Source organism: Zea mays, chromosome 9, assembly GCF_902167145.1.
Source record: "Zea mays cultivar B73 chromosome 9, Zm-B73-REFERENCE-NAM-5.0, whole genome shotgun sequence".
In the NCBI taxonomy this organism is placed as follows: Eukaryota; Viridiplantae; Streptophyta; class Magnoliopsida; order Poales; family Poaceae; genus Zea; species Zea mays.
This window is the reverse complement of record NC_050104.1, coordinates 25,245,869-25,317,957: the sequence shown is the minus strand read 5'-3', so window position 1 is coordinate 25,317,957 and position 72,089 is coordinate 25,245,869. Positions and strand designations below refer to the sequence as shown.

The window sequence follows — 72,089 nt, the reverse complement described above, 5'->3', positions numbered from 1 at the left end:
ACACTTGGTCTTTTTATTGGCTAAGTGTGAACCTGTTACACCTGTATAACTTATATACTAGAGCAAACTAGTTAGTCCAATTATTTGTGTTGTGCAATTCAACCACCAAAATTATTTAGGAACTAGGTGTAAGCCTAATTCCCTTTCACAATTCCTCAAAATGAAAGGAAACAAACGGGATCTAATGAAATTCTAATTTCTCAAGATAAACTAGTTTATTTTTTCTTTAAAAATGGGAATTCTTGAAAAAAAATAGAGTTGCAAAAACTAGCCTCTACAGGGAAGATTTTCCTCCCGTTTCCATCCAGCGGAGAATTTATCCTGGTTAGAATATGCAATATTTAGAGGCAAATTTAACTTGATTATATCAAATCAATATAAACTAGGTACGTACCCGTGCGTTGCCACGTATAAAACATAGATACGAAATGACAAACATCACTGTGATATGCAAACTTCGTATTTCTTGAAACAAGCAATTTCTTTTTCTCTTTTGGGTTGATTCTTGTGTATAGTTGTTATTAGTTTTTCTTGTTCTAGCCTTGCTCGTATGTGCTTAGCCGGAGTGTTTCCTTTTCTTTTGTAACACGGTAATTTTAATAAAATTTAACCGTGTAGGCATACCTTGTTGTTTTCCCAGTTCAAAAAAGTTTCAAAAAAACATTCATGAACTATCAAAGTGTGTTTCTGTCTTGGTGCTTGAAAGTCGCCTAGAGGGGGGTGAATAGGGCGAAACTGAAATTCTCAAATATAAACACAACTACAAGCCGGGTTAGCGTTAGAAATATAAAGGAGTCCGCGAGAGAGGGAGCAAAACAAATCGCAAGCAAATGAAGAGTGTGACACGCGGATTTGTTTTACCGAGGTTCGGTTCTTGCAAACCTACTCCCCGTTGAGGAGGCCACAAAGGCCGGGTCTCTTTCAACCCTTCCCTCTCTCAATCGGTCCCTCGGACCGAGTGAGCTTCTCTTCTCAAATCACTTGGGAATCAAACTTCCCGCAAGGGCCACCACACAATTGGTGCCTCTTGCCTCAATTACAAGTGAGTGTTTGATCACAAAAAGAATCAAGAAAGAAGGAAGCAATCCAAGCGCAAGAGCTCGAAAGAACACAAGCAAATCTCTCTCTCTAGTCACTAGGGCGTTGTGTGGAATATGGAGAGGATTTGATCTCTTTGGTGTGTCTAGAATTGAATGCTAGAGCTCTTGTAGTAGTTGGGAAGTAGAGAACTTGGATACTATGAATGGTGGGGTGGTTGGGGTATTTATAGCCCCAACCACCAAACTTGACCGTTGGCTGGGCTGTCTGTTCGATGGCGCACCGGACAGTCCGGTGCCCCCGCCACGTCACCAGTGCCGTTGGAAATCGACCGTTGAAGTTCTGACTTCTGGGCCCGCCTTGATGTCCGGTGGCGCACCGGACATGTACTGTAGAGTGTCCGGTGCGCCAGCATGGGCGTGCCTGACCTCTGCGCGCGCTGGCGCGCAATAAATGCGCTACAGGTAGCCGTTGGCGCCTGAAGTAGCCGTTGCTCCGCAGATGCACCGGACAGTCCGGTGCACACCGGACAGTCCGGTGAATTATAGCGGAGCAGCTGGAATGAAAACCCGAGGCTGGCGAGTTCCTGGGGCAACCCTTCCTTGGAGCACCGGACATGTCCGGTGCACACCGGACAGTCCGGTGAATTATAGCGGAGTGGCCTCTTGAAATTCCCGAAGGTGACGAGTTTGAAACCTGAGTCCTCTGGTGCACCGGACATGTCCGGTGGCGCACCGGACAGTCCGGTGCGCCAGACCAGAGGAGCCTTCGGTTGCTCCTTTGCATTTTTGTTGAACCCAACACTTGGTCTTTTTATTGGCTAAGTGTGAACCTTTGACACCTGTATAACTTATACACTAGAGCAAACTAGTTAGTCCAAAGATTTGTGTTGGGCAATTCAACCACCAAAATTATTTAGGAACTAGGTGTAAGCCTAATTCCCTTTCAATCTCCCCCTTTTTGGTGATTGATGTCAACACAAACCAAAGCAAATATAGAAGTGCATAATTGAACTAGTTTGCATAATGTAAGTGTAAAGGTTGCTTGGAGTTGAGCCAATATAACTACTTACAAGATATGCATGGATTGTTTCTTTCTTATTTATCATTTTGGACCACGCTTGCACCACATGTTATGTTTTTGCAAACTTTTTTTTTGTAAATCCTTTTCAAAGTTCTTTTGCAAATGGTCAAAGGTAAATGAATAGGATTTTGCAAAGCATTTTCAAGATTTGAAATTTTCTCCCCCTGTTTCAAATGCTTTTCCTTTGACTAAACATAACTCCCCCTAAAGGAGATCCTCCTCTTAGTGTTCAAGAGGGTTTTGATATATCATTTTTGAAATACTACTTTCTCCCTCTTTTGAACACAATAGGATACCAATTGATAAATACTCTTTGGAAAACACTAAGTTTTTGAAATTGGTGGTGGTGCGGTCCTTTTGCTTTGGGCTCATACTCTCTCCCCCTTTGGCATGAATCGCCAAAAACGGAATTATTAGAGCCCTCGAAGTAATGTCTTCCTCTTTGGTCATAAACAAATGAGTTAAGATTATACCAAAGATGAAGTCCTTTTGTTCTCTCCCCCAAAGATGGAGAGTGGCTTGGAGCGACGGCGAAGGATGGGTTGCGGAATGGAAGCCTTTGTCTTCGCCTAAAACTCCAATTCCCTTTCAATATACCTATGACTTGATTTGAAATAGACTTGGAAACACATTAGTCATAGCATACAAAAGAGATATGATCAAAAGTATATAAATGAGCTATGTGTGCAATCTAACAAAAGAAGTTGCGGGAATCAAGAATATTGAGCTCATGCCTAAGTTTGGTAAAAGTTTGTTCATCAAGAGGCTTGGTAAAGATATCGGCTAATTGATCTTTAGTGTTAATGTAAGAAATCTCGATATCCCCCTTTTGTTGGTGATCCCTAAGAAAATGATACCGAATGGCTATGTGCTTAGTGCGGCTATGCTCGACGGGATTGTCGGCCATTTTGATTGCACTCTCATTATCACATAGCAAAGGAACTTTGGTTAATTTGTAACCGTAGTCCCGCAGGGTTTGCCTCATCCAAAGTAATTGCGCGCAACAATGACCTGCGGCAATGTACTCGGCTTCGGCGGTTGAAAGAGCGACCAAATTTTGCTTCTTTGAAGCCCAAGACACCAAGGATCTCCCCAAGAACTGGCAAGTCCCTGATGTGCTCTTCCTGTTAATCTTACACCCCGCCCAGTCGGCATCCGAATAACCAATCAAATCAAATATGGATCCCCGAGGGTACCAAAGCCCAAACTTAGGAGTATAAGCCAAATATCTCAAGATTCGTTTCACGGCCGTAAGGTGGGATTCCTTAGGGTCGGATTGGAATCTTGCACACATGCATACAGAAAGCATAATGTCCGGTCGAGATGCACATAAATAAAGCAATGAACCAATCATCGATCGGTATACCTTTTGATCCACGGACTTACCTCCTGTGTCGAGGTCGAGATGCCCATTGGTTCCCATGGGTGTCTTGATGGGCTTGGCATCCTTCATCCCAAACTTGCTTAGAATATCTTGAGTATACTTCGTTTGGCTAAGGAAGGTGCCCTCTTGGAGTTGCTTCACTTGAAATCCTAAGAAGTACTTCAACTCCCCCATCATAGACATCTCGAATTTCTGTGTCATGATCCTACTAAATTCCTCACAAGTAGATTCGTTAGTAGACCCAAATATGATATCATCAACATAAATTTGGCATACAAACAAATCATTGTCAAGAGTTTTAGTGAATAGAGTAGGATCCGCCTTGCCGACTTTGAAGCCATTAGCGATAAGGAAATCTCTAAGGCATTCATACCATGCTCTTGGGGCTTGCTTGAGCCCATAAAGCGCCTTAGAGAGCTTATAGACATGGTTAGGATACTCACTGTCTTCAAAGCCGGGAGGTTGCTCAACATAGACCTCTTCCTTGATTGGTCCGTTGAGGAAGGCACTTTTCACGTCTATTTGATAAAGCTTGAAGCCATGGTAAGTAGCATAGGCCAATAATATATGAATTGACTCAAGCCTAGCTACGGGTGCATAGGTTTCACCGAAATCCAAACCTTCGACTTGGGAGTATCCCTTAGCCACAAGTCGAGCTTTGTTCCTTGTCACCACACCATGCTCGTCTTGCTTATTGCGGAAGACCCACTTGGTTCCTACAACATTTTGGTTAGGACGTGGAACTAAGTGTCATACCTCATTTCTAGTGAAGTTGTTGAGCTCCTCTTGCATCGCCACCACCCAATCCGAATCTTGGAGTGCTTCCTCTACCCTGTGTGGCTCAATAGAGGAAACAAAAGAGTAATGCTCACAAAAATGTGCAACACGAGATCGAGTGGTTACCCCCTTATGAATGTCGCCGAGAATGGTGTCGACGGGGTGATCTCGTTGGATTGCTTGGTGGACTCTTTGGTGTGGCGGCCTTGGTTGTTCGTCCTCCTTGTCTTCATCAATTGCATCTCCCCCTTGATCGTTGCCGTCATCTTGAGGTGGCTCATCCTTTTGATCCTCTCCTTCATCAACTTGAGCCTCGTCCTTATCATGGGTTGGTGGAGATGCTTGCGTGGAGGAGGATGGTTGATCTTGTGTATTTGGAGGCTCTTCGAATTCCTTAGGGCACACATCCCCAATGGACATGTTTCTTAGCGCGATGCACGGAGCCTGTTCTTCACCTATCTCATCAAGATCAACTTGCTCTACTTGAGAGCCGTTAGTCTCATCAAACACAACGTCACATGAGACTTCAACTAGTCCAGTGGACTTGTTAAAGACTCTATATGCCCTTGTGTTTGAGTCATAACCAAGTAAAAAGCCTTCTACAGTCTTAGGAGCAAATTTAGATTTTCTACCTCTTTTAACAAGAATAAAACATTTGCTACCAAAGACTCTAAAATAAGAAATATTGGGCTTTTTACTGGTTAGGAGTTCATATGATGTCTTCTTGAGGATTCGGTGAAGATATAACCGGTTGATGGCGTAGCAAGCGGTGTTGACCGCCTCGGCCCAAAACCGATCCGAAGTCTTGTACTCATCAAGCATGGTCCTTGCCATGTCCAATAGAGTTCGATTCTTCCTCTCCACTACACCATTTTGTTGAGGGGTGTAGGGAGAAGAGAACTCATGCTTGATGCCCTCTTCCTCAAGAAAGCCTTCAATTTGAGAGTTCTTGAACTCCGTCCCGTTGTCGCTTCTTATTTTCTTGATCCTTAAGCCGAACTCATTTTGAGCCCGTCTCAAGAATCCCTTTAAGGTCTCTTGGGTTTGAGATTTTTCCTGTAAAAAGAATACCCAAGTGAAGCGAGAATAATCATCCACAATAACTAGACAGTACTTACTCCCGCCGATACTTATGTAAGCAATCGGGCCGAATAGATCTATGTGTAGGAGTTCCAGTGGCCTGTCGGTCGTCATGATGTTCTTGTGTGGATGATGAGTGCCAACTTGCTTCCCGGCTTGGCATGCGCTACAAATCCTGTCTTTCTCAAAATGAACATTGGTTAGTCCTAAAATGTGTTCTCCCTTTAGAAGCTTATGAAGATTCTTCATTCCAACATGGGCTAGTCGGCGGTGCCAGAGCCAACCCAAGTTAGTCTTAGCAACCAAGCAAGTGTCGAGTTCAGCTCTAACAAAATCTACCAAGTATAGCTGACCCTCTAACACTCCCTTGAATGCTATTGAATCGTCACTTCTTCTAAAGACAGTAACACCTACATCAGTAAATAGACAGTTGTAGCCCATTTGACATAATTGGGATACAGCAAGCAAATTGTAATCTAATGAATCAACAAGAAAAACATTGGAAATAGTATGGTCAGGTGATATAGCAATTTTACCCAATCCTTTGACCAAACCTTGATTTCCATCCCCGAATGTGATAGTTCGTTGGGGATCTTGGTTTTTCTCATATGAGGAGAACATCTTTTTCTCCCCTGTCATGTGGTTTGTGCACCCGCTATCGAGTATCCAACTTGAGCCCCCGGATGCATAAACCTACAAAACAATTTTAGTTCTTGACTTTAGGTACCCAAACGGTTTTGGGTCCTTTGGCATTAGACACAAGAACTTTGGGTACCCAAACACAAGTCTTGGAACCCTTGTGTTTGCCCCCAACAAACTTGGCAACTACCTTGCCGGATTTGTTAGTAAGCACATAAGAAGCATCAAAAGTTTTAAATGAAATGGCATGATCATTTGATGCATTAGGAGTTTTCTTTCTAGGCAACTTGGCACGGGTTGGTTGCCTAGAGCTAGATGTCTCACCCTTATACATAAAAGCATGATTAGGGCCAGAGTGAGACTTCCTAGAATGAATTTTCCTAATTTTGCTCTCAGGATAGCCGGCAGGGTACAAAATGTAGCCCTCGTTATCCTGAGGCATGGGAGCCTTGCCCTTAACAAAGTTAGACAAGTTCTTAGTAGGGGCATTAATTTTGACATTGTCTCCCCTTTGGAAGCCAATGCCATCCTTAATGCCAGGGCGTCTCCCATTATAAAGCATGCTACGAGCAAATTTAAATTTCTCATTTTCTAAGTTGTGCTCGGCAATTTTAGCATCTAGTTTTGCTATATGATCATTTTGTTGTTTAATTAAAGACATGTGATCATGAATAGCATTAACATCAATATCTCTACATCTATCACAAATAGACACATGCTCAATAGTAGATGTAGACGGTTTGCAAGAATTAAGTTCAACAATCTTAGCATGAAGAATATCATTTTTATCTCTAAGATCGGAAATTGTAACTTTGCAAACATCATAATCTTTAGCCTTAGCAATTAAATTTTTATTTTCTACTCTAAGGCTAGCAAGAGAAATATTCAATTCTTCAATCCTAGCAAGCAAATCATCATTATTATCTTTAGGATTGGAAGTTGAAATAATGCAAACATGAGAATCAACCTTAGCATTTAAACTAGCATTTTCATTCCTAAGGTTGTCAATCATCTCACGGCAAGTGCTTAGCTCACTAGATAATTTTTCACATTTTTCTACTTCTAGAGCATAAGCCTTTTTAACCTTAACATGTTTCTTGTTTTCTTTAATTAGATAATCCTCTTGGGAGTCCAAAAGGTCATCCTTTTCATGAATAGCACTAATCAATTCATTTAATTTTTCTTTTTGCTCCATGTTAAGATTGGCAAAGAGAACACGCAAATTATCCTCCTCATCACTATTATTATCATCACTAGAAGACTCATATTTAGTGGAGGAGTTAGATTTAACCTTCTTCCGTTTGTCGTCCTTTGCCATGAGGCACTTGTGGCCGACGTTGGGGAAGAGAAGTCCCTCGGTGACGGCGATGTTGGCGGCGTCCTCGTCGTCGGAGGAGTCGCTTGAGCTTTCGTCGGAATCCCACTCCCGACAAACATGGGCATCGCCGCCCTTCTTCTTGTAGTACTTCTTTTTCTCCTTTCTTCTCCCCTTCTTGTCGTCGCCTCGGTCACTGTCACTTAATATAGGACATTTAGCAATAAAATGACCGGGCTTACCACATTTGTAGCAAACCTTCTTGGAGCGGGACTTGTAGTCTTTTCCCCTCCTTTGTTTGAGGATTTGGCGGAAGCTCTTGATGACGAGCGCCATCTCCTCATTGTCAAGCTTGGAGGCGTCGATTGGTTGTCTACTTGGTGTAGACTCCTCCTTCTTTTCTTCCGTCGCCTTGAATGCAACGGGTTGAGCTTCGGATGTAGATGGATCATCAAGCTCGTTGATCTTCCTCGAGCCTTCGATCATGCACTCAAAACTTACAAAATGCTCGATTACTTCCTCGGGGGTCATTTTAGTATATCTAGGATTACCACGAATTAATTGAACTTGAGTGGGGTTAAGGAAAATGAGAGATCTTAGAATAACCTTAACCATTTCGTGGTCGTCCCACTTGACGCTCCCGAGGTTGCGCACTTGGTTCACCAAAGTCTTGAGCCGGTTGTACATGTGTTGTGGCTCCTCCCCTTTGCGAAGCCGGAACCGACCGAGCTCCCCCTCGATCGTTTCCCGCTTGGTGATCTTTGTGAGCTCATCTCCCTCGTGCGCGGTTTTGAGCACATCCCAAACCTCCTTTGCGCTCTTCAACCCTTGAACTTTGTTATACTCCTCTCTACTTAAAGATGCGAGGAGTATTGTTGTCGCTTGAGAGTTGAAGTGCTCGATTTGGGCCACCTCATCCTCATCATAGTCTTTATCCCCTACGGATGGTACCTGTGCACCAAACTCAACAACATCCCATATACTTTTGTGGAGTGAGGTTAGATGAAATTGCATTAAATCACTCCACCTAGCATAATCTTCACCATCAAAAGTTGGTGGTTTGCCTAATGGGACGGAAAGTAAAGGTGCATTTTTAGAAATGCGAGGGTAATGTAGGGGGATCTTACTAAACTTCTTACGCTCTTGGCGTTTAGAAGTTACGGAGGGCGCATCGGAGCCGGAGGTCGATGTTGATGAAGTGTCGGTCTCGTAGTAGACCACTTTCCTCATCCTTTTGTGCTTGTCCCCTCTCCGATGTGGCTTGTGGGAGGAAGATCTCTCCTTCTTCTCCTTGTGGTGCGAAGAAGATTTCTTCTCCTTCCCTTTGTTGGAGGAGCTCTTTTTCTTCTCCTTCCTCTTGGTGCGGGACTCTTCCGATGAAGTGCTCCCGTGGCTTGTAGTGGGCTTTTCACCGGTCTCCATCTCCTTCTTGGCGTGATCTCCCGACATCACTTCGAGCGGTTAGGCTCTAATGAAGCACCGGGCTCTGATACCAATTGAAAGTCGCCTAGAGGGGGGGTGAATAGGGCGAAACTGAAATTCTCAAATATAAACACAACTACAAGCCGGGTTAGCGTTAGAAATATAAACGAGTCCGCGAGAGAGGGAGCAAAACAAATCGCAAGCAAATGAAGAGTGTGACACGCGGATTTGTTTTACCGAGGTTCGGTTCTTGCAAACCTACTCCCCGTTGAGGAGGCCACAAAGGCCGGGTCTCTTTCAACCCTTCCCTCTCTCAATCGGTCCCTCAGACCGAGTGAGCTTCTCTTCTCAAATCACTTGGGAATCAAACTTCCCGCAAGGGCCACCACACAATTGGTGCCTCTTGCCTCAATTACAAGTGAGTGTTTGATCACAAAAAGAATCAAGAAAGAAGGAAGCAATCCAAGCGCAAGAGCTCGAAAGAACACAAGCAAATCTCTCTCTCTAGTCACTAGGGCGTTGTGTGGAATATGGAGAGGATTTGATCTCTTTGGTGTGTCTAGAATTGAATGCTAGAGCTCTTGTAGTAGTTGGGAAGTAGAGAACTTGGATACTATGAATGGTGGGGTGGTTGGGGTATTTATAGCCCCAACCACCAAACTTGACCGTTGGCTGGGCTGTCTGTTCGATGGCGCACCGGACAGTCCGGTGCCCCCGCCACGTCACCAGTGCCGTTGGAAATCGACCGTTGGAGTTCTGACTTCTGGGCCCGCCTTGATGTCCGGTGGCGCACCGGACATGTACTGTAGAGTGTCCGGTGCGCCAGCATGGGCGTGCCTGACCTCTGCGCGCGCTGGCGCGCAATAAATGCGCTGCAGGTAGCCGTTGGCGCCTGAAGTAGCCGTTGCTCCGCAGATGCACCGGACAGTCCGGTGCACACCGGACAGTCCGGTGAATTATAGCGGAGCGGCTGGAATGAAAACCCGAGGCTGGCGAGTTCCTGGGGCCGCCCTTCCTTGGAGCACCGGACATGTCCGGTGCACACCGGACAGTCCGGTGAATTATAGCGGAGTGGCCTCTTGAAATTCCCGAAGGTGACGAGTTTGAAACCTGAGTCCTCTGGTGCACCGGACATGTCCGGTGGCGCACCGGACAGTCCGGTGCGCCAGACCAGAGGAGCCTTCGGTTGCTCCTTTGCATTTTTGTTGAACCCAACACTTGGTCTTTTTATTGGCTAAGTGTGAACCTTTGACACCTGTATAACTTATACACTAGAGCAAACTAGTTAGTCCAAAGATTTGTGTTGGGCAATTCAACCACCAAAATTATTTAGGAACTAGGTGTAAGCCTAATTCCCTTTCAGTGCTTTTCTTTTCAGCTCAACTTCACACCTCATCCCATGTGGAACGTTGCACCATCATGTCTAATCAGCTCCAACACTGCCCATGATTGGAGATAGAAAAACAATATTTGAATAAAAAACTTCATTACTTGTGTCAGCATAGTTATAATTATCAAATAAATGAGAACACATTGATCATGGATAGATAACAATGATGTTGGTGGCACTCACAACTTAACTCCAATGCTGATTCGGCCAAGTAGATATTTCCTTCCCAATGGACTGTCTCATAATTCTGGTGCTAGTGACTGAGAGTACGATATTCATGTAGTTGACACTAAAAGACAAATTCTGTCAAAGTACAAATGCTTGGCTGCCTTATTTCGGTCTGAAAAAACACATCAAAGTAACAAAAGGATTTCCCTAACAGCTAATAATATACGTGCATCAGCTTAGTTAAACATCATGAACTATGTATTATGTTCTAGGCTGGGAACATGAAATTAATTCCATTAGAACTTTGAAGCATGCCCATTGACAAATTTTGTTGTTGTGGAGCAGACACCATACCAGATTGCCATGAAAAAAAGAGAAACCCACTTTGATTTTCTGAGCTTCTTGAATCGAATACATAGATGACTCCATAGTAGACATTCGTAAAAATCTCTCTTGGTCAACATGTACTACATACATTGAGAAAGTATAGATGATAGTGGATTTCATCGATTCACTATTTTTTAGATGAAAGGCTTATGGCCCAGCTTGCATTCAAATATTAACAATATTATTACAGGGGTTAACATCTTACAAGAGAGCACCGAAATGTCACAGCAACTTGTACCACCACACACCAGACCGACAGGAGTGTTTCCAAAAAAACATCCAGCAACAAGATAAAAAAGAAACAGACTCCTAAACAAGCAATGCACCTCTTCTTAGGTATGTAGTCGTAGATCTGTACACAAAACAGAGCGCTAGAGAGTAAATCACCTACGGAGGTGGGCGGGTCCTTCTGTAGGTACTTCAACTCCTTGAGGATCCTCTTCGACGTCATTGACCAAACTGAGAGCACCTAGAGGGGGGTGAATAGGTGATCCTGTAACACTTCAAAAACTTAAGCCACAAAACTTGATTAATTGTTAGCACAGTAATTTGCCAAGTGGCTAGAGAAGGATCTCAACACAACACAATAACCAAGAGATATCAATCACAGAGATGGCACGGTGGTTATCCCGTGGTTCGGCCAAGACCAACGCTTGCCTACTCCACGTTGTGGCGTCCCAACGGACGAGGGTTGCAATCAACCCCTCTCAAGCGGTCCAAAGACCAACTTGAATACCACGGTGTTGCTTTGCTTTTCTTAATCCCACTTGCAAGGAATCTCCACAGCTTGGAGCCTCTCGCCCTTACAAAAGATGTTCACGAAGAATCACAGAGCAAGGGAGGGATTAGCAACTCACACACGACACAAAGATCACAGCAAATACGCACACGCAAAACCCAGACTTGAGCTCAAGAGACTAGCACACTAGAACGGAGCTCAAATCACTAGAATGTCGAACAAGTGCGCAAGAATGAAGTGTGAGTGATCAATGATGCTCAAAGGATGCTTGGTGTTCTCCTCCATGCGCCTAGGGGTCCCTTTTATAGCCCCAAGGCAGCTAGGAGCCGTTGAGCACAAATCTGGAAAGCCATTCTTGCCTTCTGTCGTCGGGGGCACCGGACAGTCCGGTGCACACCGGACACTGTCCGGTGCCCGATTTCCTTCCTTAAACAGCGAAGCCGACCGTTGGAAAACTTGGAGCCGTTGGCGCACTGGACATGTCCGGTGCACACCGGACAGTCCGGTGCCATCTTCCAGCCGTTGGCTCAGCCACGTGTCCCGCGCAGATTGCGCGGCCGACCGTTGGCCCGGCCGACCGTTGGCTCACCGGACAGTCCGGTGCACACCGGACAGTCCGGTGAATTTTAGCCGTACGTCGCCGGTGAATTCCCGAGAGCGGCCAGTTCGCTCGAGCCAGCCTGGCGCACCGGACACTGTCCGGTGCACCACCGGACATTGTCCGGTGCACCACCGGACAGTCCGGTGCACCACCGGACAGTCCGGTGCTCCCAGACTCAGCACATTCTTGGCTGCTCGAGCCAAGACATTTCCAATTGGATTTTTCCTGTTTCCAGCACTTAGACACAATACATTAGTCCATAAAACAATGTACTAAGTCTGAGAAACATACCTTTATCCTTGATTTGTACTTTGTCCACCTTTTTACCCTTAGGCACTTGTGTTGGACACTAAATCACCAAAACACTTAGAAATGGCCCAAGGGCACATTTCCCTTTCAATCTCCCCCTTTTTGGTGATTTATGCCAACACAACATAAAGCAAGTAGAACAAGTACAAAATCACTTCAAATAAGAACTCAATTTATTTTGATTCAAATTTGACATATATGGATCACTCTATGCCACCACTTGGTTTGTTTTTGCAAATCAATCTCAACTTTCTATCTCTAAGTTAAACACACATGTTAAGACATAAAGAGAGTCATTCCAAGAGAAATTGATTCAAGATTTCAAAAACTCCCCCTTTTCCCATAATCAATACTTCTCCCCACAAGAAGCCAACTTTTGACAAGAGAGACAACAAAAGAGTTTTGACAAACCAAAAGCTTTATTCTACTATTTTCAAAATCTCTACTATTTTCAAAATCTCTCAAGTGGTAGCTGATCCATTTATCGCTTTGGCCTTTATTTTCTCCCCCTTTGGCATCAAGCACCAAAACGGGATCAATCTTGGCCCTTTAACCCCATTGCCTCACCAAAGTCTTCAACCAAGAGCAAATAGGCAATAAGAGTATAAAGATGAACTTGGAAGAGTTACTCTTTTCATCGGAGTGCAGTGGAAGTCTTGCATGGTCCAAGTCCACCTTTTCCCTTTCAATTCTCCTTGGAGACTAAAACAACCAAACTCAAGTACATGGTTAGTCTCAAAGGGTCAAGTTGTAGCATAGCTCCCCCTAAATATGTGCATCACTTGCAAACAGGACTTGTGAGGTCCAGGGAGTGTTTGTACAACTTGAGCACCACAATAAGCAACAAAATGCAGAATGAACATGATCAAGGGCATAAACACATGTATGCTACAATTCAATCCAAGTTCCACGAATCTAAGATATTGAGCTCACTACGCAGCCTGCAAAAGGTCTTCTCATCTAGAGGCTTGGTAAAGATATCGGCTAGCTGGTTCTCGGTGCTAACATGAAACACTTCGATATCCCCCTTTTGCTGGTGATCTCTCAAAAAGTGATGCCGGATGTCAATGTGCTTTGTGCGGCTGTGCTCAACAGGATTTTCCGCTATTCGGATAGCACTCTCATTATCACATAGGAGTGGGACTTTGCTCAGATTGTAGCCAAAGTCCCGGAGGGTTTGCCTCATCCACAGTAGTTGCGCGCAACACTGTCCTGCGGCAACGTACTCGGCCTCAGCGGTGGATAGGGCAACGGAGGTTTGTTTCTTAGAATTCCATGACACCAGGGACCTTCCTAAGAATTGGCACGTCCCCGATGTACTCTTCCTATCGACCTTACATCCAGCATAGTCGGAATCTGAGTACCCAATCAAGTCAAAGTTAGACCCCTTTGGATACCAGATCCCGAAGCAAGGCGTAGCGACTAAATATCTAAGAATTCGCTTCACAGCCACTAAGTGACACTCCTTAGGATCGGATTGAAATCTAGCACACATGCATACGCTAAGCATAATGTCCGGTCTACTAGCACATAAATAAAGCAAAGAACCTATCATAGACCGGTATGCTTTTTGATCAACGGACTTACCACCTTTGTTGAGGTCGGTGTGTCCGTCAGTTCCCATCGGCGTCTTTGCGGGCTTGGCATCCTTCATCCCAAACCGCTTTAGCAAGTCTTGTGTGTACTTCGTTTGGGAGATGAAGGTGTCGTCCTTGAGTTGCTTCACTTGGAACCCAAGGAAGTAGTTCAACTCGCCCATCATCGACATCTCGAATTTCTGCGTCATCACCCTGCTAAACTCTTCACAAGACTTTTGATTAGTAGAACCAAATATTATGTCATCGACATAAATTTGGCACACAAAAAGATCACCATTGCAAGTCTTAGTAAAAAGAGTTGGATCGGCTTTCCCAACCTTGAAAGCATTAGCAATTAAAAAGTCTCTAAGGCATTCATACCATGCTCTTGGGGCTTGCTTAAGTCCATAGAGCGCCTTAGAGAGCTTACACACATGGTCGGGGTACCGTTCATCCTCGAAGCCAGGGGGTTGCTCTACGTACACCTCCTCCTTGATCGGCCCGTTGAGGAACGCGCTCTTCACATCCATTTGGTACAACCTGAAAGAATGGTGAGCGGCATATGCTAGCAAGATACGAATTGATTCTAGCCTAGCCACAGCAGCAAAAGTCTCCTCAAAGTCCAAACCTGCGACTTGGGCATAACCTTTTGCCACAAGTCGAGCCTTGTTCCTCGTCACCACCCCGTGCTCGTCCTGTTTGTTGCGGAACACCCACTTGGTTCCCACAACATTTTGCTTGGGACGAGGCACCAGCGTCCAAACTTCATTGCGCTTGAAGTTGTTGAGTTCCTCCTGCATGGCCAACACCCAGTCCGGATCTAGCAAGGCCTCTTCTACCCTGAAAGGCTCAATAGAAGAGACAAAAGAGTAATGCTCACAAAAATTAACTAATCTTGAACGAGTAGTTACTCCCTTGCTAATATCACCCAATATCTGGTCGACGGGATGATCCCTTTGAATCGTCGCTCGAACTTGGGTTGGAGGTGCCTGAGGTGCTTCTTCCTCTTCAATTTGAACATCCTGTGCTCCCCCTTGATCATGCGCCTCCACTTGAGGTACCTGTTCGTCATCATGGGTTGGGGGATGCACCATAGTTGAGGGAGACGGTTGATCTTGCTCCAAATGTTCGTGAGGCCGTACATCTCCAATCGCCATGGTGCGTATCGCGGCCGTTGGAACGTCTTCTTCATCTACATCATCAAGATCAACAACTTGCTCTCTTGGAGAGCCATTAGTCTCATCAAATACAACGTCGCTAGAGACTTCAACCAAACCCGATGATTTGTTGAAGACCCTATACGCCTTTGTATTTGAATCATAACCTAATAAAAAACCTTCTACGGCTTTGGGAGCAAACTTAGAATTTCTACCCTTCTTCACAAGAATGTAGCATTTACTCCCAAACACACGAAAATACGATACATTAGGTTTGTTACCGGTTAGCAGCTCATACGGCGTCTTCTTGAGGAGGCGGTGAAGGTAGACCCTGTTGATGGCGTGGCAAGCCGTGTTCACGGCTTCCGACCAAAAGCACTCGGGGGTCTTGAACTCTCCAAGCATAGTCCTCGCCATATCTATGAGCGTCCTGTTCTTCCTCTCTACCACACCATTTTGCTAAGGTGTGTAGGGAGCGGAGAACTCGTGCTTGATCCCTTCCTCCTCAAGGAACTCCTCCACTTGAAGGTTCTTGAATTCAGACCCGTTGTCGCTCCTTATCTTCTTTACCTTGAGCTCAAACTCATTTTGAGCTCTCCTTAGGAAGCGCTTGAGGGTCCCTTGGGTTTCAGACTTATCCTGCAAAAAGAACACCCAAGTGAAGCGGGAAAAGTCATCAACAATAACTATACCATACTTACTTCCTCCTATGCTCAGATAGGCGACGGGTCCGAAGAGGTCCATATGCAGCAGCTCCAGAGATCTTGACGTGGTCATCACATTCTTGCTGTGATGTGCTCCTCCCACTTGTTTACCTGCTTGACAAGCTGCACAAGGTCTATCTTTTTCGAAATGAAACATTGGTTAGACCTATCACGTGTTCTCCCTTTAGAAGCTTGTGGAGGTTCTTCATCCCCACATGTGCTAAGCGGCGATGCCACAACCAGCCCATGCAAGTCTTAGCCATTAAGCATGCATCTAGACCGACCTCTTCTTTTGCAAAATCAACTAAGTAAAGCTTGCCGTCTAGTACACCCTTAAAAGCTAGTGAACCATCACACCTTCTAAAGACAGACACATCTACATTTGTAAACAGACAGTTATATCCCATATTGCATAATTGACTAACAGATAGCAAATTATATCCAAGAGACTCTACTAAAAACACATTAGAGATAGAGTGCTCATTTGAGATTGCAATTTTACCTAACCCTTTTACCTTGCCTTGATTCCCATCACCGAATATTATTGAATCTTGGGAATCTTTATTCTTGACGTAGGAGGTGAACATCTTCTTCTCTCCCGTCATATGGTTTGTGCATCCGCTGTCAATAATCCAGCTTGAACCCCCGGATGCATACACCTGCAAGGCAAATTTAGGCTTGGGTCTTAGGTACCCAACTCATGTTGGGTCCTGCAAGGTTAGCACAAATATCCTTAGGGACCCAAATGCAAGTTTTGTCTCCCTTGCATCTTGCCCCTAATTTCTTAGCAATTATCTTTCTATCCTTTCTACAAATAGCAAAAGAAGCATTTAAAGCATGATATATTGTAGAAGGTTCATTTACTTTCCTAGGAATATTAACAACATTTCTCCTAGCCATATTATGAACAACATTTCTCCTACCAACATTTCTATCATGCACATAAGAAGAACTAGAAGCAAACATGGCATGAGAATCAAAGACATTATATGCATTACAACTCCTATAAGCATTTCTAGATTGTCTCCTATCATGGTACATAAAGGCATGGTTCTTTTGCACACTACTAGCCATAGGGGCCTTCCCTTTCTCCTTGGCGGAGATGGGAGCCTTATGGCTTGTCAAGTTCTTGGCTTCTCTCTTGTAGCCAAGTCCATCCTTAATTGAGGGGTGTCTACCAATCGTGTAGGCATCCCTTGCAAATTTTAGCTTGTCAAATTCATTCTTGCTAGTCTTAAGTTGAGCATTAAGACTAGCTAATTCTTCATTTAATTTGGAAATTGAAACTAAATGATCACTACAAGCATCAATGTCAAAATCTTTACACCTATTACAAGTTTCAACAATTTCTACACAAGAATTAGATTTACTAGCTACTTCTAGTTTAGCATTTAAATCATAATTAAAACTTTTTAACTTAGCTATAGTTTCATGACAAGAAGATAATTCACTAGAGAGCATTTCATTCCTCTTAATTTCTAGAGCAAGAGATTTCTGAGCTTCTACAAATTTATCATGTTCTTCATACAACAAATCCTCTTGCTTTTCTAAAAGTATATTCCTATCATTCAAGGCATCAATCAATTCATTAATTTTGTCTACCTTGGTTCTATCTAATCCCTTGAATAAGCATGAGTAATCTATCTCATCATCATCACTAGACTCATCCTCACTTGAAGAAGCATAAGTACTAGTATTATGAGTGCTTACTTTCTTCTCCCTTGCCATGAGGCAAGTGTGACGCTCGTTGGGGAAGAGGGATGACTTGTTGAAGGCGGTGGCGGCGAGTCCTTCATTGTCAGAGTCGGACGAAAAGCAGTCTGAATCCCACTCCTTGCCAATATGAGCCTCGCCCTTTGCCTTCTTATAGTTCTTCTTTTTCCCCCTCTTGTTCCCTTGATCCTGATCACTATCATTGTCGGGACAGTTAGCAATAAAATGACCAAGCTTACCGCATTTGAAGCATGAGCGCTTCCCCTTGGCTTTGGTCTTGCTTGGCTGTCCCTTGCGACCTTTGAGCACCGTCTTGAATCTTTTGATGATGAGAGCCATCTCTTCATCATTAAGTCTGGCCGCCTCAATCTGTGCCACCTTGATAGGTAGCGCCTCCTTGCTTCGTGTTGCCTTGAGAGCAAGGGGTTGCGGCTCGTTGATCGGACCATTCAAGGCGTCGTCCACGTACCTCGCCTCCTTGATCATCATTCGCCCGCTAACGAATTTCCCAAGAACTTCTTCGGGCGACATCTTGGTGTACCTGGGATTTTCACGAATATTGTTCACCAAATGAGGATAAAAAACGGTAAATGACCTTAGCATTAGGCGGACGACGTCGTGGTCCGTCCATCGCGTGCTCCCGTAGCTCCTTATTTTGTTGATAAGGGTCTTGAGCCGGTTGTATGTTTGTGTCGGCTCCTCGCCCCTTATCATCGCGAACCGTCCAAGCTCGCCCTCCACCAACTCCATTTTGGTGAGCAAGGTGACGTCGTTTCCCTCATGAGAGATCTTGAGGGTGTCCCAGATCTGCTTGGCATTGTCCAAGCCGCTCACCTTGTGATACTCGTCCCTGCACAAAGAGGCTAGCAACACAGTAGTAGCTTGTGCATTTTTATGAATCCGTTCATTAATAAACACAGGGCTATCCGAGCTATCAAATTTCATTCCACTTTCTACAATCTCCCAAATGCTTGGATGGAGAGAAAACATGTGAGTACGCATTTTGTGGCTCCAAAATCCGTAGTCCTCTCCATCAAAGTGAGGGGGCTTGCCAAGTGGAATGGGGAGCAATTGAGCATTTGAACTATGCGGGATGCGCGAATAATCGAAAGAAAAGTTTGAGTTAACCGTCTTTCGTCTATCGTAGTCGTCGTCGTCCTTTTGGGAGGAGGAAGATTCGTCGCTGTCGTAGTAGACAATTTCCTTGATGCGCCTTGTCTTCTTCTTCCTCCCGTCTTTTCTTTTGTGGCCCGAGCCTGAGTCGGTGGGCCTGTCATCATTGGGCTCGTTGATGAAGGACTCCTTCTCCTTGTCGTTGATCACCATCCCCTTGCCTTTAGGATCCATCTCTTAGGGCGGTTAGTCCCTTTCTTGAAGAGAACGACTCTGATACCAATTGAGAGCACCTAGAGGGGGGGTGAATAGGTGATCCTGTAACACTTCAAAAACTTAAGCCACAAAACTTGATTAATTGTTAGCACAGTAATTTGCCAAGTGGCTAGAGAAGGATCTCAACACAACACAATAACCAAGAGATATCAATCACAGAGATGGCACGGTGGTTATCCCGTGGTTCGGCCAAGACCAACGCTTGCCTACTCCACGTTGTGGCGTCCCAACGGACGAGGGTTGCAATCAACCCCTCTCAAGCGGTCCAAAGACCAACTTGAATACCACGGTGTTGCTTTGCTTTTCTTAATCCCACTTGCAAGGAATCTCCACAGCTTGGAGCCTCTTGCCCTTACAAAAGATGTTCACGAAGAATCACAGAGCAAGGGAGGGATTAGCAACTCACACACGACACAAAGATCACAGCAAATACGCACACGCAAAACCCAGACTTGAGCTCAAGAGACTAGCACACTAGAACGGAGCTCAAATCACTAGAATGTCGAACAAGTGCGCAAGAATGAAGTGTGAGTGATCAATGATGCTCAAAGGATGCTTGGTGTTCTCCTCCATGCGCCTAGGGGTCCCTTTTATAGCCCCAAGGCAGCTAGGAGCCGTTGAGCACAAATCTGGAAAGCCATTCTTGCCTTCTGTCGTCGGGGGCACCGGACAGTCCGGTGCACACCGGACACTGTCCGGTGCCCGATTTCCTTCCTTAAACAGCGAAGCCGACCGTTGGAAAACTTGGAGCCGTCCGGTGCACACCGGACAGTCCGGTGCCATCTTCCAGCCGTTGGCTCAGCCACGTGTCCCGCGCAGATTGCGCGGCCGACCGTTGGCCCGGCCGACCGTTGGCTCACCGGACAGTCCGGTGCACACCGGACAGTCCGGTGAATTTTAGTCGTACGTCGCCGGTGAATTCCCGAGAGCGGCCAGTTCGCTCGAGCCAGCCTGGCGCACCGGACACTGTCCGGTGCACCACCGGACAGTCCGGTGCTCCCAGACTCAGCAGATTCTTGGCTGCTCGAGCCAAGACATTTCCAATTGGATTTTTTCCTGTTTCCAGCACTTAGACACAATACATTAGTCCATAAAACAATGTACTAAGTCTGAGAAACATACCTTTATCCTTGATTTGTACTTTGTCCACCTTTTTACCCTTAGGCACTTGTGTTGGACACTAAATCACCAAAACACTTAGAAATGGCCCAAGGGCACATTTCCCTTTCACAAACCCTAAACAAAATCCTTAAAATCCACAGATCAAATCAAACCTAGGGTAGGGTACCGTAGATCGAGCCAATAGAATCAAGGAAGGTGGTTGTATCGACCGGTGACAGGGGGACAACTGAGGATGGCGCGGGGTCGATGCAGCGACTGTCTCCCTCTCTTCTCTGAGGTGGGCGATGGCGACAGAGTGACGATCGGGCGAGGATAGTGTGGGGTAGGTGCAGCGGCCACCTCCCACTCTTCTCCAAGGCGGGTGATAGCAACGGAGGTGGTCGTGCCGGGGGGACCAGGCACCAGGCGGGGATGGCACGGGGTCGATGCAGCCGTCGCCTTCCTCTCTTCTCTGAGGCGAGCGACGACCACGGAGGTGCTCGTGTCGGGGGGGACCAGGCGGGGATGGCGCGACAACAACGAGGAGTCGGGGGATGGCGCGAGGTGGATCTGCGGGAGGGGAGGTTAACGAGAGGAAGCGAGGAGTCGAGCGACGTGGATTGCAGCATTCAATGAGCTTGTGTGGCCCATGGTGCAAGGCAGAAGAGGAGAGGAGGCAAGCAAGGATGGAAGGGGCACGCATGTGGATCGTTGGAGCACGGACGAGGATGGAAGGGATGCGGGGAGGAGTATGGAAGGGGCGGGCTAGGATGGAAGGGAGGCGGGGGAGGAGGATGACAGTCGGGTTTGCCGACGGGGATCACGGTCGGGGGGCGAGGGAAGGGGGTCACGGAGGCAGGGGCGAACGTGCAGGGGCAGAACCGTGCACCGTGTGAACGCCTACACTACTGTCTTAAGAAGTAGTATAGATTGAGTAAATAAGATTTAAAATTATAAAGGGATTTCCATCTTTCCAAGTGAAATTAGTTCATTTTCTCTTGAGAAAATAGGAATCCCTCGGGAAAATGGAATTCTCAAACTAGCCCTAGGAGGCATCAATGTTAGACTTTAGTTTGCTATTTTATAACATGTTATGTACTGAGTTTTTAATATAATTTTAACATGTTAATGGACTAAATTATATCAAGACAAGCTCGTGGGACGGGTATGCGGGGAGCGGGGATGGGAGATAACTTTACATCCCGTCCCCGTGAACCCGATGAAAACTAAATTTTCTCCATTTAGATCCCGTGGAAACTAAACTACTCCATCTTGTCTTTTGGGAACACTATTTTTTCAAAGAAATCATATTTTCTCAAGGGAAAATAAACTAATCTTCCTTGGTAAAATGAAAATCCTTGGGAAAATAGGGTTTTTAAACTAACTATAATGACTAGTTTAGAAACCACATTTTTCACAGGATTTTTATTCTCAAGAGAAATTAGTTCATTTTTTCTTGGAAAAAATAGAAATCTTTTGGAAGAATAGAGTTCTCAAACTAGCCCTAATAAAATTTTTTGTGGGGATTTGGAGATCCGGTCCTCGCTATCTCTAGTCGTCGTGGAGATATTCTTGACTCTTCTCCTTTTCGTGGGTCATTTTTTTTTGACTTTCTTTTGTTTCGAGTCATGTGGGTACCAAATTTAAACTAGAGACATGGACAGAGAAGTCTTTTCTAGAGCAACTCGGCCTCGATAAAAATAGCTTTTTGTATCTAGCTATTTAGAGTATCTTTGAGACATGGCTTCTAGTTACTAGTATAATATGCGTGTATTACAATAGTATATAAAAGTATTTGATAAAATATTAATACATAATAATTTAATAAAACAAATAATACATATTATCATCGGTGTTATCAAATTTACATACAACAGTGTAAAACCAATTTAAGATTTGAGAAAAAAAAGATACGATCACCAACCTTATCGATGTCAAGAACATAATTAGATCGAAGAGGCATAGGAGCTGCACGGCGCTAAGCGTGTAGAGGACACTTCCCTTCTACAGTTCTACTCAACACCTCACATGTTCGAATTCAGCAAACTATCGTTATTAAGTTATCTCCAGTAGCTTACTCATTCATCCTCATATTCAAACTTTACTCTGTGAATGGTGCAATCTATAGTGCAAAACAATGTTTTAAGTGACTGTAGGTTAATTGTTGTCGACGGTCTTACTGGATTGAGTATGCACGAGTCTAGAGCCGCTTTTATATAAATTGTGTTCGAAGCAAATAACAAAGGTCTGTCAATGACCGTTTTCTTCATCTGCACAGGGAAAGAATTTCAAGCAACAGTAAATAATATAAAATTAAAGAACAGATAAATCCTACCTAAACAAACTTACTGTACGATGTTGAAACTGCACTTTGTCAATTCTACTGAAGGTCACAGAAAAGGGGGATGACTTGTCAGATGTTCCCTTTGCTCTGTTACTGAGAATTTGATGCCATGCCTATGTAAGAATCTATGTCAATTGTGCTCCTAAATCAATCAACTCCAGATGTTGACTCCTGCTTGTCAACCCTATTGTTACCTGTTTGTTATAATCATTTAACCAATTGATCGGTTTGTTTGTTACATGTTTTACAGGACCACTTGGCTTTGATGATGGAAACTCTTGGGAAGATGCCTCGGAAGATTGCTAGCTTAGGAACTCGTTCCAAGGATTACTTTGATGACGGTATGTTTTCTTCTCAAGTGATTTTACTCTCATGATCAAGTGATTTTACTCTCATGACTTCCTTCTCTTTTCTTCTGTTTAAGTTGTTACCATGGTTCATACAAATCTGAGGCAGTTTCCTTTCTCCTATATCTTCTCTTTTCTTGTAGCAGTTTTATTGTCATCAGGAGGTGTTTTAATGAGAAGAATTACTAGCAGTCTTTGCGCCATTAAGTCAGTTTATGTTTATGTTTCTGTTTAATGAGAAGAATTATTCGGATGTCAGTTTCTGTTTACTAGCAGTTCTAACCTCCAGGAAGGCCTGGATCGTCCTTCATCTAAACTAGAAGGTGCCACGTTCCATCATATTCGTTGTCAGGTCCTTCAAACGATGTGGCGCTTGGTCAGTGCTGTCCTCACGGTGTTTATCATATTTTAAGTTGCTACTATAGTTTCTGTTTAATTACAATCATTGTTTCTGTTTAATTACAATCATAGTTTCTGTTTAATAGTTTCTGTTTTTTGTTATCCATATTTTAAGTTGCTACTGTTCATATGATTGTAATTCAAATGATTGTAATTAGTTCAATGAGAAAAATTACTAGCAGGAGGATCTGTTTAATTCAGATTATTGTAAATCATATTTAGATGATTGCAATTAGTTCATTTTATGGGTCAAAATCATATTTTTAGTTCAAATCTGTTGTAATTTGTTTAATAGCGCTTAAAATTTTGAAATTTGGCGTAAAACTAGCGGCAACCCAATTGGGCCAAGCTAAAAAAAATGAGAACCAAACAATGTATAATATGAGCCTGGTTCATTTTAATCAGGCAACCAAACATTGTTTGTTGGCTCTAAACATGCGAGCTCCCTTGAGCCTGGTCCTTTCACTGAGCCAGGCTCAGGTTGGGCCAGGCAACCAAACACATCCTAAAGTACACTGCAAAACCTGGTTTGTTCGCACATTCACGCTCATAAACAGATTCATCACTCCGCAGTATGTTGGAGTTAAGCCTGCTAATGGCTAAAAAAACCAACCCACACCTAAATATAGTAATTTTGACATCCATCCCACACCCACCCAAAACATAAGGATGAAATTAAACCCAACTCAACCAATAACATTATTGACCCCAAACCAATCTATAACTGGGTGAAAACCCATGGAAAACTCGTGGGTTCAGCTTGTTAAAGCAGCAGCATACATAGTGACATTGAAGCTACATGTAAATTTATCACTGTGTATGCTGCTGACTTAACAAGCTAAACTCATAGGTTTTGCATAGATTTCACCCAGTTATGAATTAGTTTGGGGCCAATAATGTTAAGTAAATAATTTATTGTAGAACTTCAGCCAAGTTAAATAGATAATTTATAGTTAAAGGCACATGTTTGGTTAGATGTTAGATTGCATAAAAGTTGCGCATATACCTTCATGCTGGAGTAAGTCAACAAAGAAATGCAGATAATTAAAAAAATGCATATATGGATGTGAGCAGGGGGCTACCGTGGTACTGTGCTACCGTCGTCATGTTGTGTTACCGTCGTCGTCGCGCAGGGGGCTCGACGTCTAAGGGGATGGAGCACGACCCGTGCTGGTGCTGGCGAGCAGGCGGGAGAGGAGCGGCCCGTGCTAGCGAGCAGGCGTGAGAGGAGCGGTCGAGCGGGGATGGAGCGGAGTGCGCTAGGCCGAGATGGAGCACGAGAGAGGAGTCGCCGGGCGCCAAGGCGTGATGCGCACGACCGCTAGGGCGGGAGAGGAGCACTGAGTGTAGCACGAGGATGAAGCACAGGAGTTAGGGTTGAGTACTTGAGTTGCGTCTATAAGACTGTAAGTCTGCTGGGACTTGGACACTTGATAGTCGAATACGGTCCATACGTATGGGTGAAGACTCGTGGAAGCCCATGTCTATACAAACTCATCTACATCCATGGGTATCAACCATTTTTGACCCGCAATACAAAAAAAATCCACCCAACCCGTTCACAATTAAAACCCATCACAACCCACCAAACAAACTCATTTATTAAACCCACCTAAAATATTGAAGGCCTACATACGGATGGGTAAGACCCATGGAAGCTTATGTCTATGCAAATCCATCAACACGCATGGGTATCAATATTTTGACCCGCAATACAAAATAAATCCACCCAACTCAACCCGTTCACAATTAAAATCCATCACAACTCACCAAAACAAACTCATTTATTAAACCCACCTAAAATAACCGTTTACACCCACCCCATTTGCATCCCTAGTTGGAGTTGGAGGTAAACAGTTGAGGAGCACTAAAAAATAACTGAGACTCCCATTCTTCACCATGAATACAGGAATAATAAATGTGTGGTAACCAGGGGCGGAGGGCCCAATATGGCCCAGTATTGCCTGGGCAATACCTTGGGCTGGTCCAGCAAGAGATTAGGACAACAGGTGTAGAGCGCCAGCCGCCAGCTCGAGTGACCGAGTGGACCACAAGCATAGGCAGTCGGCGTCTTGGTGAGCGACGAGGCGACAAGGCGTCGAATAGCGGGGCGGCGGCTGCCTGTGGCTTGCCTGGCCACCTCCGCTGACCGCGGCTCCGCCCGACCACCCGACGCCCAACGGCTAGTCCGCCATGCGCGAGTCACGTCTCGGCGCCTGGCTGCTGGCCGCTGGCCGCACAACCATGCAACGCAGCCACACTGCCCACGTAGGAGAGCAGCACATGTGCTGGACCGGTATGGTTTGGTAATTGGTAGGGTTGTAATTATAAATTGTAATGTCTTCTAATTTTTAATATGCAGATTTTTCAATTTGATTTTTCAATTTCAATAGAAACAAAACAACGTGCCTAATCCAATAGATTTTTTAATGTGCAGATTTTCCAATTTCCAAATAGCAGATATGGATAGAAACAAAAACAAGACAAATAAGAGCATCTCCAACAACGTGACCTATAAAAATGCCTTATAATTTAAAAATAAGTAAATTTTATAGAATTTAGGGCACCAACAAAACACCCCGCTCCAACAGTAAAGCCCTAAATCTAAATTATAGGGCATCCTACTACGGTGTAGTATATTTGAGGCACTTGAGAGGGTGCCCTATAGTTTTTTGACAAAATTTGTTGAATTGAGGCACTGTTGGAGTGGTTTTTCCTGTGTAGAGCCCTATATTTCGATTTGAGGCATTAGTTTGAGGCATTGTTGGAGATGCTCTAATATGACCCAAAAAGTATCTCTCGTTATTATGGGAACACTCCCTGTTGTAATGTCTTCTAGTTATCTAATACATGCTATATGCTTCGTAAAATGACAGATTTAAAGAGCTATTTCAGTCAAACTTCTAGTAGAAGTATACCAAGCACTCACGCTAGTGGAGTTTGCAATGAATCCGAAATACATATGCAATTGCCTAGATCTTCTAGAACTAGACTCAACTAGAGGTATATTCTTATTTCACTTCTTCAACAATTTTTACTTCAATTTGCCATTGGTAACTCATTTTTTTCTTTTTTCAGATTTTGTTTGCTATATGACATTTGGTTGTAAATGAATTATAATCAAGATGACTATTAAATTAGGTATTTTTCAATATCTATTACTTATTTTGTAGCTATAAATTGCTTTGATTTGTGTCGTAAATTTTTATATATCGCTACGTTAGTAATACCTAAATTTTCTAGCGTCCTTCGCCACTGGTGGTAACCGTTGAGGGGGGAAATACCTTCCAATAGTAGGCCATCTTCAACGTATCATGAAAAAAATCTCCCAAGCCCGCAAGCTTCAAATTTTGTGCAACAACATATCATTGGTTGTAGGGTTTTAAAGACAAGAACGTTGATATGATTGACTGTGTAAAAGAAAGGAGTCCCAAGGGAGTGTAGTGTTTGGACAAATGTGGCACAATACACTGCATCTTGTATACCTTAGGGCTAGTTTGGAAGTCTAAAATCCGTAGGGGATTGGAGGGGCTAAAATCCCCTCCTTATTTAAAATTGAATAAGGAGGTGATTTTAACCCCTATAATCTCCTCCGGGTTTGAGTCTCCCAAACTAGACCTTAGAGTCGTAGAGAAATACAGGCTTACAAGCATGGCGGGGATTTTCCAGTGAGTTTCAGGCAGCAAGCTTACAAAGTTACAACGCTCTCGTACGCTCGGCGGTTCTCTTCGTTTCGAGGGAACCCATTGACATGGAACCTATCGTTTCCACTCTGAAGCATGGCCTTGAGCAGGAACCTGTAGATGAGGTCGGACGACACGAGCTTCCCATTCGTGCATCAGGTTCTTGATCATGGCACTGACAATATGTGTATCTGACTGAACTTTTTGGGTGCGGGAGGTCGCTTGCGCTCATATGGGTGAAGCCAAACTGCCTGACAAACTTGGAGCACTCTCTTCAAGTCTTTGAGGCTATCCGCAACTGTTACCCCTAAATATTTCCCCCTATATCACTTTTTCCCCCTATTTCCCTCCCTATTTTTTCATCTCCCGCAGCGGTTCCCCCTAAATACTCCCCTATACCCCACTACCACTATAAAATATCATTTTCTATACCAACTATCAATTTTTTATCTACTAACAATTACTCGTGGACCCACAGCACAGTGTTTAGGGTGATGAACAGTGACACGCTAGATCTGGGGGGAGAGAGAAGGAGACCGACACGTAGGGGGCGCTGTAGGGGGCACCGCTGCGGCCATAGGGTGCCCCCTACGCGCCGCATGCAAGGGGAGGGGGAGGTGCAGCGTCCACCGCTGCGGCTAGTCTCATAGATGCCTTCGCAGATGTCATGTTGCATCCTCGACCACCTGTTAGAATTATAGGCATTTTCCGTATTATTTTAATTCCATAAATTAACATTATGATAATGACATATAATAAATAATTAACCATAGAAATCGTGATCTTAAATTGATCCATACCAATATGAATCAAGAGAACATAGAGCATGTGAATTATATAAATCATATAAATACGATAAACATGTATACTGACTGAACAAATGAAAATAAACAGATAGAAACATAAATAACATGACTGTAAAATTAAAACAGACAGATCTATCATATTATAATAAGACAGAACAGATAAGATAAAATCATTCGTAAATATGAAACAACATAGATGAATATATGAAACATATATAATCTCTAGAACACAAAACAGTAAGTAAATAAACTGATCATACCCTCTCATGCGCTCTGATGATCCAGATCCTTGGCCAGCTTCCTTTGTCATGTTGAAGATGTTTTGGGCAGTCGCGTAGACGCTCCCCAAAAACCTAATTGCCGATCCCCGTGCAAGGTCTCGAACGGCACCGGCTTCGGAGGCACCTGCCCTCTCGCTTCTCTGTGCGCGCAGAGTCACGAGATGAAAATACCCTCACTCGGCGGCTGGACTGTGAGACTGAAAGTGTTTCTCGCGTGTACCGAGTGACAGGGGTGCTCCTCTATTTAACCTCTCGCAGAGGGAAGCTGAAGGAGAAAGGTCGCCGAGTCACGCCAAGAGTCGGCCAGCTCTAGCCGAGTCATGCCATGAGTCGGCCTGCTGAAGGAGAAGGGTCACTCGGCTGGCTGACGAAGAGACAGGGTCACTCGGCTGACGAAGAGACAGGCAACTGAAAGGTTAACGCGGTTAGTGAGTGCTAAAAATTAACACAATCACACCACGCCCGCTCGCCTGCCTGCCTGCCTCGCCTCGCCTCGCCTCGCCACGCCACGCCACGCCCTTGTCCATTTCTTGACTTCTCAAGTTAAGTGGAAGAAATCCCACCATATAAGTCAAGCCAAAAGACCCTTGGACTTCCAATGTGGTACTATTGGTATTCTCCACCATTACACACCTTAGAGTTTATTCAATAAATGGGCCAATCCCATAAAAGATCCAACAATCCCCACCAAACTCTAGGGTTTGTAATGATGAAGTATCAGAATCACAATTCTTTGATATACCAGTGTTTCGATGGAGACTGTTAAGTTGAACATCCATCTAGAATAAGAGTCTCACTCATTCACAACTGAACAATGGACTATGCCTTGAATTGACAGTTTTGTGCGAAATAAGATTCACTCAAATCCTTTGCTGATACTAGGCTGCAAAAGGGTATTCCCGCTGTTTAGAAGCATATAAGTCACACTTCAGTGCCTTTCATGAGTATTTAGGGATTACCCAAGTCCCATAGACTGTGACCAGCAGTCTGACTCATATAGGTGTATTCCTCGAAAGATGTTCTGTAGGACAACATCTCACCTTTATAAGACTCTTGGAATACATTAAGGTAAAAACCATCCTGCCTTACAGATAGGAAAGATGTGCATCAGAAATGAGTTAAGGAAGGGATCTTTCCTCACAATCTACTCCTAGCTTGTTTCTCCACTCTACTTCACGGGATCTCCGATCACATAGAGCAGGTTACCACTAGAGTAGATTTCACATGGGCCTCATACCCATTTCCCTCGATGCACTTTCTATCACATTGCGTGATAGACCCTTAGTGAATTGATCTGCCAGATTATTTGATGTGTGGACATAATCCACAGTTATAACTCCGGAGTTTTTCAACTTTCTGACAGATTTCAATCTCCTCTTAACATGTCTTGTAGACATCATGTTATTCCTAGAACTGTTAACCTTTGTAATCACCATTTGGTTGTCACAGTTCATGGAAATAGCCGGTATCGGTTTTTCAACTACCGGTAAGTCCAATAGGAAATCACGAAGCCACTCATCCTCAGCCCCAGCAGTGTCTAATGGTGCGAGTTCTGCTTCCATTGTAGACTTCGTTAAGATAGTCTGCTTGCAAGACTTCCAGGAAACAGCGCCACCTCCAAACAGAAACACATATCCGCTTGTGGCATAAAGCTCATCAGCATCAGAAATCCAGTTGGCATCACAATAGCCTTCCAGCACTTTTGGGTTTCCGGTATAATGAATACCGTATGTCATAGTACCTTTCAAATACCGCAACACTCTCTCAAGAGCACGCCAGTGATCATCTCCTGGTTTCGACACAAACCGACTTAGCTTACTCACAGCATAAGAGATGTCTGGCCTTGTTGCACTTGCAAGGTACATGAGCGAGCCAATGATCTGGGAGTATGTCAATTGATCCCTTGCTATTCTCCGATTCTTTCTCAATAGCACACTGGGGTCATAAGGTGTTGGAGCAGGATCACAGTCACTAAAACCAAAGCGACTCAATACCTTTTCCACATAATGGGATTGTAACAAAGTTACCCCACCATCAGCTTCTCTAACAAGCTTGATGTTTAGAATGACATCAGCTTCTCCCAAATCTTTCATTTCGAAATTGCTCGATAGAAGATTTTTAACTTCCTCAATCACATTGAGATTTGATCCAAAGATCAAGATGTCATCAACATAAAGGCATAGCATAACAGACTCACCCCCACCATACCGATAGTATACACACGTGTCAGACTCATTTACAACAAATCCAGCTGCTGTAAGAGTATTATCAAACTTTTCATGCCATTGCTTAGGTGCTTGTTTTAGGCCATACAATGATTTTATCAACCTGCACACCTTGTTCTCTTGACCATCCGCGATGAACCCTTCTGGCTGATCCATATAGATCTCCTCATCCAACTCTCCATTTAGGAAAGCTGTCTTAACATCCATCTGATGAATGATAAGACCATAAGAGGCTGCCACGGCTATTAATGTGCGAATTGTAGTCAATCGAGCCACTGGTGAGTAGGTATCAAAGAAATCTTCACCCTCCTTTTGGGTATATCCTTTGGCCACAAGCCTTGCCTTGAACCTCTCGATTGTACCATCAGGCCTAAGCTTTTTCTTGAAGATCCATTTGCAACCTATAGGTTGACAACCATAAGGACGGTCAACGACCTCCCAAGTTCCATTAGACATAATAGATTCCATCTCACTCCTTACTGCTTCCTTCCATAAGTCAGCATCAGGAGAGGAATATGCCTCACTAATGGTAGTTGGTGTGTCTTCCACAAGGTACACTATAAAGTCATTACCAAAGGATTTTGCAACCCTCTGTCTCTTGCTCTTTTGAGTGACTATAGTGTCATCCTCCTCAGGGATGTGCACGTGAGAATCCTCAGCATGATCTATAGGAATCGACAGTTCGTGCTCATGGGGAATTATAGTCTCATGACTTGTATCACTAGGTGTATTCTTCATGGGAAACTCATTCTCAAAAAATGTTGCGTCTCTTGATTCCATGATAGTATCAACATACATATCAGGCACATCAGATTTTATAATTAAGAACCTATACCCAGTGCTGTGAAAATAGTACCCAAGGAATATACAGTCAACAGTTTTAGGCCCAAGTTTACGCTTTTTGTTGATTGGCACATTCACTTTAGCCAAGCAACCCCAAGTGCGTAAATACGAGAGATTTACTCTTCTCTTTTCCCATTCCTCAAATGGAGTGATCTCTTTGTTCTTTGTTGGAACTCTATTCAGGACATGACATGCTGTCAAAATCGCCTCACCCCACCATGCCTTGGATAATCCCGCTGTACTCAACATGGCATTCACCAAATCTGTTAGAGTGCGGTTTTTCCTTTCAGCAATCCCATTGGATTGTGGTGAGAATGGCGGTGTCCTCACATGAATAATACCATGTTCCACGCAGAACTCATCGAACACATTAGAGAAATATTCTCCACCTCGATCAGACCTTAACCATTTTATTTTCCTCTCAAGTTGGTTCTCAACTTCAGCTTTATAGGCCTTAAAATAATTGAATGCTTCATCTTTTGTTTTTAAGAGATACACATAACAAAATCTAGTGGAGTCATCTATAAAAGTGAGAAAGTATCTTTTACCACCTTTGGTCAAAATTCCATTCATCTCGCACAGATCAGAATGAACAAGTTCTAGAGGTGCCAAACTCCTCGCCTCAGCAGCCTTATGAGGCTTGCAGGGTTGTTTTGATTTAACACACACATGACACTTAGACTTTTTGACCAAGTTAAATTTAGGAATTAAATTTATATTTGCTAACCGCATAAGACAACCAAAACTCGCATGACAAAAACGTGAATGCCATAAATCTGACTCATCAGAAAAATTAACAGAATTCACCAGTTTATTACACACATCATGCAGTGATAAGCGGAACAAGCCTCCGCAGTCATATCCTTTACCAACAAAATTACCATGTTTCGACACAACACATTTATTAGACTCAAGAACAACTTTGTATCCATCTCGACATAACATAGAAGCGCTAACAAGATTCTTCTTGATAGAGGGCACATGCTGCACGCTCTTCAATGGCACCGTCTTTCCCGAAGTAAACTTCAGAATGACCGTACCAACACCAAGAACATGAGCACGCGACCCATTTCCCATTAACAAGGTGCCAGACCTCCCGACCTGATAGGAAGTGAACATAGAGGCATCAGCACACACATGAATGTTTGCACCACTTTCCATCCACCACTCAGGTGAATTACAGACTGAAAGAACAAATGGTAAAGAATTACCATACCCAGATGTTCCTCCTTCAGTTTCAGTGGTTACAACATTAGCTGATTTCTTGTCTTGAGTGAACTTGCGATCAGGGCACTCTCTTGCCCAATGTTGATCACTGCCACAGACAAAGCATCCTCCCTTTCCCTTGTTATTGTTGTTCTTCTTTTTAAATTATGCTGTTTGAACAGGTTTATTCGCGTTCTCTGGTTTGTTCTGGTTTTTCTTCTTGTTAAACTTCCGGAAGTTTCTCTTCTGCACCACATTAGCAGTAGAGGTCTCCACACCTTTTCCATTGTCCTTTGTTCTAGCTCTTTCCTCAACATCAAGAGTACCAATGAGCTCTTCCACATTGAACTCTTGTCTCTTATGTTTGAGAGAGGTAGCAAAGTCCTTCCAAGAAGGTGGCAACTTGGCGATTATACCGCCAGCCACAAACTTATCAGGCAAAGGACAAGGAAAGAGTCTGAGTTCCTTAGCTAGTGCCTGAAACTCATGAGCCTGTTCCACTACAGATCGGTTCTCAACCATCTTGTAGTCATACAGCTGCTCCATGAGGTACAGCTCGCTACCAGCGTCAGTTACTCCAAACTTTCCGACAAGTGCATCCCACAACTCTTTCCCTGTGGGAAGGATGATATAGCTTTTCTGGAATTTTATATCCAGTGCGCTAATTACTGCTCCTCGAAAGAGGTTGTCTTCAGCCTTAAACTTAGCCTCATCCTCAGGAGGTAAGTTGGCAGGCTTGCCCTCAGCGGCATGAAAACAAGACATTGCAGTTAGCCACAATTCCATCTTAGCTTTCCATATCAAGAAGTTTTTACCATCAAAAGGATCAGGCTTTAGCACAGCAGCAAAACCTCTGATAGAAAAATGCCTAACATTAGGTTTTTGGATTGTTAGAATTATAGGCATTTTCCGTATTATTTTAATTCCATAAATTAACATTATGATGATGACATATAATAAATAATTAACCATAGAAATCGTGATCTTAAATTGATTCATACCAATATGAATCAAGAGAACATAGAGCATGTGAATTATATAAATCATATAAATACGATAAACATGTATACTGACTGAACAAATGAAAATAAACAGATAGAAACATAAATAGCATGACTGTAAAATTAAAACAGACAGATCTATCATATTATAATAAGACAGAACAGATAAGATAAAATCATTCGTAAATATGAAACAACATAAATGAATATATGAAACATATATAATCTCCAGAACACAAAACAGTAAGTAAATAAACTGATCATACCCTCCCATGCGCTCTGATGATCCAGATCCTTAGCCAGCTTCCTTTGTCATGTTGAAGATGTTTTGGGCAGTCGCGTAGACGCTCCCCAAAAACCTAATTGTCGATCCCCGTGCAAGGTCTCGAACGGCACCGGCTCCGGAGGCACCTGCCCTCTCGCTTCTCTGTGCGCGCAGAGTCACGAGATGAAAATACCCTCACTCGGCGGCTGGACTGTGAGACTGAAAGTGTTTCTCGCGTGTACCGAGTGACAGGGGTGCTCCTCTATTTAACCTCTCGCAGAGGGAAGCTGAAGGAGAAAGGTCGCCGAGTCACGCCAAGAGTCGGCCAGCTCTAGCCGAGTCATGCCATGAGTCGGCCAGCTGAAGGATCGGCTGACGAAGAGACAGGTAACTGAAAGGTTAACGCGGTTAGTGAGTGCTAAAAATTAACACAATCACACCACGCCCGCTCGCCTGCCATGCCACGCCCGGCCGGCGGCGGCGCGCGCGCGTGTGGCACGCTCTTGTCCATTTCTTGACTTCTCAAGTTAAGTGGAATAAATCACACCATATAAGTCAAGCCAAAAGACCCTTAGACTTCCAATGTGATACTATTGGTATTCTCCACCATTACACACCTTAGAGTTTATTTAATAAATGGGTCAAACCCATAAAAGATCCAACACCACCCGCGTCTGCTTTCTTCTTCGTTAATCTTACATGTTCGGCTTCAAGTTCAACTTACAAGCCAGCTTCTAGCCTAGCCAAGAGATGCGTCACATTGCAACGCAGAGGTAAGCGTGGCTTCTTCGGTACCAAGATCAAACATACGAATGTATACAGTTGTTGTACATTGATAGCTGAGCATTTTCCCCAAAACAAATAGACAACACTAAGTGAATACATAAGATCAGTAGGAGATCCAAATGGTACGGTGTTTTCTGTTGTAATATTAGAGAAATAAGTGACATGCTTTCTTCATATTTAAATAAATTAAATATTATAATTCCGAATAAAACAGGCCTATAACTCAGACAAATGCCATATATAATTATTGCAGCAATGAACAGTAGCAATTCTAGAACATGTAAACATGTAAAATAGCATCTTAGGTCCATTTTATAATTAAACCTGGCTTGCAGATGAAGAAGGCAGATTAAACAAATAAACATGATTGTTTATCTTAAAGTATTGCTCTCAAAATAACGGGTTGCTGTAATAAACAGCCCTCCAACGCTAATAGGTGATCAGAGATCCTCGACTAACGTGACAGTCATATCTTACCAAATCAGGGTTTTAGATCAGATGTAATAAGCCTAATAATCAAATCTAAATACTAATAGTAAGGAGATGTGTACTAAATAAAATAACAGAATTTAACACAGGTAAACAACCTCAACAAAGAGAGATTTAATTAGGCACAAATAATATCAATGCTGAAAATGATAATACAATAAAACACAGACTCTCAAGTTGTCTCACTACACCGCTATCATCATCGAGCACATAAATCCGTCCACAACAGTGCAATCACACCCAAGTATTTAATACTAGCAGATTGCACAAAATTAAACAGTAAATAAAGTGAGACAACGAATAACTCACAGCACGTAGATTGTCTACGTGGGAAGACCAGCTCAGCGAACACAAGGTTCTGTCCCAGAAAACCAATTCCGCTGCCCACGTCCGGGCCTGCATGGCGGGAGGTTGACAGAGATACTAGAGCCGCTGCCGGAGCCGAGGGAGACGTCCACGGCACCAGCCCGAGAAGACGAACACCGTGCAGCAGGGAGCCCAGGCACCAAGCCACGGTGGACAATAATCAGAACAGACAGAGCACCACACAGGTGCACTGGTGAGACAACGGAGCGCAGGAGAACCTTACTGCGCACAAGCAGTGCCACCTCCACCTTCTTCCACCAGCAGGATTAACATCAGAACACCAAGAATCGAAGGAATCAATCCAAACCGTGACTGAAAACCGAGAGGAGGAATAGGAACAGAGAGCTAGCGATTTTATGCGAGGTGCTGAGCAGGGAGCAAATCTCCATAGTTATGGAGCCGAACTAGAGGAGTTTACGCAGCGGGCGACATGGATTTCGGCCAGAGCTGAACCGCTCAGCCCTGAGCGCCGCCACCAGCCCACGCGCGGCCTCTGCTCCTCGCTCCACCACCCTCGTGCGGCAACAGAAGCCCTCAAAACCTGCTGCTCTGGTGGGCTGCTCGTCCAGTCGGCCTTGAAGCGGCCCACCCGGGTGGCTTTATTTTTTTTAATAAAGTGAAAATCCATAGAATGGACAACAATCCCCACCATTTTCACTCTTATTTTCTGATCAATGTCATTGAGCTCCCGTACTGTTTATATACTACTTTTCTGCAGAGGTACTTGTTAGGTTTGAACCAAAGCCTATCCAAGTGTACTCCAACCCTGCACGAGTAAGCGGAGGACTACGCCTTGATCCACAAACCCTAGTGTGAGAATCTTCGTACAAAAGGCACATAGTACTAGGCAGATTATCTGCTTCTCTTACGGGGCAGGGCGTTACGGTCATGCCCTTTAATATCTATTCATGAACTCACTAGAGAGAAAACCCCATTCTCTCCCGGACTGCGACCCCACAGTCAGCTCATATAGGTGAAATCGTTAAGGAAATTTTGTAGGACAACTTCCCTGCTTATAGCATTGACTTCATTAAGAGCATATTGCTCAACCTGCCATACAGACAGAGCACGGCAGCTCATGAGACTCTTTGTCTTTTGTGCTCTTGGTTACACAGTGCTTCGTTTCCTGGAGCCTGGATCTCGGGATCTCCGGTCACATAGGACAGTTATCCACAGTTGAAACCGCTAACAGGGTACGAGTCCCATTCCCATGCACGCTGCTTGAATTGGCTTTTGAGCCAGTCCTTTGGTGAAAGGATCAGCAAGGTTCCTTTCAGACTTGATGTAATCTACGGTTATTACACCCGTCTCTCTAGCATACCGACATGAATCAAGTCGTCTTCTGATATGCCTCAAGGATTTTTGGTTGTCCTTTCTACTGTTCACTTTCAGCAACACAGAAGTGTTGTCACAGTATACTAGGACAGCCGGTATCAGCTTTGCTAGCATTGGAAGGTCTGACAACAGGTCTCTCAACCATTCAGCCTCCAATGCTGTTGAATCAAGTGCAACTAATTCAGCCTCCTTGGTGGAACGTGTCGACACAGATTGTTTAGACGATCTCCATGACACGGCCCCACCAGCTAAAGTGAACACATAGCCACTTGTAGACTTCATTTGATCTGAGTCAGAGATCCAGTTTGCATCACTGAATCCTTCAAGTATTGACGGAAATCTGGTATATTTAATACCAAGATTCATCGCTCCCTTCAAATACCGAAGCACTCTGTACAAGGCTACCCAGTGTCTATCTCCTGGACTGGCCGAATAACGAGCCAGTCTGCATACTGCATATGAGATATCTGGTCTAGTTGCACTGATCAGGTACATGAGAGATCTAATGATCTGCGAATATAGTAGCTGGTTCACAGGCTCACCTTCATATTTACTGAGCGTGTAGGATGGATCATAGGGCGTGGTGACTGGTTTACAGTCCATATGTCCAAAGCGAGTCAGAACCTTTTCCACATAATGGGATTGTGACAAAGTAATCCCATCCTCACCCTTTATTAGCTTGATGTTCAATATTACATCAGCTTCACCCAAGTCCTTCATATCAAAGTTCTTGGACAGGAATATTTTTGTCTCCATGATAGCCTCCAAATCGGTCCCAAATATCAATATATCATCAACGTATAAGCACATGATGACACCTTTGCCCCCAGAGAAGCGATAATACACACACTTGTCGGTTTCGTTTACACAAAACCCGACAGTGGTCAGAGTATTATTAAACTTCTCATGCCATTGTCTGGGAGCTTGCTTAAGACCGTATAAGGATTTAATCAAGCGACACACTTTGCTCTCTTGTCCTTTAACCACAAATCCTTCTGGTTGCTGCATATAAATTTCCTCTTCCAGCTCTCCATTTAGAAATGTTGTCTTTACGTCCATTTGATAAACAAGAAGTTTATAAGCAGCTGCCAGTGCTAAAAGCACACGGATTATGGCAATCGAGCCACCGGAGAATAAGTATCAAAATAATCCTCCTCTTTCTTCTGAGTAAAACCCTTAGCCACAAGACAGGCCTTGTACTTTTCAATAGTACCATCAGGTCTCCTCTTCCTCCTAAAGATCCATTTGTAGCCCACAGGCTTGCAACCAGCTAGGAGATCAGTTATCTCCCAAGTTCCGTTCGAGATGATTGAATCCATCTCGCTACGGACAGCCTCCCTCCAGTACTCTGCATCCGGAGATGTATATGCCTCTGTGAGGGAGCGTGGTTCTTCATCCACTAGATAAATAATATAATCATCACCCAGAGACTTTTCAGTCCTTTGTCTCTTACTCCTCCTTAACTCCAAATCTGGAGTCTGGTCATGGACACTCGAGGACAGAGAATATGTCCGAGATGAACCATCTGGGGCTACTACTTCCTTATCCCGCATAGGGAAGATGCTCTCAAAGAATGTCACATCCCGAGACTCCATTATTACATTTACATCGATTTCGCTTGTCTCGGAATGGACCACTAGAAATCTATAAGCTGCACTGTTATGTGCATAACCCAGGAAGACACAGTCTACGGTCTTAGGGCCTAGCTTTCTCTTCTTCGACAACGGGACATTCACCTTTGCAAGGCAACCCCAAGTCCGAAGATGCGAAAGATCTGGCTTCCTTCCTTTAAATCCTTCATAGGGTGTGGCCTCACGGTTGCGAGGCGGCACTCTGTTCAGGACATAGCACACTGTGAGTACTGCCTTGCCCCACCAGATGTCAGGCATCCCCGAACTTTGCAACAAAGCGTTAGCTAAGTCACACACTGTTCGATTCTTCCTTTCAGCTACCCCATTTGACTAAGGTGAATATGGAGCGGTGGTTTCATGAATGATTCCACACTCTTTGCAGTACTCATCAAAAAGGTTAGAAAGGTATTCACCTCCTCTATCAGACCGTAACCTTTTAATTTTCTTGTCTAGCTGGTTTTCAACTTCAGTCTTATAGATCTTAAAGTGTTCTAGTGCCTCATCTTTGGTTCTGAGTAAGTAAATATAACAGAACCTGGTAGCATCATCTATCAAGGTAAGAAAGTATCTTTTACCGCCTTTTGTGATTATACCATTCATCTCACAGATATCTGAGTGAATTAATTCTAAAGGAGTGGTACTTCTGCCTTCAACCATATGAAACGGTTTTCTAGGCTGCTTAGCTTGCACACAAATACCACATTTTACACCTTTAACATGTTTATATTCAGGAATTAAAGACATGTCACTTAATCTCTTAATGGCATCAAAATTCACATGACACAAACGGGAATGCCATATATTATTAATGGAATCGTTATTACAGACCACATTAACATGGTAAGAAGAATGATTATTCAAAACCGAAAGACGGAACAAACCGCCTGACTCATATGACTTTCCAACAAAAGTACCAAACTTAGACAGGACCACTTTGTTAGACTCAAACACTAATTTGAGACCCTATCGACATAGCAGCGACACTGATATGAGGTTCCGGCTCATCGAGGGCACATAGAGTACGTCCTTCAGCACGAGCGTCTTTCCTGAAGTTAACTTCAGGTAGACCTGTCCAGTACCTCGAACTGCTGCCGGAACACCATTTCCCATCAAGACTGGTGCGCTGCTGAATCCCTAGAATGAAGAGAACATGGATCGATCAGCACAAATATGAACAGTAGCACCGGAATCCATCCACCAGTCATCTGATGGACTTGCCATAAAGGCCTGAGGTGCATACCATGGGGTGGAGTTAACCACCACGTTCCCTTCTTTGCGCTGAGGTGGAGGACCTTTTCTCTTCCTAAGTTTGCACCTCCGAGCTGTATGCCCGGAGACACCACAAACGTAGCAGATAAAGTCCTCCTTTTTCTTCTTCATCTTTTTGGATTTAGGTTGGTTCAGATTCTTCTGTGGAGAGTTCTTCTTCTTCTGGAATTTTTTATCTCCACCCTTCTCAACAACGTGAGCCTGAAGTTGCTAGGATGGCTTGTTACTGGACCTTGCACGCTCTTCCACATTTATCGCATCTGACAACTCAGTGAGAGTCATTTGCTTCTTCATGTGGCGGCGTGAAGTCACAAAGTCTCGCCAAGAAGGCGGGAGCTTTGCCGGTATTGCATTCACCTGAAAACTGTCTGGTAGGACGCAGCCATATTGGACCAAGTCCCTAACAAGGAGTTGAATCTCCTGTAGCTGCTCCATAACAGACCTTCCCTCGACCATTTTATAGTTGAGGTAGTTTTCCGTTGTGAATGATTCATTGCCATTGTCAACTTTAGAGAACTCGTTCTCAAGTTCAGTCCATAGACCCTTAGCGGAGGTAAAACCAAAGTACACGTCAAATAAGCGGTTCGACAAGACGTTCAGCAGACGAGACAAGCATGCCTCATTGGCTTCGTCCCACTTGGCCTTCTCCGCTAGTGCGGCGGCCTTTGATGCATCATCAGCATTATCTGGTGCAGCCTCGGGAATAGCCGACGTCACTACCCAAAATAATTTTAGGTCAGTGAGCCACATGCGAGTCTTAATCTGCTAGCGCTTAAAGCTAGCATCGTCGAACGCTTCAGGCTTAATGACATCTGAAAGTCGCCTAGAGGGGGGGTGAATAGGGCGAATCTGAAATTTACAAACTTAATCACAACTATAAGCCGGGTTAGCGTTAGAAATAAGAACGAGTCCGAGAGAGGGCGTAAAACAAATCGTGAGCAAATAAAGAGTGAGACACGATGATTTGTTTTACCGAGGTTCGGTTCTTACAAACCTACTCCCCGTTGAGGTGGTCACAAAGACCGGGTCTCTTTCAACCCTTTCCCTCTCTCAAACGGTCCCTCGGACCGAGTGAGCTTCTCTTCTCAATCAAACGGGAACAAACTTCCCCGCAAGGACCACCACACAATTGGTGTCTCTTGCCTTGGTTACAATTGAGTTGTTCGCAAGAAAGAATGAAAGAAGGAAGCAATCCAAGCGCAAGAGCTCAAAAGAACACAACAAATCACTCTCACTAATCACTAAAGCTTTGTGTGGAGTTGGGAGAGGATTTGATCTCTTTGGTGTGTCTTGTATTGAATGCTAGCTCTTGTAAGTAGTTGGAAGGTGGAAAACTTAGATGACTTGAATGTGGGGGTGGTTGGGGTATTTATAACCCCAACCACCAAACTTGACAGTTGGTGGAGGCTGCTGTCGACGGGCGCACCTGACAGTCCGGTGCGCCACCGGACACTGTCCGGTGCGTCAGCCACGTCACCAGGCCGTTGGGTTCCGACCGTTGGAGCTCTGACTTGTGGGCCCGCCTGGCTATCCGGTGGTGCACCGGATAGGCCCTGTAGGCTGTCCGGTGTGCCACCCGCGCGTGCTCTGCTCCTCTGCGCGCGCAGGCGCGCATTTAATGCGTTGCGGTCGACCATTGCGAGCGAAGTAGCTGTTGCTCCGCTGTTACACCGGACAGTCCGGTGTGCACCGGACACTGTCCGGTGACTCACCGGACACTGTCCGGTGACTCACCGGACAGTCCGGTGAATTATAGCGGAGCGGATTCCCGAAGCTGGCGAGTTCAGAGTCGCTCTCCGTTGGGGCACCGGACACTGTCCGGTGGTGCACCGGACAGTCCGGTGAATTATAGCGGAGCGCCTCTGAGAATTCCCGAAGGTGTTGAGTTCAGCTTGGAGTTCCCTGATGCACCGGACACTGTCCGGTGGCACACCGGACAGTCCGGTGCGCCAGACCAGGGCACACTTCGGTTATCCCTTGCTCTCCTCGTTGAACCCTTTTCTTGGTCTTTTTATTGGCTTTTTGTGAACCTTTGGCATCTGTAGAACTTATAGACTAGAGCAAACTAGTTAGTCCAATTATTTGTGTTGGGCAATTCAACCACCAAAATCAATTAGGAAATAGGTGTAAGCCTAATTCCCTTTCAATCTCCCCCTTTTTGGTGATTGATGCCAACACAAACCAAAGCAAATATAGAAGTGCATAATTGAACTAGTTTGCATAATTGTAAGTGCAAAGGTTACTTAGATTTGAGCCAATAGAAATTCATAAGATATGCATGGATTGATTTTCTTTCTTATTTAACATTTTGGACCACGTTTGCACCACATGTTTTGTTTTGCAAATCTTTTTGTAAATTCTTTTCAAAGTCCTTTTGCAAATAGTCAAAGGTAAGTGAATAAGATTTTGAGAAGCATTTTCAAGATTTGAAATTTTCTCCCCCTGTTTGAAATGCTTTTCCTTTGACTAGACAAAACTCCCCCTTAATGAAATCCTCCTCTTAGTGTTCAAGAGGGTTTTAATGTTAATTTTGAAGAGGGTATACCAATTTGAAATTATATTACAAATAAGATACCGATTTGAAAATACTTCTTTAAAACCAAAAAGACTAAAATTTTGAAATTGGTGGTGATGCGGTCCTTTTGCTTTGGGCTCATGCTCTCTCCCCCTTTGGCATAAATCGCCAAAAACGGAATCATTAGAGCCCTCTTAAACTACTTTCTTCCCCTTCGGTAAATAACATATGAGTGAAGATTATATCAAAGACGAAGAGTTGCTCGGAGCGACGGCGAAGGATGAGTTATGGAGTGGAGTGGAAGCCTTTGTCTTCGCCGAAGACTCCAATTCCCTTTCAATACACCTATGACTTGGTTTGAAATTTACTTGAAAACACATTAGTCATAGCATATATAAAAGAGACATGATCAAAGGTATATTAATAAGCTATGTGTGCAAAACATCAAAAGAAATTCCTAGAATCAAGAATATTTAGCTCATGCCTAAGTTTGTTAAAGGTTTGTTCATCTAGTGGCTTGGTAAAGATATCAGCTAATTGATCTTTAGTGTTAATATATGCAATCTCGATATCTCCCTTTTGTTGGTGATCCCTTAGAAAATGATACCGAATGGCTATGTGTTTAGTGCGGCTATGCTCAACGGAATTATCCGCCATGCGGATTGCACTCTCATTATCACATAGAAGAGGAACTTTGGTTAATTTGTAACCATAGTCCCTAAGGGTTTGCCTCATCCAAAGTAGTTGCGCGCAACAATGACCTGCGACAATGTACTCGGCTTCGGCGGTAGATAGAGCGACGGAATTTTGCTTCTTTGAAGCCCAAGACACCAAGGATCTTCCCAAGAACTGGCAAGTCCCCGATGTGCTCTTTCTATTAATTTTACACCCTGCCCAATCAGCATCCGAATAACCAATTAAATCAAATGTGGATCCCCGAGGGTACCAAAGCCCAAACTTAGGAGTATGAACTAAATATCTCAAGATTCGTTTTACGGCCGTAAGGTGAGCTTCCTTAGGGTCGGCTTGGAATCTTGCACACATGCATACGGAAAGCATAATGTCCGGTCGAGATGCACATAAATAGAGTAAAGAGCATATCATCGACCGATATACCTTTTGATCGACAGATTTACCTTCCGTGTCGAGGTCGAGATGCCCATTGGTTCCCATGGGTGTCTTGATGGGCTTGGCATCCTTCATCCCAAACTTGTTGTAGGAAACGGGTGATGCCTAAGAGGGGGGGTGAATTAGGACTTCTAAAACTTTTACTAAACTAGGCCACAATTAAATCCCTAGAGCAAATCATATGCCAATAATCAAACTAGAATGTGCAAACTAGGTTTTGTCTAAGTGTTGCTATCTCTACCGCAATGTCTAAGTTTCAATCTACACTATATAAGCATGAATACAAGATTGAAACTTAAATGCTTAATATAAATGCAGAAACTTAAAGAGCAAAGTAGAGAAGCAAACTCTCGTGGATGACGCCGGTATTTTTACCGAGGTATCCGGAACCGCACAAGGTCCCGACTAATCCTCGTTGGTGCCCCTACGCAAAGGGAAGCCCACGCGAGGGCCAAGCACCTCGGTCGAGTAACTCCGTAGAGAGCCACGGGCCTTATCCACGTGCAAGTGGTGCTCCGCTTCCGGCTCCTCTCGGACGCTCCCCGCCGTCTCCACTATCGAGCTTCCGGCCGAAACGCCGCGGGCCTCGTTCCCTCCGGTACACGGTGGCGGCCGTGACACAAACACGGTTGTCACGGTCTCGCAAGACTCTCGCCCCACTCGATACAATTACAACGGCCCACGCAAAGCCGAGGGGTTATGTGGTTTGTCTAAACTCACTCAACTAACTAGGATTCACCTAGAGCAAGCGCTAATACGGTCTAACTAACCTAAGCACTTCGCAAAGCACCTACGCTAATCACCGAGTGATTCTATTAAGCACTTGGGTGTTTGAGCACTTGGAAATGTCTACAATATGCCTTGGTATGTTGCTTGGGCTCCCACACCTTCAAATGGTTGATTGGGTGAAGTATATATAGGCCCCAACTCAACTAGCCGTTGAAAAGCAGGCTGCTGCAAGGGTGGCACGCCGGACAGTCCTGTCAGCCAACGGTGCGCCAACTGTGTGCCACCGGTGAGCCAACTGTGTGCAGCCAACGGCTAATTCTGACACACCGGACAGTCCGGTGCACCAACAGTGTGCCAACGGTGAGCCAACTGTGTGCCACCGGTGAGCCAACTGTGTGCCACCGGTGAGCCAACTGTGTGCCAACGGTGTGCAGCCAACGGCTAGTTCTGACAGCTAGCCGTTACGTGCACCGGAATAGTGACTGTCCGGTGCACACCGGACAGTCCGGTGCCTCCTCTCAGAAAACTCTGTTGGCTGTCCTGTGTGCCAACTGTGTGCCACCGGTGAGCCAACTGTGTGCCACCGGTGCGCCAACTGTGTGCCACCGGTGAGCCAACTGTGTGCCACCGGTGAGCCAACTGTGTGCCACCGGTGCGCCAGCTAACAACCCGTCTTCTAGGTCTTCTGTATTTTGTTCTTGGGCTCCGTTGGTCTTGAGTCTTGGACTTCTAAGCTCTTTTTATGTCTTCATTTGAGGTGTTGCATCCTCAGTGTCTTAGTTCAATCCTCTTAGCATCCTGTGAACTATAAACATAAACACTAGCAAACACATTAGTTCACAGGTTGTGTTAATCATCAAACACCAAAACTCATTTAGCCAAATGGCCCGGGGTCCATTTTCCTTACACTTGTTTAGAATGTCTTGAATATACTTTGTTTGGCTAATGAAGGTGCCCTCTTAGAGTTGCTTCACTTGAAATCCTAAGAAGTACTTCAACTCCCCTATCATAGACATCTCGAATTTTTGTGTCATGATCCTACTAAATTCTTCACATGTAGATTCGTTAGTAGACCCAAATATAATATCATCAACATAAATTTGGCATACAAACAAATCATTGTTAAGAGTTTTAGTGAATAGAGTAGGATCGGCCTTTCCGACTTTGAAGCCATTAGTGATAAGAAAATCTTTTAGGCATTCATACCATGCTCTTGGGGCTTGCTTGAGCCCATAAAGCGCCTTAGAGAGTTTATAAACATAGTTAGGGTACTCACTATCTTCAAAGCCAGGAGGTTGCTCAACATAGACCTCTTCCTTGATTGGTCCATTGAGGAAGGCACTTTTCATGTCCATTTGATAAAGCTTAAAGCCATGGTAAGTAGCATAGGCAAGTAATATGCGAATTGATTCAAGCCTAGCTACGGGTGCATAGGTTTCACCGAAATCCAAACCTCCGACTTGTGAGTATCCCTTGGCCACAAGTCGGGCTTTGTTCCTTGTCACCACACCATGCTCGTCTTGCTTGTTGCGGAACACCCACTTGGTTCCTACAACATTTTGATTAGGACGTGGAACCAAATGCCATACCTCATTCCTAGTGAAGTTGTTGAGCTCCTCTTGCATCGCCACCACCCAATCTGAATCTTGTAGTGCTTCCTCTACCCTGTGTGGCTCAATAGAGGAAACAAAAGAGTAATGCTCACAAAAATGTGCAACACGAGATCTAGTGGTTACCCCCTTATGAATGTCGCCGAGGATGGTGTCGACGGGGTGATCTCGTTAGATTGCTTGGTGGACTCTTGGGTGTGGCGGTCTTGGTTCTTCATCCTCCTTGTCTTGATCATTTGCATCTCCCCCTTGATTATTGCCGTCATCTTGAGGTGTCTCATCTTCTTGATCTTCTCCTTCATCAACTTGAGCTTCATCCGTATTTTGAGTTGGTGGAGATGCTTGCGTGGAGGAGGATGGTTGATCTTGTGCATTTGGAGGCTCTTCGGATTCCTTAGGACACACATCCCAATGGACATGTTCCTTAGCGTGATGTACGGAGCCTCTTCATTACCTATCTCATCAAGATCAACTTGCTCTACTTGAGAACCATTAGTCTCATCAAACACAACGTCATAAGAAACTTCAACTAGTCCTGAGGACTTGTTAAAGACTCTATATGCCCTTGTGTTTGAATCATATCCTAGTAAAAAGCCTTCTATAGTCTTAGGAGCAAATTTAGATTTTCTACCTCTTTTAACAAGAATAAAGCATTTGCTACCAAAGACTCTAAAATATGAAATATTGGGCTTTTTACCGGTTAGGAGTTCGTATGATGTCTTCTTGAGGATTCGGTGTAGATACAACCGATTGATAGCGTAGCAGGCGGTGTTGACCGCTTCAGCCCAAAACCGATCCGAAGTCTTGTACTCATCAAGCATGGTCCTTGCCATGTCCAATAGAGTTCTATTCTTCCTCTCCACTACACCATTTTGTTGTGGCGTGTAGGGAGAAGAGAACTCATGCTTGATGCCCTCCTCCTCAAGGAAGCCTTCAATTTGAGAGTTCTTGAACTCCGTCCCATTGTCGCTTCTAATTTTCTTGATCCTTAAGCCGAACTCGTTTTGAGCCCGTCTCAAGAATCCCTTTAGAAGTTTGTGAAGATTCTTCATTCCAACATGTGCTAATCGGCGATGCCAGAGCCAGCCCATGTTAGTCTTAGCAATTAAGCAAGTGTCGAGTTCAGCTCTATCAAAATCTACCAAGTATAGCTGACCCTCTAACACTCCCTTAAATGCTATTGAATCATCACTCCTTCTAAGGACAGTAACACCTACATCTGTGAAAAGACAGTTGTAGCCCATTTTGCATAATTGAGACACGGAAAGCAAATTGTAATCGAAAGAATCTACAAGAAAAACATTGGAAATGGAATGGTCAGGAGATATAGCAATTTCACCCAATCCTTTGACCAAACCTTGGTTTCCATCCCCGAATGTGATAGCTCGTTGGGGATCTTGGTTTTTCTCGTAGGAGGAGAACATCTTCTTCTCCCCCGTCATATGGTTTGTGCACCCGCTGTCGATTATCCAACTTGAGCCCCCGGATGCATAAACCTACAAAACAAGTTTAGTTCTTGATTTTAGGTACCCAAATGGTTTTGGGTCCTTTAGCATTAGAGACAAGAACTTTGGGTACCCAAACACAAGTTTTGGAGCCCTTGTGTTTGCCCCCAACATACTTGGCAACTACTTTGCCGGATTTGTTAGTTAACACATAAGAAGCATCAATAGTTTTAAATGAAATGTTATGTTCATTTGATGCACTAGGAGTTTTCTTCTTAGGCAATTTTGCATGGGTTGATTGCCTAGAACTAGATGTCTCACCCTTACACATAAAAGCATGATTAGGGCCAGAGTGAGACTTCCTAGAATGAATTCTCCTAATTTTGCTCTCGGGATAACTGACAGGGTACAAAATGTAACCCTCGTTATCCTGAGGCATGGGAGCCTTGCCCTTAACAAAATTAGATAATCTTTTAGGAGGGGCATTAAGTTTGACATTGTCTTCCCTTTGGAAGCCAATGTCATCCTTGATGCCAGGGCGTCTCCCACTATAGAGCATGCTTCTAGCAAATTTAAACTTTTCATTTTCTAAGTCATGCTCGACAATTTTAGCATCTAATTTAGCTATATGATCATTTTGTTGTTTAATTAAAGTCATGTGATCATGAATAGCATCAATGTTAATATCTCTACATCTAGTACAAATAGAAGTATGCTCAACGGTAGATGTAGAGGGTTTGCAAGATTTTAATTCTACAACCTTAGCATGCAATATATCATTTTTACTTCTAAGGTCGGAAATGGAAGCATTGCAAACATCTAATTCTTTAGCCTTAGCAAGCAATTTTTCATTTTCAATCCTAAGGCTAGCAAGAGAAATGTTCAATTCTTCAATTTTAGCAAGCAAATCAACATTATCATTTCTAAGATTTGGAATTGAAACATCACAAACATTTGAATCAACCTTAGCTATTAGACTAGCATTCTCATTTCTAAGGTTATCAATAATCTCATGGCAAGTGCTTAGCTCACTAGATAGTTTTTCACATTTTTCTACTTCTAGAGCGTAAGCATTTTTAACCTTAGCAAGCTTCTTATTTTCTTTAATAAGGAAGTCCTCTTAGGTGTCCAAGAGATCATCTTTCTCATGAATAGCACTAATCAATTCATTTAATTTTTCCTTTTGTTGCATGTTTAGGTTGGCAAAAAGAATGCGTAAGTTATCCTCCTCATTGCTAGTATTATCCTCATCACTAGAGGTTTCATATTTAGTGGAGGATCTTGATTTTACCTTCTTCCTTTTGTCGTCCTTTGCTATGAGGCACTTGTGGCCGACGTTGGGGAAGAGAAGGCCCTTGGTGACGGCGATGTTTGCGGCGTCCTCGTCGGAGGAGGAGTCGATGGAGCTCTCGTCGGAGTCCCACTCCCAGCAAACATGGGCATCGCCGCCCTTCTTCTTGTAGTATCTCTTCTTCTCCTTTCTTCTCCCCTTCTGTCGTCGCACCTGTCACTGTCACTAGATAGTGGACATTTTGCAATAAAATGACTGGGCTTACCACATTTGTAGCAGACTTTCTTGGAGCGGGGCTTGTAATCTTTCCCCCTCCTTTGCTTGAGGATTTGGCGGAAGCTCTTGATGATGAGCGCCATTTCCTCGTTGTCGAGCTTGGAGGCGTCGATGGGTGTTCTACTCGATGTAGACTCTTCCTTCTTCTCCTCCGTCGCCTTAAATGCGACCGGTTGTGCTTCGGACGTGGAGAGGCCATCAAGCTCATTGATCTTCTTTGAGCCTTTGATCATCAATTCAAAGCTCACAAAATTCCCAATTACTTCCTCGGGAGACATTAGTATATATCTAGGATTTCCTCAAATTAATTGAACTTGCGTAGGGTTAAGAAAAACGAGGGATCATAGAATAACCTTGACCATTTCATGGTCATCCCATTTCTTGCTCCCGAGGTTGCGCACTTGGTTCACCAAGGTTTTGAGCCGGTTGTACATGTCTTGTGGCTCCTCCCCTTGGCGAAGTCGGAAGCGACCGAGCTCCCCCTCGATCGTTTCCCGCTTGGTGATTTTGGTCACTTCGTCTCCTTCGTGCGTGGTCTTTAGCGTGTCCCAAATCTCCTTAGCATTTTTCAACCCTTGCACCTTATTATACTCCTCTCGACTTAGAGAGGCGAGGAGTATAGTTGAGGCTTGGAGTTGAAGTGTTGGATTTGGGCCACTTCGTCCTCATCATAATTTTCATCCCCTACGGATGGTACCTGTACACCAAACTCAACAACATCCCATATACTTTTGTAGAGTGAGGTTAGGTGAAATCGCATCAAATCACTCCACCTAGCATAATCTTCACCATCAAATGTTGGTGGTTTGCCTAATGGGACGGAAAGTAAAGGCATATGTTTAGGAATGTGAGGATAGCGTAGGGGGATCTTACTAAACTTCTTGCGCTCATGGCGCTTAGAAGTTACGGACGACGTGTCGGAGCCGGAGGTGGATGGCGACGAGGAGTCGGTCTCGTAGTAGACCACTTTCCTCATCTTCTTCTTCTTGTCACCGCTCCGACGCGACTTGTGTGAAGGGGATTCCTTTTCCTTCCCCTTCCCTTTGTTGTAGGACTCTTCGGATGGAGCCTTCCCGTGGCTTGTAGCGGGCTTCTCGCCGGTCACCATTTCCTTCTTGGCGTGATCTCCCGACATCACTTCGAGCGGTTAGGCTCTAATGAAGCACCGGGCTTTGATACCAATTGAAAGTCGCCTAGAGGGGGGGGTGAATATGGCGAATCTGAAATTTACAAACTTAATCACAACTATAAGCCGGGTTAGCGTTAGAAATAAGAATGAGTCCGAGAGAGGGCGTAAAATAAATCGTGAGCAAATAAAGAGTGAGACACGATGATTTGTTTTACCGAGGTTCGGTTCTTGCAAACCTACTCCCCGTTGAGGTGGTCACAAAGACCGAGTCTCTTTCAACCCTTTCCCTCTCTCAAACGGTCCCTCGGACCGAGTGAGCTTCTCTTCTCAATCAAACGGGAACAAACTTCCCCGCAAGGACCACCACACAATTGGTGTCTCTTGCCTTGGTTACAATTGAGTTGTTCGCAAGAAAGAATGAAACAAGGAAGCAATCCAAGCGCAAGAGCTCAAAAGAACACAACAAATCACTCTCACTAATCACTAAAGCTTTGTGTGGAGTTGGGAGAGGATTTGATCTCTTTGTTGTGTCTTGTATTGAATGCTAGCTCTTGTTAGTAGTTGGAAGGTGGAAAACTTGGATGACTTGAATGTGGGGGTGGTTGGGGTATTTATAGCCCCGACCACCAAACTTGACCGTTGGTGGAGGCTGCTGTCGACGGGCGCACCGGACAGTCCGGTGCGCCAGCCACGTCACCAGGCCGTTGGGTTCCGACCGTTGGAGCTCTGACTTGTGGGCCCGTCTGGCTGTCCGGTGGTGCACCGGACAGGCCCTGTAGGCTGTCTGGTGTGCCCCCGCGCGTGCTCTGCTCCTCTGCGCGCGCAGGCACGCATTTAATGCTTTGCAGTCGACTGTTGCGCGCGAAGTAGCTGTTGCTCCGCTGTTACACCGGACAGTCCGGTGTGCACCGGACACTGTCCGGTGACTCACCGGACAGTCCGGTGAATTATAGCGGAGCGGATTCCCGAAGCTGGCGAGTTCAGAGTCGCTCTCCCTTGGGGCACCGGACACTGTCCGGTGGTGCACCGGACAGTCCGGTGGTGCACCGGACAGTCCGGTGAATTATAGCGGAGCGCCTCTGAGAATTCCCGAAGGTGTTGAGTTCAGCTTTGAGTTCCCTGGTGCACCGGACACTGTCCGGTGGCACACCGGACAGTCTGGCGCGCCAGACCAGGGCACACTTCGGTTATCCCTTGCTCTCCTCGTTGAACCCTTTTCTTGGTCTTTTTATTGGCTTTTTGTGAACCTTTGGCACCTGTAGAACTTATAGACTAGAGCAAACTAGTTAGTCCAATTATTTGTATTGAGCAATTCAACCACCAAAATCAATTAGGAAATAGGTGTAAGCCTAATTCCCTTTCAACATCAGAACTAGAGGCCATAATACGAATTGGTTTTCTGGATTGTTGTAATATTAGAGAAATAAGTGACATGCTTTCTTCATATTTAAATAAATTAAATATTCTAATTCCGAATAAAACAAGCATATAACTCAGACAAATGCCATATATAATTATTGCAGCAACGAACAGTAGCAATTCTAGAACATGTAAACATGTAAAATAGCATCTCAGATCCATTTTATAATTAAACATGGCTTGCAGATGAAGAAGGCAGATTAAACAAATAAACATGATTGTTTATCTTAAAGTATTGCTCTCAAAATAGCGGGTTGCTGTAATAAACAACCCTCCAATGCTAATAGGTGATTAGAGATCCTCGACTAACGTGACAGCCCTATCTTACCAAATCAGGGTTTTAGATCAAATGTAATAAGCCTAATAATCAAATCTAAATACTAATAGTAAGGAGCTGTGTACTAAATAAAATAACAGAATTTAACACAGGTAAACAGCCTCAACAAAGAGAGATTTAATTAGGCACAAATAATATCAATGCTGAAAATGATAATACACTAAAACCCAAACTGTCACGTTGTCTCACTACACCGCTATCATCATCGAGCACATAAATCCGCCCACAACAGTGCAATCACACCCAAGTATTTAATACTAGCAGATAGCGCAAAATTAAACAGTAAATAAAGTGAGACAACGAATAACTCACAACACGTAGATTGTCTACGTGGGAAGACTAGCTCAGCGAACACAAGGTTCTGTCCCAGAAAACCAATTCCGCCGCCCACGCCCGGGCCTGCACGGCGGGAGGTTGACGGAGATACTAGAGCCGCTGCCGGAGCCGAGGGAGACGTCCACGGCACCAGCCCGAGAAGACGAACACCGCGCAGCAGGGAGCCCAGGCACCAGGCCACGGTGGACAATAATCAGAACAGACAGAGCACCACACAGGTGCACTGGTGAGACAACGGAGCGCAGGAGAACTGAAAGAGAAATGTGCCCTTGGGCCATTTCTAAGTATTTTGGTGATTGAGTGCCAACACAAGTGCTTAAATGTAAATCTATGCCCATGAATGGACAAAGTGCAAATCAGGAGCAAAGGTATGTTTCCATGTCTTAGTACATTGGTTTTGTGTACTAATATACTTGTCTAAGTATCAGAAACAGGAAGAAGAAGAAAAGAGGGGAGTTGGCTGTGTTCAGCCAAGAGGCTGTTTCGGTCTGGAGCACCGGACTGTCCGGTGGTGCACCGGACAGTGTCCGGTGGTGCACCGGACAATGTCCGGTGCGCCAGGCTGCCTCGAGCAAAGTGGTCGCTCTCGGGAATTCACCGACGGCGTACGTCTAAAATTCACCGGACTGTCTGGTGTGCACCGGACTGTCCGGTGAGCCAACGGTCGGCCGGGCCAACGGTCGGCCGCGCGATCTGCGCGGGACACGTGGCCGAGCCAACGGTTGGAAGGGGGCACCGGACTGTCCGGTGTGCACCGGACTGTCCGGTGCGCCAACGGCTCCCAGATCTGCAACGGTCGACTGCGCCGTTTAAGGAAAGAAATCGGGCACCGGACAGTGTCCGGTGTGCACCGGACTGTCCGGTGCGCCCGATGACAGAAGGCAAGATCAGCCTTCCAGAATTGCTCTCAACGGCTCCTAGCTGCCGTGGGGCTATAAAAGGGACCCCTATGCGCATGGAGGAGAAAACCAAGCATTCCTACAACATTCCTAAGCACCAAGACATCGATTCCACGCATTTGGTTCATTGTGATAGCATCTAGAGCTCTTGTTGAGTTGTGGACTCATTGAGTTGTGTTGCGAGCTCTTGTTGCGACTTGTGTGCGTGCTGTTGCTCTGATTTTGAGTCTTGTGTGCGTTGCTAGTTTCTCTCTTACTCCGTATTTCTTTGTGAATCTTAAGTGTAAGGGCGAGAGGCTCCAAGTTGTGGAGATTCCTCGCAAACGGGATATTGAAAGGCAAAGCAAAACACCGTGGTATTCAAGTTGGTCTTTGGACCGCTTGAGAGGGGTTGATTGCAACCCTCGTCCGTTGGGACACCACAACGTGGAGTAGGCAAGCGTTGGTCTTGGCCGAACCACGGGATAAACCACTGTGTCATCTCTGTGTTTGATCTCTTGTGGTATTGTGTTTTGCTGAGACTCCTTTCTAGCCACTTGGCAATCATTGTGCTAACACTTAACAAGTTTTTGTGGCTATAAGTTTAAGTTTTTACAGGATCACCTATTCACCCCCCCCCTCTAGGTGCTCTCAATTGGTATCAAAGCTGTTCTCTTCAAGAAGGGACTAATCGCCCGAAGAGATGGATCCTAAGGGGAAGGAAATCGTGATCAACGACAAGGAGAAGGAGTCCTTCGTCAACGAGCCGAAGGATGACAAGCCTACTGACTCGGGCTCGGGCCACAAGCGTAAAGATGGGAAGAAGAAGAAGACAAGGCGCATCAAGGAGATCGTCTACTACGACGATAGCGATGAGTCGACTTCTTCCCAAAAGGACGACGACAACGACTACAGGAAGACGGTCAATTCGAACTTTTCATTTGATTATTCTCGTATTCCACATAGTTCGAATTCGCATTTGCTTTCCATTCCTCTTGGCAAACCTCCACACTTCGATGGGGAAGACTACGGATTTTGGAGTCACAAAATGCGTAGTCACTTATTCTCTCTCCATCCAAGCATATGGGAGATTGTAGAGAATGGAATGAAATTTGATAGCTCGGATAGCCCTATGCTTATAAATGAACAAATCCATAGAAACGCACAAGCTACTACTGTTCTATTAGCATCTTTGTGCAGGGAAGAGTACAATAAGGTGAGCGGCCTGGACAACGCCAAGCAGATATGGGACACCCTCAAGATCTCTCACGAAGGGAACGACATCACCATGCTCACTAAAATGGAGTTGGTGGAGGGCGAGCTTGGACGATTCGCAATGATAAGGGGAGAGGAGCCAACCCAAACTTACAACCGGCTCAAGACCCTTATCAACAAAATAAGGAGCTACGAAAGCACGCGATGGACGGACCACGACGTCGTCCGCCTAATGCTAAGGTCCTTTACCGTTCTTGATCCTCATTTGGTGAACAATATTCGTGAAAATCCTAGGTACACCAAGATGTCGCCCGAAGAAGTTCTTGGAAAATTTGTAAGCGGGCGAATGATGATCAAGGAGGCAAGGTACGTGGACGACGCATTGAATGGTCCAATCCATGAGCCTCAACCCATTGCTCTCAAGGCAACAAGGAGCAAGGAGACGCTACCTAGCAAGGTGGCGCAAATTGAGGCGGCCGGACTTAATAATGAAGAGATGGCCCTCATCATCAAAAGATTCAAGATGGCGCTAAAGGATCGCAAGGGACAACCAAGCAAGACCAAGACCAAGGGAAAGCGCTCATGTTTCAAATGCGGTAAGCTTGGTCATTTTATTGCTAACTGTCCTGACAATGATAGTGATCAAGACCAAGGGAACAAGAGGGAGAAGAAGAAGAATTATAAGAAGGCAAAGGGCGAAGCTCATCTCGGCAAGGAGTGGGATTCGGACTGCTCCTCGTCCGACTCCGACAATGAAGGACTCGCCGCCACTGCCTTCAACAAGTCATCCCTCTTCCCCAGCGAGCGTCACACATGCCTTATGGCAAGGGAGAAGAAGGTGAGTACTCGAGACTCCACTTATGCTTCTTCTAGTGATAATGAGTCTAGTGATGATGATGACATAGATTATTCATGCTTGTTCAAGGGCTTAGATAGATCTAAGATAGATAAAATTAATGAGTTGATTGATGCTTTGAATGATAAAAATAGATTACTAGAAAAACAAGAGGATCTTTTATATGAGGAGCATGATAAATTTGTTAGTGCACAAAATTCTCTTACTCTAGAAATTAAAAGAAATGAAGTGCTTTCTAGTGAATTATCTTCCTGTCATGAAACCATTGCTACTTTAAAAGGTGTTAATAATGATTTAAATGCTAAACTAGAAGTGGCTAGTAAATCTAACTCTTGTGTAGAACATGTTATGGTTTGCACTAGGTGTAAAGATTTTAATGTTGATGCTTGTAGTGAACACCTAGTTTCAATTTCTAAATTGAATGATGAAGTGGCTAGTCTTAATGCCCAACTTAAGACTAGCAAAAGCGAATTTGATAAATTAAAATTTGCAAGGGATGCCTATACGATTGGTAGACATCCCTCAATTAAGGATGGACTTGGCTACAAAAGGGAAGCCAAGAACTTGACAAGCCATAAGGCTCCCATCTCCGCCAAGGAGAAAGGGAAGGCCCCTATGGCTAGTAGTGTGCAAAAGAACCATGCCTTTATGTACTATGATAAAAGACAACCTAGAAATGCTTATAGGAGTTATAATGCTTACAATGATTTTTCTCATGCTATGTTTGCTTCTAGTTCTTCATATGTGCATGATAAAAATGGTGGTAGAAGGAATGTTGTTCATAATATGCCTAGGAGAGATGTTGTTAATGTTCCTAGGAAAGTCAATGAACCTTCTACAATATATCATGCTTTGAATGCTTCTTTTGCAATTTGTAGAAAGGATAGAAAGGTGATTGCTAGGAAGTTAGGGGCAAAATGCAAGGGTGATAAAACTTGCATTTGGATCCCTAAGGAAATTGTGACTAACCTTGTAGGACCCAACAAGAGTTGGGTACCTAAGTCCCAAGCCTAAATTTGCCTTGCAGGTTTATGCATCCGGGGGTTCAAGCTGGATTATTGATAGCGGATGCACAAACCATATGACGGGGGAGAAGAAGATGTTCACCTCCTACGTCAAGAATAAGGATTCCCAAGATTCAATTATATTCGGTGATGGGAATCAAGGCAAGGTAAAAGGGCTAGGTAAAATTGCAATCTCCAATGAGCATTCTATCTCTAATGTGTTTTTAGTGGAGAGTCTTGGATATAATTTGCTATCTGTTAGCCAATTATGTCATATGGGATATAACTGTCTATTTACAAATGTAGATGTGTCTGTCTTTAGAAGAAGTGATGGTTCACTAGCTTTTAAGGGTGTATTAGACGACAAACTTTATTTAGTTGATTTTGCAGAAGAAGAGGCCGGTCTAGATGCATGCTTAATAGCTAAGACTAGTATGGGCTGGCTGTGGCATCGCCGCTTAGCACATGTGGGGATGAAGAACCTTCACAAGCTTCTAAAGGGAGAACACGTGATAGGTTTAACTAACGTGCAATTCGAAAAAGATAGACCTTGTGCAGCTTGTCAAGCAGGTAAACAAGTGGGAGGAGCGCATCACAGCAAGAATGTGATGACCACTTCAAGACCCCTGGAGCTGCTGCATATGGACCTCTTCGGACCCGTCGCCTATCTGAGCATAGGAGGAAGTAAGTATGGTCTAGTTATTGTTGATGACTTTTCCCGCTTCACTTGGGTGTTCTTTTTGCAGGATAAGTCTGAAACCCAAGGGACCCTCAAGCGCTTCCTCAGGAGAGCTCAAAATGAGTTTGAGCTCAAGGTGAAGAAGATAAGGAGCGACAACGGGTCCGAGTTCAAGAACCTTCAAGTGGAGGAGTTTCTTGAGGAGGAAGGGATCAAGCACGAGTTCTCCGCTCCCTACACACCACAGCAAAATGGTGTGGTAGAGAGGAAGAACAGGACGCTAATCGATATGGCGAGGACGATGCTTGGAGAATTCAAGACCCCCGAGTGTTTCTGGTCGGAAGCCGTGAACACAGCTTGCCACGCCATCAACAGGGTCTACCTTCATCGCCTCCTCAAGAGGACTTCGTATGAGCTACTAACCGGTAACAAACCCAATGTATCTTACTTTCGTGTATTTGGGAGCAAGTGCTACATTCTAGTAAAGAAGGGTAGAAATTCTAAGTTTGCTCCCAAAGCTGTAGAAGGGTTTTTGTTAGGTTATGACTCAAATACAAAGGCGTATAAAGTCTTCAACAAATCATCGGGTTTGGTTGAAGTCTCTAGCGACGTTGTATTTGATGAGACTAATGGCTCTCCAAGAGAGCAAGTTGTTGATTGTGATGATGTAGATGAAGAAGATGTTCCGACGGCCGCTATACGAACCATGGCGATTGGAGAAGTGCGGCCACAGGAACAAGATGAACGAGATCAACCTTCTTCCTCAACAACGGTGCATCCCCCAACTCAAAACGATGAACATGTTCATCAAAAGGAGGCGTGTGATCAAGGGGGAGCACAAGATGATCAAGTAATGGAGGAAGAAGCGCAACCGGCACCTCCAACCCAAGTTCGAGCGATGATTCAAAGGGATCATCCCGTCGACCAAATTCTGGGTGACATTAGCAAGGGAGTAACTACTCGATCTCGATTAGTTAATTTTTGTGAGCATTACTCTTTTGTCTCTTCTATTGAGCCTTTCAGGGTAGAGGAGGCCTTGCTAGATCCGGACTGGGTATTGGCCATGCAGGAGGAGCTCAACAATTTCAAGAGAAATGAAGTTTGGACGCTGGTGCCTCGTCCCAAGCAAAATGTTGTGGGAACCAAGTGGGTGTTCCGCAACAAACAAGACGAGCACGGGGTGGTGACAAGGAACAAGGCTAGACTTGTGGCAAAAGGTTATGCCCAAGTCGCAGGTTTGGACTTTGAGGAGACTTTTGCTCCTGTGGCTAGGCTAGAATCAATTCGTATCTTGCTAGCATATGCCGCTCACCATTCCTTCAGGTTGTTCCAAATGGATGTGAAGAGCGCTTTCCTCAACGGACCGATCAAGGAGGAGGTGTATGTGGAGCAACCCCCTGGCTTCGAGGATGAACGGTACCCCGACCACGTGTGTAAGCTCTCTAAGGCGCTCTATGGACTTAAGCAAGCCCCAAGAGCATGGTATGAATGCCTTAGAGACTTTCTAATTGTTAATTCTTTCAAGGTTGGGAAAGCCGATCCAACTCTTTTTACTAAGACATGTGATGGTGATTTGTTTGTGTGCCAGATTTATGTCGATGACATAATATTTGGTTCTACTAACCAAAAGTCTTGTGAAGAGTTTAGCAGGGTGATGACGCAGAAATTTGAGATGTCAATGATGGGCGAGTTGAACTATTTCCTTGGGTTCCAAGTGAAGCAACTCAAGGACGGCACCTTCATCTCCCAAACAAAGTACACGCAAGATCTGCTAAAGCGGTTTGGAATGAAGGATGCCAAGCCCGCAAAGACTCCGATGGGAACCGACGGACACACCGACCTCAACAAAGGAGGTAAGTCCGTTGATCAAAAAGCATACCGGTCAATGATAGGGTCGTTACTTTATTTATGTGCTAGTAGACCGGATATCATGCTTAGTGTATGCATGTGTGCTAGATTTCAATCCGATCCTAAGGAGTGTCACTTAGTGGCGGTGAAGCGAATTCTTAGATATTTGGTGGCTACGCCTTGCTTCGGGCTCTGGTATCCAAAGGGGTCTACCTTTGACTTGGTTGGATACTAAGACTCCGACTATGCTGGATGCAAGGTCGATAGGAAGAGTACATCGGGGACGTGCCAATTCTTAGGAAGGTCCCTAGTGTCATGGAACTCTAAGAAACAAACTTCCGTTGCCCTATCCACCGCTGAGGCCTGAGGCCGAGTATGTTGCCGCAGGACAGTGTTGCGCGCAACTACTTTGGATGAGGCAAACCCTCAGGGACTTTGGCTACAATCTGAGCAAAGTCCCACTCCTATGTGACAATGAGAGCGCTATCCGCATGGCGGAAAATCCTGTTGAACACAGCCGCACAAAGCACATAGACATCCGGCATCACTTTTTGAGAGACCACCAGCAAAAGGGAGATATCGAAGTGTTTCATGTTAGCACCGAGAACCAGCTAGCCGATATCTTTACCAAGCCTCTAGATGAGAAGACCTTTTGCAGGTTGCGTAGTGAGCTAAATGTCTTAGATTCGCGGAACTTGGATTGATTTGTAGCATACATGTGTTTATGCCTTTGATCATATTCCTTATGCATTTTGTTGCTTAATATTGGTGCTCAAGTTGTACAAACACTCCCTGGACCTCACAAGTCCGTTGCAAAGTGATGCACATGTTTAGGGGGAGATGTGTTACAACTTGACCCTTTGAGACTAACCATGTGCTTGAGTTTGATGCTTTAGTCTTAAAGAAGGATTGAAAGGGAAAAGGTGGACTTGGACCATGCAAGACTTCCACTGCACTCCGATGAAAAGAGTAACTTTTCAAAGTTCATCTTTAAATTTTTATTGCCTATTTTGCTCTTAATTGAAGAATTTGGTGAAGCAATGAGGTTAAAGGGCCAAGATTGATCCCGTTTTGGTGCTTGATGCCAAAGGGGGAGAAAATAAAGGCCAAAGCAATAGATGGATCAGCTACCACTTGAGAAAATTTGAAAATAGTAGAATAGAGCTCTTGGTTTGTCAAAACTCTTGCATTGTCTCTTTTGTCAAAAGTTGGCCTCTTGTGGGGAGAAGTGTTGATTATGGGAAAAAGGGGGAGTTTTTGGAATCTTGAATCAATTTTCTTTGGAAAACCTCTCTTTATGTCTCTACAAGTGGATTTGACTTAGAGATAGGATTTTGAGTTTGATTTGCAAAAACAAACCAAGTGGTGGCAAAGGATGATCCATATATGCCAAATTGAATCAAAATAAATTTGAGTTTTTATTTGAAGTGATATTGCACTTGTTCTAGTTGCTTTATGTTGTGTTGGCATAAATCACCAAAAAGGGGGAGATTGAAAGAGAAATGTGCCCTTGGGCCATTTCTAAGTATTTTGGTGATTGAGTGCCAACACAAGTGTTTAAATGTAAATCTATGCCCATGAATGGACAAAGTGCAAATCAGGAGCAAAGGTATGTTTCCATGTCTTAGTACATTGGTTTTGTGTACTAATATACTTGTCTAAGTATCAGAAACAGGAAGAAGAAGAAAAGAGGGGAGTTGGCTGTGTTCAGCCAAGAGGCTGTTTCGGTCTGGTGCACCGGACAGTGTCCGGTGGTGCACCGGACAGTGTCCGGTGCGCCAGGCTGCCTCGAGCAAAGTGGTCGCTCTCGGGAATTCACCGACGGCGTACGACTAAAATTCACCGGACTGTCCGGTGAGCCAACGGTCGGCCGGGCCAACGGTCGGCCGCGCGATCTGCGCGGGACACGTGGCCGAGCCAACGGTCGGAAGGGGGCACCGGACTGTCCGGTGTGCACCGGACTGTCCGGTGCGCCAACGGCTCCCAGATCTGCAACGGTCGACTGCGTCGTTTAAGGAAAGAAATCGGGCACCAGACAGTGTCCTGTGTGCACCGGACTGTCCGGTGCGCCCGATGACAGAAGGCAAGATCAGCCTTCCAGAATTGCTCTCAACGGCTCCTAGCTGCCGTGGGGCTATAAAAGGGACCCCTAGGCGCATGGAGGAGAAAACCAAGCATTCCTACAACATTTCTAAGCACCAAGACATTGATTCCACGCATTTGGTTCATTGTGATAGCATCTAGAGCTCTTGTTGAGTTGTGGACTCATTGAGTTGTGTTGCGAGCTCTTGTTGCGACTTGTGTGCGTGCTGTTGCTCTGATTTTGAGTCTTGTGTGCGTTGCTAGTTTCTCTCTTACTCCGTATTTCTTTGTGAATCTTAAGTGTAAGGGCGAGAGGCTCCAAGTTGTGGAGATTCCTCGCAAACGGGATATTGAAAGGCAAAGCAAAACACCGTGGTATTCAAGTTGGTCTTTGGACCGCTTGAGAGGGGTTGATTGCAACCCTCGTCCGTTGGGACGCCACAACGTGGAGTAGGCAAGCGTTGGTCTTGGCCGAACCACGGGATAAACCACTGTGTCATCTCTGTGTTTGATCTCTTGTGGTATTGTGTTTTGCTGAGACTCCTTTCTAGCCACTTGGCAATCATTGTGCTAACACTTAACAAGTTTTTGTGGCTATAAGTTTAAGTTTTTACAGGATCACCTATTCACCCCCCTCTAGGTGCTCTCAATTGAGAAGATGCACCTTGTTGGTATGATTACACTATTAATTCTATTAAGCCTTGGGCCAGGACATCCCATCCCAAGGGCCAGGATATCACAATCCACCCCCCTTAGAAGACCGACGTCCTCGTCGGTCAACCCCAATCCAGGAACCTCCCCTCTTGGCCACGTCTGTATGTCTAGTGCCGTCATATGCCATGCCATGTGACCACTCCGGGCCCACATGCGCCATGCGCCATATACCCGAACCCCCTAGCCCACACACGCCCGTGAAACCGCGAGGGTCGGCTCTGATACCACTTGTAACACCCCGTCCAATCCCTGGACCGGCGATACTTACTCATGGCTGCTGTCTAGGATCATATATTGTCCCCACAGACCAACACGAGTCTTTTTTGTGCGCACTTTGTCCTCACTCATGCGCACCCGAGAAAACTTCCCGGTCGGTCACCCATCCCAAATTGCTCCAAGCCAAGCACGCTTAACTTGGAGGTTCTTTCGAGATAGGCTTCCGAAAAAGAAGATGTAATAAGCCTAATAATCAAATCTAAATACTAATAGTAAGGAGCTGTGTACTAAATAAAATAACAGAATTTAACACAGGTAAACAGCCTCAACAAAGAGAGATTTAATTAGGCACAAATAATATCAATGCTGAAAATGATAATACACTAAAACCCAAACTGTCACGTTGTCTCACTACATCGCTATCATCATCGAGCACATAAATCCGCCCACAACAGTGCAATCACACCCAAGTATTTAATACTAGCAGATAGCGCAAAATTAAACAGTAAATAAAGTGAGACAACGAATAACTCACAACACGTAGATTGTCTACGTGGGAAGACCAGCTCAGCGAACACAAGGTTCTGTCCCAGAAAACCAATTCCGCCGCTCACGTCCGGGCCTGCACGGCGGGAGGTTGACGGAGATACTAGAGCCGCTGCCGGAGCCGAGGGAGACGTCCACGGCACCAGCCCGAGAAGACGAACACCGCGCAGCAGGGAGCCCAGGCACCAGGCCACGGTGGACAATAATCAGAACAGACAGAGCACCACACAGGTGCACTGGTGAGACAACGGAGCGCAGGAGAACCTCGCTGCGCACAAGCAGTGCCACCTCCACCTTCTTCCACCAGCAGGATTAACACCAGAACACCAAGAATCGAAGGAATCGATCCAAACCGTGACTGAAAACCGAGAGGAGGAACAAGAGCTAGCGATTTTATGCGAGGTGCTGAGCAGGGAGCAAATCTCCATGGTTATGGAGCCGAACTGGAGGAGGTTACGCAGCGGGCGGCATGGATTTTGGCCAGAGCTGAACCGCTCAGCCCTGAGCGCCGCCACCAGCCCCCGCGCGGCCTCTGCTCCTCGCTCCACCACCCTCGTGCGACAACAGAAGCCCTCAAAACCTGCTGCTCTAGTGGGCTGCTCGGCCAGTGGGCCTTGAAGCGGCCCACCCGGGTGGCTTTATTTTTTTTTAATAAAGTGAAAATCCATAGAATGGACAACATTTTCATGGGTAACGCGCGGGTCTGTGCGTTGACCCATCGCTGAATGAACTAGTCCTACTTCATCACAATACCAAAACGCTTAAACTTAAGCAAATAGCATTTCCAAGTCTTTTTATGAGTTCCCAATCGATGTAACCACCGTAAAGTGTATACCATGCCGTCGAAAGGCTGCAAGCATGGGTGAAATAGGGGAACTTGAAGCTTGAGGCATAAAGACCTCTTGTAGCTACATGTCTTGCCATGTATTGTCACACTATAGTTGACTGGGAGACGATGACCTATACCTCTTCGAACTCATCATAGCATCCTTTATGTTCCTCATCTTGCAGTAACTGTTCTTGACCTAGTGTAAATATAGCAAGAGTGAGCTCACATACGTTCATCGCTTAAAAGTTGCCTAGAAGGGGGATGAATATGCAAGCAGAAAATTTTCCAACAAAAACTAGAAACGGACCGGGTAAAACCGGTTCAACCGGTGTCAAAACCAGTTCAACCGGTTTGCACAAGTCTAAATAAACAATGAGATATAAAACTGAAATGATCTCGAAATTCACCCACTTAACTCTGCAATGGGGTGTCCTAGACGATCCACATGGTTCAAAGTAGTAGATCTGAGAAGGACACCTCTCAAAATCCACACACAAAAAGATATAAATAATTATTCCAAGTAATGGTGAGAGAACGAAGAACATGAGCAAACACAATGAGCAAGAACACAAGAGACACAATATTTATCCCGAGGTTTGGTCACACCACAAAAGGTGTCCTACTTACTCGTTGAGACGCCCACAAAGAGCCGAGTCTCTTTCAACCCTAATCGTCACTTTGCCGACCACAAAGGTCAAGCTCACACACTAATCTTTGCTCAAACGAGTGGTAATACAAACTTTTTTGTAGTCTTCCACAAGATTTGGAGATTCACAAGCGACACCTAGTCATCTAGGAGCTAGAAGCTCCAAGAGTAATGAATCCACAAAGAACTCGATGTACTACCAAAACTCGAATCAAGAAGAAGAAAAAAGGATTTGGAGATGAAGCACAAAAAACCGTAGCTCTCAATCTCACTTAAAGATTTATCTACAAATATTAGAAATAGAACAGACAAGAGATGTGTGAGAGAGAGTGGAAGATGTTTCTGAGGTTAGAAATGGAGTTTGGTGCATACTCTTGTTGTGGGGAGAGAGAGGTAGGAGTGAGTATATATAGGTGGGGGCCAAAACTAGTCATTAGGCTGAACTTTCCTGCGCAGGGCCGATTGAATCGCCTCCAGGGCCGATTCAACCGTCTGGTGGTCAGACTGACAGTCAAACTGACAGACTGTAGGTCAGACTGATCAGGTGACTCTAACACCGGTTGAACCTCCCCAAGGCCAGTTCAAATGGTTTTGACCAGAGAGGTTCAGGAAAAACCCTCGGTTGAACCTGCTCTGAACACCGGTTGAAGTTAAGTTTAATCGAGCTGAAGTTAAAGCTCAACCGAGCTGAAAAAGCTTAACTCAAATTAAAAAAAATTTAACTCAGCTGAAAAAAACCCAACCTACATTAAAAAAAACTCTAACTCAGTTGAAATCAACTCAGCAGCGCGTTGTCGCCAAGTGGAGCGGACTGCGGACCCGTAGTTGTCAACCCAGCAGCGCGTCCGTCGCATTTACCGACCCACCACGCCACCCCCTTCGGCCCTTGCCCACGCGCCGCTCGCCCGCCCTCTCCAAATCCCAAATCCAACCCACCGGCCACCGCACCACCGCCGCCTATCGTCCCCACCCGCAGCCCCCAGCCCCCGATCGCGGCGGCACCCATAATGGCCGCCTCGTCGTCACCGCGCGCCGCGGGGCTCCGCGGGCCCTCCCTGACCGTCCTCCTCTTTCTCGTCGCCGCGATGGTGTCGGTTCCCCCCGCGGCGGCCGAGATCCGGGAGACCGCGATCCGGGCCGACCCGCGGAGCATCATCCCGCTGGACGAGTTCGGCTTCTCCCACTCGGGCGTGCTGGAGCTCAACGTCTCCGGCATCGCTTTCGATCCGCAGGCCTCCGCGGAGCTGGACCTCTCCCAGCTCGGCTTCTTCCTCTCCACGCTCGACGCCTGGGTTCACGTCCTCCGCCAGCTTCAGGACCTAGACGTCACCTGCGCGCTCCAGTCGGAGCTCGTCAAGCTCGCCTTCTCCTTTGACCGCCTCCGCCCGCCCTCCAACCCTGCCGGCGTCGAGGTAGCCCGCTCTTCCTCCTTCTCTACCGCCTTCCGCGTGTCGGAGCCAGGGCAGTACACGCTCGTTTTCGCCAACTGCCTCGGCGGCGGCCTCAAGGTCGACATGGACGTCCGCTCCGCCATGTACAACGTCGACCCGGCCACCGGGGAGCGCCAGTACCTCTCCGCGGGAGCCTCGGCGCTGCCCTCCTTCTACTTCCTCTTCTGCCTCGCTTACGCTGGCCTCGCCGCCGCCTGGGTTTCCATCCTCCTCCGCAAGCGGGCCGCCGTCTTCCGGATCCACTACTTCATGCTCGCCGTGCTCGTGCTCAAGGCTCTCAACCTCCTCGCCGAGGCCGAGGACAAGTCATGCATCGAGCGCACCGGCACGACCCACGGATGGGACGTGCTCTTCTACATCTTCAGCTTCCTCAAGGGGATCTCGCTCTTCACGCTCATAGTGCTCATCGGCACCGGCTGGTCTTTCCTCAAGCCCTACCTGGCCGACCGAGAGAAGAAGGTGCTTATGGCGGTCATCCCCCTGCAGGTCGTAGCCAACATCGCGCAGGTGGTGATTGACGAATCTGGACCCTATGCTCGGGACTGGGTCACCTGGAAGCAGATTTTCTTGCTGGTTGATGTGATATGCTGTTGTGCTGTGCTCTTCCCGATTGTGTGGTCCATCAAGAACCTTCGGGAGGCTGCTCGCTCGGATGGGAAGGCCGCTGTGAACCTCATGAAGCTCACCCTCTTCCGCCAGTACTATGTGGTCGTCATCTGCTACATTTACTTCACGCGTGTTGTAGTGTACGCTACAGACCATCACCTCATACCGGTACCTGTGGACTAGCGTCGTGGCCGGGGGTGGATGGCGATGAGGAGTCGATCTCGTAGTAGACCACTTCCCTCATCTTCTTCTTCTTATCACCGCTCCGACGCGACTTGTGTGAAGGGGATTCCTTTTCCTTCCCCTTCCCTTTGTTGTAGGACTCTCCGGATGGAGCCTTCTCGTGGCTTGTAGCGGGCTTCTCACCGGTCACCATTTCCTTCGTGGCGTGATCTCCCGACATCACTTCGAGCGGTTAGGCTCTAATGAAGCACCGAGCTTTGATACCAATTGAAAGTCGCCTAGAGGGGGGGGTGAATAGGGCGAATCTGAAATTTACAAACTTAATCACAACTATAAGCCGGGTTAGCGTTAGAAATAAGAACGAGTCCGAGAGAGGGCGTAAAATAAATCGTGAACAAATAAAGAGTGAGACACGATGATTTGTTTTACCGAGGTTCGGTTCTTGCAAACCTACTCCCCGTTGAGGTGGTCACAAAGACCGAGTCTCTTTCAACCCTTTTCCTCTCTCAAACGGTCCCTCAGACCGAGTGAGCTTCTCTTCTCAATCAAATGGGAACAAACTTCCCCGCAAGGAACACCACACAATTGGTGTCTCTTGCCTTGGTTACAATTGAGTTGTTCGCAAGAAAGAATGAAAGAAGGAAGCAATCCAAGCGCAAGAGCTCAAAAGAACACAACAAATCACTCTCACTAATCACTAAAGCTTTATGTGGAGTTGGGAGAGGATTTGATCTCTTTGGTGTGTCTTGTATTGAATGCTAGCTCTTGTTAGTAGTTGGAAGGTGGAAAACTTGGATGACTTGAATGTGGGGGTGGTTGGGGTATTTATAGCCCCGACCACCAAACTTGACCGTTGGTGGAGGCTGCTGTCGACGGGCGCACCGGACAGTCCGGTGCGCCAGCCACATCACCAGGCCGTTGGGTTCCGACCATTGGAGCTCTGACTTGTGGGCCCGTCTGGCTGTCCGGTGGTGCACCGGACAGGCCCTGTAGGCTGTCTGGTGTGCCACCCGCGCGTGCTCTGCTCCTCTGCGCGCGCAGGCGCGCATTTAATGCTTTGCAGTCGACTGTTGCGCGCGAAGTAGCTGTTGCTCCGCTGTTACACCGGACAGTCCGGTGTGCACCGGACACTGTCCGGTGACTCACCGGACAGTCCGATGAATTATAGCGGAGCGGATTTCCGAAGCTGGCGAGTTCAGAGTCGCTCTCCCTTGGGGCACCGGACACTGTCCGGTGGTGCACCGGACAGTCCGGTGAATTATAGCGGAGCGCCTCTGAGAATTCCCGAAGGTGTTGAGTTCAGCTTGGAGTTCCCTGGTGCACCGGACACTGTCCGGTGGCACACCGGACAGTCCGGCGCGCCAGACCAGGGCACACTTCGGTTATCCCTTGCTCTCCTCGTTGAACCCTTTTCTTGGTCTTTTTATTGGCTTTTTGTGAACCTTTGGCACCTGTAGAACTTATAGACTAGAGCAAACTAGTTAGTCCAATTATTTGTGTTGAGCAATTCAACCACCAAAATCAATTAGGAAATAGGTGTAAGCCTAATTCCCTTTCAACATCAGAACTGGAGGCCATAATACGAATTGGTTTTCTGGATTGTTGTAATATTAGAGAAATAAGTGACATGCTTTCTTCATATTTAAATAAATTAAATATTCTAATTCCGAATAAAACAAGCATATAACTCAGACAAATGCCATATATAATTATTGCAGCAATGAACAGTAGCAATTCTAGAACATGTAAACATGTAAAATAGCATCTCAGATCCATTTTATAATTAAACATGGCTTGCAGATGAAGAAGGCAGATTAAACAAATAAACATGATTGTTTATCTTAAAGTATTGCTCTCAAAATAGCGGGTTGCTGTAATAAACAGCCCTCCAATGCTAATAGGTGATCAGAGATCCTCGACTAATGTAACACCCGGTTTTAAAGAACCAAGCCGGGTGCATCTCATACATGCGCCAAAGAAGACAACATATATAATAACAGAGTGTATAGAGATAAATGTCATAAAACATCAGAGTATTTATTACATAGCGGAAGACTTATTACAAAGTAAAATAATAAATATAAAACGAACTAAGGATCGTCGGCGCCAATGTCGACTGAGAAACGCCACCTAGATCAGATCATACTCCTCGCCTTGTGGCTCCTCCTGAACCACCTGTTCTTCTCCTGTGGGGGGGGTGTGAGACAGCAAGAGTGAGCTCACATACGTTCATCGCTCAACAAGTTGTGGGGAATAATGTGGCATGAACTCACCAAAGGTGGGAGTTCATGAAGTGTAAGGCTGACCAATGAAATAGAGGTTGAAGCTGAGCATTGCTTTTATAAGTTGGTCAAAATTTTATTAGCAATTACTAAGTGTAAGTAAGTACCAAACCTTAATAATAATAAAGAACAATAATAGTAAAATAATCCCAAATGCGATGCAAATGTCAAATTGAATTTAAGTTCCATAGTTAATCATGTGAGGGTCCGAGCCGCTCTTGACCGTGAGCACGGCTAGTATACTAGTTTTACACTCTGCAGAGGTTGCGCATCTTTACCCACAAGTCGTGTATCCCATGTCGCCTGGGTTTGCAAGGCCCTTAGACACTACCGAGGTGAATGGCTAGGGATCCACTACGAGGCCTTTACAAAGTTCCACTAGCTTCCGAAAACCCGCTACAGTTTATGGGAAGATCCAGTAAAGGGTTCCTGGCTGATAGCCATCGCAGCAAAATCAACCAGGGACCTCCCCGCACTGACCTCTCCCCTACTGCCCTTGCCCCTTTCGGGTAAGGTAGTCTTCCACTAGCTTTCCTAATTAGTCAGCCAAGGGCGTCCCATTAAACCCTTGTGGTAGCACTGTTTTCCCGGGTGGTCGCTCCATGTTCCCATTAATTTAATGATCTTAACATGAACAACAATAATAACAAGATAATAACAGAGTAATCATGAATAATGAATCTCCATACCCAATCCACATAAAGCAATAGCAAGTACTACCCAAAAAAAATATTCCAGGGGTGAACAAGGTATAGAGGTAATCAAAACTGGGGTACATAAAGGTTCCCATCAAAATTAACCTATGCAGATCATTAAAATTAATAAGAACATGGCTGGGAGAAGTAAGTGATCAAGGGCACAACTTGCCTTCAATGAGCTCCTGCTCAGCTACCTCTACTTGTTGAACCTCAGGATCCACAGTGGCTTGCTCGTCTACTCGCATCAACACAATACATACATAGTATAGCATAAATTAACATTACATCAAACATGTAAATGAAATATACAGTAACAAACTAGACATTAAAATATGATCACAGGAACTGGAATCACTAAATTTGGAGTTATAGAATTCAAGTTATGAATTTCCTAAGGTTTAATGTGATTAAAATAGGATTAAATGTTAAATAAATTTTCTAACAGAGTTCATGTCAAAACAGAGACACTAAATGGTAAAGAATATTATTACAAAACTTTAGAAATTGGAATGGTTCAATTTGGAGTTAAAATGAATTAGATATGAATTTTCCAAGTTCTAGCAATTGTTTTTGCATTAAAAATACATTTACTAATTAATTTATTCATTTTAAACAGGTTCTGGACTGGGCATCAATTATCAGAAAGTCCAGGGGCCTCGGTGCTAAGAAAACAGAGACACATGGTACAGGAGTATGGACCGCGGGTTGTTTTTAAATAAACAGAGGGGCTCTTTAGCAATATGGGCACGACGAAAGGGTATCGGTGAATCTGAGCCGTCCGATCGACTGTGAACGACCACGATTAGATCAAACCATAATAAACCCTCGCTCTCACCAGACACCATCGGATTCTGAATGTACGGTCCAGATTTAATGAAGCCAGTTCTAACATGAACCGCAGGATCGCGGATCCACGGCGCCAGATCAATCGCGCGAACGGGTACTCGTTTGTCTAATCCTGGCCGTTGCGCAGAGAATCAATGGTCCACAGCACACCGGCGCACGCGCCACTCCCCAATGTCGCGCACACGGTGGCGCCCGGGTTCCTGCGGCGGCGCCATGGCCGGCACTGGCCAAAATTCGCCATACACACTCGAACTTCGAATTGAATGCGATAATACATAGTGAACAACTACACGATAACAGGGAAAGGAAGCTCACATCGAATCTAGAAGCGCCCCGCTCTGCCCACGCGCCGCGACGAAATCAACAATGTGGTGAAGAAATTCCGGCCACCCAACGGTCGACCCCTCCTTCCCCGGCCACGTAAGTCTACCAGGAAGCACCGCGGAGCCCCCAAACCACCGTGGAAGGTCCCACAACAGCCAAGACCAGGAATCACGATGGCGGCGCCCCGTGCTCCCCTCTGCTCACGGTTTCGACTCAGGACGGGTGAAATAGGGAAATAGAAGAGCAGCGGACGACAGTTATATGCTAGCAGGGCGACCCGGTTGGCAGAGACAGCCCCCAGCGAGCTCGGCGGAAACGGTTGAGTCGCGGCGGCTTTCACGCGGAGAGGTGGGTGAGCGATGCGATAATCGCGCACAGCTAGGTGATGACAACGTGGGTCCCACGTGTAGGCGTCAGTGCGGTAGCGAGGGCGCGATTACGGGCCGCGCGAAGAACGGGTGACAGGTGGGCCACAGAATCGGTGAGTGCACGACGACTGACGTGCGGCTGCCCGGTAGGCCCCACATGTCGGCGCCGGTTCTGTAGTTTGGGCCGCGCGCGAGTGGAGAGGTGGTTGGATGGGCCGAAATGGGATAAGCCGGCCCAGGTAGCTTTTTATTCTTTTTCCTTTTTTTTTCTGATTTCCCTTTCTTTCTTATTTTCAAGTTCAATTTGAATTCGAATTTAGTTTCAAAGCTTGTGCAAATTTGTTATCAAATCATATTATGAAATGAAAAATACAAATTTTAGAAATATATTTATATTATTTATATTTTTATATCATTTCTCTTCTTACTTTCAAACCCTAATTTTCAATTTAGGGTTTAATCCAACTTCTAGTCATTTTTATATTATTATTATTATTATTTAATGCACAAGCAAACAAAAATATCCAACATGATGCATATTATTATTATTATTATTATTATTATTATTTGTTTTAATTCATCTCTAAATTTTGTGTATGCTCTTTTTATGATGCAAATGAGGCACAGGAAATTGAGGTTAACTCTCTATTATTCTTAGTATACAACTTGGAGTATTACAAATCCTACCCCCCTTAAAAATAATCTCGTCCTCGAGATTTAAGAAGATCTAGAGAAAAGGTGGGGATAATCTATGCGAAGCTCTTCTTCTCTTTCCCAAGTTGCTTCATCTTCTCCGTGGTGACTCCATTGAACTTTACACATCTTTATAACTTTATTCCTCGTGACTCGAGTCAAAGTATCCAAAATCCTGATGGGGTACTCAGCATAAGTCAAATCCTCTTGAACACTAAGGTCTTCCATTGGTAACTGTTCTTCAGGCACCCTGAGACATTTCTTCAGCTGAGATACATGAAATACATCATGAACATCCGCAAGATGATCCGGTAACTCTAATTGGTATGCAACCTCTCCCACTCGCTTTAAGATTAAGAAGGGTCCAATAAAGCGAGGGGACAACTTTCCTTTGACTTTGAATCTCCTCATGCCACGAAGTGGTGACACCTTGAGGTACACATAATCTCCTTCCTCAAATTCCAGTGGTCTCCTTCTATTATCAGCATACCTCTTTTGTCTGGTTTGAGCCACCCTCAAATTCTCCCGAATTATATGGACTTGCTCTTCTGCTTCTTGAATCAGTTCAGGCCCAAAGAATTGTCTTTCTCCAGTTTGATCCCAATACAGAGGAGTCCTGCACTTCCTCCCATATAAAGCTTCAAAAGGTGACATCTTCAGACTGGCCTGATAACTATTATTATATGAGAACTCAGCATATGGTAGACTTTTATCCCAGCTTCCTCCATGCTGAAGGGCATATGCTCTCAACATATCTTCCAATACTTGATTAGTCCTTTCAGTCTGTCCATCAGTCTGAGGGTGATAAGCTGTACTGAAATTCAACTTTGTACTCATATTCTCATGAAAGCTTCTCCAAAATCTTGAGGTAAACTGCGAACCTCGATCAGACACGATCTTCTTTGGTACTCCATGCAAACACACAATCCGAGCCATATATAACTCTGCTAGTTGAGAACCTTTATAAGTAGTCTTGACAGGAATAAAGTGAGCCACTTTAGTCAATCTATCCACAATCACCCATATAGCATCATATCCTTTCTGGGTGCGAGGCAATCCAGTAATAAAATCCATACCAATCTCTTCCCATTTCCACTCGGGTATCTTCAGTGGATGCAGTAGTCCGGCTGGCCTCTGGTGTTCAGCCTTAACTCTTTGACATACGTCGCACATAGCCACATGTGCAGCCACATCTCTCTTTAATCCATACAACCAATATTTATGCTTCAAATCTTGATACATCTTGGTACTACCAGGATGAATAGAATAATCCGAGTCATGGGCCTCCTTTAAAATAGTCTCTCGAAGGCTTTCAATCTCAGGAACACATATCCGATCCTTGAACCATACGGTGCCTTGCTCATCCTCTGTGAATTTCAGACCTCGACCTTCAGTAATCAGATCATTAATCTCTTGCATTTTAGCATCATCAATTTGTCCTTTGTGGAATTCTTGCTCCAAAATAGGTTCCACATCAATAGTAACTCCTTCAGTGTGAGCAACTATCCCCAGGTTAAGTCTCCTAAAATCCTCAACAATCTCATCGGGTAGCTGGGCAACAACAACTGAATGAACATGCTCCTTTCGACTCAAGGCATCTGCAACCAAATTTGCCTTGCCCGGGTGATAGTGAATCTCCAAATCATAATCCTTAATAAGCT

General features: G+C 45.1%; 1 protein-coding gene, 1 long non-coding RNA gene and 1 pseudogene across 2 annotated transcripts; 2 read left to right on the top strand and 1 right to left on the bottom strand.

Moving 5' to 3' along the window:
• Positions 1-22,348: 22,348 nt before the first annotated feature.
• On the top strand, positions 22,349-23,263 carry LOC109942427 (uncharacterized). The gene is made up of 2 exons (XR_002265252.1): positions 22,349-22,434; positions 22,568-23,263. It is a non-coding gene; the product is annotated as an uncharacterized lncRNA (long non-coding RNA).
• Positions 23,264-38,841: 15,578 nt separating this feature from the next.
• On the bottom strand, positions 38,842-62,567 carry LOC118473433 (uncharacterized; annotated as a pseudogene).
• A 1,084-nt stretch (positions 62,568-63,651) lies between these two features.
• Positions 63,652-65,232, top strand: LOC103639837 (protein CANDIDATE G-PROTEIN COUPLED RECEPTOR 7). Its single transcript, XM_020544266.2, has one exon. The coding sequence runs from the start codon at positions 63,985-63,987 to the stop codon at positions 65,215-65,217; it is 1,233 nt and encodes a 410-aa protein (XP_020399855.1). The 5' UTR covers positions 63,652-63,984; the 3' UTR covers positions 65,218-65,232.
• The last annotated feature ends 6,857 nt before the right edge of the window (positions 65,233-72,089 follow it).

Excerpts from the sequence above, each read along its gene's own strand:
- LOC103639837 (XM_020544266.2), top strand. The coding sequence starts at position 63,985 with ATGGCCGCCTCGTCGTCACCGCGCGCCGCGGGGCTCCGCGGGCCCTCC.